A 70,650-nucleotide genomic window follows, 5' to 3' on the forward strand; every position below is an offset into this window, starting at 1 on the left:
CCTCAACTAACTGGCTTGGAGCGCTTGTGGTCAATCGATCAACCACTAAAAATCATCTACTCCAATGGACAACGACGGGATATCTCGACGAGCTCCAGGAACGACATCTTCATGTCATCTCCATTCCCCTTCTTCAGTACTGGTTTCGACTGCTCCTCTACATGAGTGAACTTCAACTTGTTTAGGATTAGCCATTGTTTTGCGATGGAGCTTCTTATGGTCGGTGCCGGATTGGTGTCGCTCTTGGTGATGATGTGGACGCTCTCGGATGAAGAACGTCCCCCACTATGTCGCCCCTTTGATTTGATCACGAGGATCATTGGGATCTTGACCGCATCAAAACCCGTCGTGTGCCGCCTAATTGCTCACTTGACGAATCAACTCACGATCGACATACTTTCTCGTTAATTTTTTTATTCTTTTTTTCTCGCAGCATTTCAAGTCATTTAACATCGGATTTAGAGTTTACCCACCGTACGTAAAATGAAGCATCAATTTCGATCGTCGTATTACATCACTCCTTCCTCAGGTTGACGGGTATCGACGACTCATTGGGAAGCTCATCTATTTGACAGTGATGCGTCTTGACATCGCATATGCGGTTATTGTTCTTAGCCAGCTCATGAAGGAACCACATCAAGTTCATTGGGCAGGAGCTTTATGGGTACTTGCATACATCAAGAGTGCACCTAAGCGCGGGCTTCTTTATCAGAGACATCGTCACCTTCACATCGAGCTTATTCATATGCATCATATGCATGTGACTCAGGGGATCGAAAATCCACGACTGGATATTGCACTTACTTCGGCAGTAATCTGGTTACATAGAGATCTAGGAAGCAGAAGGTGGTCGGCTGCTCCAGTATGGAATCTGAGTATCTCACTATGGCCTCCACAACACAAGAAATGGTATGGCTTCAATTTCTGTTACAAGAGCTTGGTGTATAGGATCTGACACCTATGATGATTTATTGTGACAATCAAGATGTTATCTTCATTGCTAAAAATGAAGTGTTTCACAAGCGAACAAAGCACATTGAGGGAGACTTCCACTATATTCGCGACAAAGTAATGGCAGGGATCATATCGACTCCATTTGTTGCATCTTCCCAGTAGCTTGTGGACGTCTTCACCAAGAGCATGCTGGGCATCTCCTATGAAGGGGTCATCACCAAGCTGGGCATGTTCGATTAATATGCTCCAGCTTGCGGGGGAGTGTTAACCAAAGGTCATACGTGTGGGCCTGAGTAAGTGGGGCCCAGCCCACTTACTCATTTCTATCTCTCTCTCTGATGTCGGATGTCGTCTGGGACGCCGTCCAGTCGACACTGAGTATGATGGCTCGGTGCCCATAAAGGATAATGGTATCAAACGTTGATGGTGAAACCCTAAGTGGGTAATGTAACTTAGATGCAATGTGTGATGCATCTAGATTTGTATGTGCAAGCACCGATTAACAAGAGGGGTCAAATTTTGATCCGAAGGATTCGCCCCGTGAACGAAAGTGTGACCTCTTGAGCCTCGCAGGAGGGGGCAAGGGTGACTACGACGACGGACAGAGTCAATCCATAGAGACCCACACGCGTCGGGCGGGCCTGGCTCTTATCAGTGAAACGCTCGAGCTTGTTGTAATTCATGCTCAACCTTTCTCCCTCACCTATATCTAACCTGAGCGCGGTGGAGGCAATCATAAAATATACTACATAAGATAAGAGACGGGCGGGCAGAGAGACGACGCACCTCGTCAATGACTATGCGTTGAGGTCCTTCTGCATTGTTGCGCCTAGAGAAATCAAGGGCGAAGGCGATGATGAGAGTTGCTGGAGAAGGAGCCGGCGAGGTATGACAGCCTCAACTGGAGTGAACAATTAGGTGTCAACTGAGGGAGGGGTGCAGCAGCAATGTGGTGCACCAAGGGTTCGATGTGCTTTGGTTAGCACTCAGAGGGACCTGATACTCCATGCTAGAAGACCAGGTGAATTGGGGATGAGGAGGGGAGCCCTGGCGCAACGCCAAAACTTGACCGTCAGCGGGAGGGATTATAAAGGGAAGGCCCCGACTTAGCACAAATACTGACTGGGCGCCTCGTTGGATCTGATATTGATCAGGTGGTAGGCTGGAAACCCACCACAAGGCCTCTCTCACACACCCAAGGTCAAGGCAGGAATACATGTCAGGGGAAGGCCTTGACCCACCGCGAGTCCTCGTGCGCGAGCATAGTGATTTGCTCCAGCTTCCAGGGGTAGAATCGGCCAATGACCCCAGTCCAAAGACGTTGCTTGACGACGTCCAGTCTGTCGAAGAGGAGGGGCGAACAGCAGTCCAACCAATTGAAGATCGATCGATCGTCGACTAGTAACGCTCCAAGCCTGACAACGTCAATCGAAGTCGATAAGGCTCGTTCACCTTGGGCAAAATCCTGATCCCGTGATGGCTTGGTCGGTGGCTATCGATTGGGTGCTCTCCCACCCACGACCGATCGGGAGTCCCAGCAGGGACAGGGGTCAGTCGAGGCATAGAGGGAAGGCGGTCCTCGCTTGAATCGACGGGGAATCCACACACCGGCGGCTGGCGTCTCTTGGCGCAATCGCGCGTGCTCTAGTCGGAGGGCCAACGCCGATGGGTTGTTGCACCACATGTACCCAGGGGAGAAGGATTGTTGGGGAGAAGAAACTGACCGGGACCATTGGAGAACCAACGGTAGCGTCGTTCTCCACCTAGGAGTCTCCTCTTTCACCAACTGATTCTCCCTCAATCTTCCCTTCTTCTTCTTCTTGAGGGTGGGACTTGCACTCTTCTTCAACAACACAAATTAAGAATGAAAACAAGTCCAACTTGGCTAGGGCGCCCATCCTTTCCTTTATAAGGGGGACGCGAATAGGCCCCTAGCAGTACCATAATAGGGGAGGGAAGGGGGGGGGGGGGGGGGTGAGGCCCATTTAAGGGGAAGTCCTTATAGACTGGACTTCCCCCCATTAGAATGCAATGAAAAGGGACAAAAGAAAAGGAAAGGGGGCCAGCGCCCGCACGCGGCTGCCCACCACAGTGTGGATACCCATGGGAGGTTTGACCGACCCGAGCGACCCTCATTGAGTATCCGACCCGAGAAAGGCGTGCGACGTGACCGACCCATCTGAGGGGCCGGGCAGAACAGACCCAACCCCACATGACCGTTGGTTAAGACGAGTCAAGACCAAATCGATGCGAGGTACCCGTATGACGGGTCCCAACGACCCGACCCGACCGGAGCCGCCGTGTCGCGGGACGGGTACACGGGACTGATAAGATCGTTCCGTACTGGGTGTCTCAGACCGAACGGACCCGACGGACCTCGCGGTCGGGTGTGACGGATTTGATCGACCTGAGCAACCCGCATTGAGTATCCGACCCGAGAAACGCGTGCGACGTCACCGACCCATCTGAGGGGCGGGGCCGAACAGACCCAACCCCACGCGACCCTTCCGTAAGACGAGTCAGAGCGAACCGATGCGAGGTACCCGTATGACGGGTCCCAACGACCCGACTTGACGGAAGCCGCCGTGTCACGGGACGGGTACAAGGGACCGATTGGATCGCTCCATACAGCGTCTCAGGCATTATTTAAAGTTGCATTAGGACTGACCTATGGATATATCCACAGAGCCCTCAACACAATTGATTTTATTGATTTTTTTCAATATATGTCGTTGGGTATCTATAAAATGATCTTCTCGCCATTCCAGCTACATGAAAGCATGAGAATGCTAAGGGAGAAGGGATAAGAATAAGAGTTACCATACATAAAACTGACGTTGGTGTATCTCTGATTTGTTTAACTCAACTAATTAATTATGGATATGATGTGATCTTCGATCTAATGACCATTAAATTTCATCTACAATTTTCTGAAGTTATCATGTATTCATTAATATTCAAGAGTAATGTTCTAATGAATTCCATTAATTTGTGGAACGTGTTAGTGAATTTTATGGATACTTAATAGCATGCAGTTTTGGAGCTTATTTACATTAAATTAAATATATATGCATTTTTATTCATTTTTGGGGATTTTTATGACATCAAATTCTGAAAGCATATAATTTTTTGAGTCAGAATAGATTTTTCTAGATTTTTTTGACATTAAATTTGTAGACATATGTTTTTCAAAGTCAATCTATGTATACATATATTTATTTATAATTTTGGATCATTATTTTATCAAATATGAATTCTACAATATATTTTAATGTACTTATTTTGCAACGCCACGTGTTCCCATTCAATTTGTTGAACGATGACCAACCACACTTAAGCCTAATGATTGGATTATCAACTCATTAACCCAATTAATGATTGGCATCCGTCAATAATCCACCTAAAACTGTTGTCACATTAGATAACATGCATTTTTAGTAACTTAATCAGACCATACTTACATCATTATTCATATTAGTTTAATTGTATATGCATGTTTGTCAAGCTTAAAATTATTAAATTTATTTTTAGAATGATTCCAAATTTATAACATTTATTAATTTTTTGGAGATTTTCTAACATCAATTCTGAAAGAATATAATTTTTAAAGTCATTATATGATTTTTGTGTAATTTTTTGACATTAAATTCTGATCGATCGTGGATGACAAGGAAATATCTCAGCCAATGGTCACATTAAATGTTAGGATGAGGCAAAACCCTAACCAAATGATTTGACAGCACTGACGAGGATGAAGAGAGAGAAAATTTTGGATTAAATCAACAGTTAGTAATAGTTGATTTAAATGCAAAAATAAGGTAAATTCCAGGCTCTATGTATGATGATCCAGAACTCTGATTGAGCTGAAATATTAAGGGTAGATATATCTTTTTGTTCACTATCCATCCATATGGTTGGATCTATAAATTGAGCTTATGGTTGGATCATTAGGCTTTTCTCTTGCAAATGACATAAATTCTTGGGGTTGATGGAAGGTTGAGTTGGAAATCGACCTGAGTGGGAGTTGGATTCAAATCCCTTACCTCGGTGGTCAGCTGTCCTTTGCTTCAAGCTCTCCAAAAGCTGTATTGTCTGTTCTTGAGCGTCCATCATCATCTTTGTCTGTTTTTCTATCATGCTTGCATGCGCATCTCCATTTCTTCCCTTAGCCTTCAATTCATCTGCTCTATCATGTGAGAGATCACAGGTGTTCGAGTAGACAAATCTTGTGCCTGGTTTTGTAGAGTTGCTTGATAAGGCTGCTGTGGTGGGGTCTGAAATTGGACTCTTTGTTGGAAAGTTTCCTTGGTCCCTTGGGAGTAGATTCTTTGGTTGTTGTAGATGGGCCTCTTTGGTCCTCCCCAAAGCTGTTGGTTGTGGTTCAACACATGCACCTCCTCCTCTCCAAGTTGGCATGCTACATCCTCATGATCTCTGCTAGAACATAGAGAACAAATATTTGTTTTTACAAGGGGTGAGTTAGGGAGAAAAGCATTCTTTAGAGTGAATGTCAATTCTTCAAGCTTCTTGTTGGTTTCTCTTATCCATGCATGAAGATCAGCTTCCTTTGAAGTTACTTGCATCACTCCCCCTTGTTTTGAGTTGGCGTTTCTTCCATTTTGACTTGCTCCTATTTCCTGAAGGTCAGTTTCAGCCACCCTTTCCAAAAGATCAAAAAATTCATCCTCATAATCCATATAGAATGAGCCACCAGCTATTTGATTCAATTTGCTTTTAAAAATATCAGGAAATGATTCATAAAAAATTTCAGCTAGCTGACATTTTTCTATTCCGTGGTTAGGGAATTTTCAGATTAATTCATTAAACTTTTCCGATGCTTCACTAAATGATTCATGATCATGAGGATAAAATTTCTGAATTTCTTTTCTATAAAAATTAGTTTTGGAAAGGGGATACAATTTATGGAGAAATTTATTCTGCATTTCTTCCCATGAGTTAAATGTTATGCCTAGATTTATGTACCATGCAAAAGATTTATCTTTCAAAGTAAGCAAAAAATATTTCATTTTTAATGCTTCAGCAGTTAAACCAAGAATATTTTGAGAGGAATGTCGAATGTGAAAATCATCAAGAAGTTCTAAGGGGATTTGAGAAGAATGACCAGTACATTCAGGGATAGAGTTAAGTATGGCGTTTTCATACCTAAACATAAACCCCTCACCCACATTGATGTTGATGCCAGTTTGCCTTAGACTTCCTGACGGAGTAGATCTGTCCAGCATCGTCCTTCTCCTCCCTTGTTGTGGTTGACCATCTTCTGCCATATCGACTTCTTCTTTATCCTGAGCTCTAAGTGTTGCTGGACGGGCCGGATATTGAGTGTCTAGATCTTCCTCAGCACTAGTCCCAGCCTTAGCCCTTCTTAAGACCATCAATCTCCAAAGAAGAAGTTAGAAGTACCATTTATTGAGGGTTAGATGCCCTCAACTTCAGAAAAAGAGAAAAAATTAAAATAAAATGCAAATTCACTAAATAAAGTCACCCGTGCTCCCCAGCAACGACGCCTGTTGATAATTCGGATTTTAGAGGTAATTAGTGATGATTTAACTTCACTAATTAGTGTCGTTGGTTTATTCGAGTTAAAACACAAAAAATTTATAATAATCTTACTAGCGTAGGGAGAGTAAGGGTCTATCCACAGGGAACAAGGGTTTTTCTTGATGAATTTGTGCTTTAGTTATAATTTTTTATGAATTTTAGAAGTGGGTTTACTACCTATGAAGATAAATAACTAATAAAAATATGAACAAAGAAATTTAAAATACAATTAAAATGTTTATAAAAATATTAGTAGGCATAAAATAATTTTTTGGTATTTTTAAGGAATATTTTAAAGCCACAATAAATAGGAACTGAAACAGGTTGGCGCTCTGGACTTAGTCAAAATTTGGCTAAGTCCGGACGCTAAATGGGAAGTGGCTTGGCGGAGGAGAGAGAAAAATGACCTGCACTAACTTCACTCTAGAATGAGTTCTAGAATGAATTTTTTAGCGTGGTTGGATGCATTAGAACCTTTTGGATGTTGGGTAGATGTTTCCAAGACTAACAAAAGATAAAAAATAACAGTGTAAGAGTGAAAAAGGAGAAATAAGAAGGTAACCTCTTTGTCGCACCCTCCAAGGCCCAAGGGACTTCTTCTCCTTTCCACCAGCTTCTTCAGCCCAGAATGCTTCCTGCTCAGCTTGTCACTCACTAAGGTGAATGGATCTATGAGTCAATTGCACTTAGGCCACCAAACATTTCTTTGGATTGAATCACAAGATGATTATTACAATAGGGTGAAGGGGTTTATATACAGAGAGAGAGCAAATGAGAGCCATTGGATTTTTAATACAATGGATGGCCAGATCTTCTTTTCTGGGTCATGATCCACGTCCATTATGGTCCTCCAATCAGCATTGAGACCTTTTAAATACCCCAGGGACGTTCAAGACTTCTTTCCTTTATTAGCATTAAAGGTGCTATCTTTAAGTCTCCACCCTTGGATGATTTATGGATTGAATGGCTGGATATTCTCTGGCTTGGATCCATGTCCAAGGGGGTCCTCCAATCAGCATCCAAGAACCATAAATGCTCATAAATATTTATGGTTGGACATTCCCCTCGCCCTCCTTTCTTTGGCCCAAGATGCCTCTCATAGTGGGCTTAATGGACCTTCCTTAGTGGGCCTTTAGACTAGAGCCAAGTGTCTTGATTTGGGCCTCCTTTCTTGGCCCAGGGTCGTGGCTGGGCCTGCTTATTTGGGCCAAATAGCTTCTACTTCATTTAATTATCCCCTTTAGTCATGAAAGTTTCACCTAATTCCTGCATCTTCCACACAAACTTAGAAGAAAATGAGATTCATTCCACTTAACTCATTGAGTTAAGTGGGGTTAGTCCCACAAATGACAAAAATTAATTCAAAATTAGAAAAAGGTGACTTTATTCATGATTTTTCGCAACTTAACATAAATGATGATAATATATGCAGATAAATTAGCTAGAATTACACATATATATTACTATCTTTTTGGATTTATCATATGTATATTCGAGAGCACAAAGTATAGCTTGGTATCCCACATGTTGGAAACTCAACCTATTGATTAGTTTTAATATATACATGATTAATTAACCTATGTGTCAATATACGTAAATGATAAGGTTGACAATTACATGCTTCTAGACCATTAAATTTATCAAGTAAAAGAATACATGGGCCTAAAGGGTCACACACAAAAGGTCACACCAACATGGGATGTTGGTGGATATAATTCAAATTAGAATGGGTTTTAAGAGAAGTTCCAAAATAAGTGTACACAGGGAGATACAATTTTAGGTGCCCATGCTACCCAGTTTGGTATCCCCACTTTTCTCTACAATTCTTGAAAAATTCATCCCCCTTGTGTGCCCTGATGGTGAGTAGATATACAATATTATCTAGGAGAGTTGAAGAAGTTGAAGAGGAGATTCATTGTGACATCAGTTGCATGGATAAGTGTAGAACCATGCACGTGGATGGCTTGAGGAGATACATCCAATGAGAAACCAGTTTCACAGAAGCCGATGATATCATGTTTAATGTTTTATCCTTTTAGTATTTTATTTAATTTTTTGAAGGAGGTTTAGATTTTTTATGGTAATTCTTATAAATATGATGTTAATTTCAAAAATGGAATATTTTTGTAAGTCATAACATACACATTTAGATTTATTAAACTATTTATTGGGTTTATTATAAGTTTATATGAAATAACGGTTTTCCTTATGTTTGATATTTTGATTGAATTTTATGGCATTAAATTCATAAAGAAGAAAATTTCATGAATCAGAAAAATATATATTTGGATTCAGTGAAATACTTATAGGCTTCTATTATATTTAAAAAATTAAATTATGATTTTTTATTTTTTATAAAATTTGCTGACATTAATTTCACAAAATGAATAATTTTATATGTCATAAAATATGAATTTGACTTTATTTTAATATTTTAAATGAGATTTTTGACTCCACTAGATTTTCCTAAAGTTCTACCATGCGGAAATCCACCACAAGGATCAACGAGGAGAGAGAAAATTGGTAAAGAGACAAAAAGTATGAGATAGATATTAAGCGGATAGAGAAAATAGATGTATCAGATTTCTCCAACTTTAAATGAGGATTTCTAATGATGCGTATGGATTTTTGAGCTGAAAATTTGAGGGTAGCTTTCTTATTTAACCTTTTCAATGTCCACTATCTTAGATCTAAAAAAGACCTACCCCATCCTTGTAAAAAAATCATCCTTGTTTTTTATTCCTCATAATGTTTAACATAGTGATTTGGGCATCCAAAATTCTTGTACGGGTCAGTTTTATTCATTCCAATAGCAAATTGTTGATATGTCATTCAAAATATGACTCATGTAGAGAAATCATCAGTCGGTCCATTAGGTTTGTGACAAAGAGGTTATGGTGATCTTCATTTTTCTGTCTTACATATTCATCTTTTTTCTAGGTTATTTTCATCGATAGCCTAGATTTTTACATTCGTCACATCATCTCCAACTCTGTTGCTCATTGTCTCACATTCGCCTCCATCTCTGTCGCCACCAAAGACATTAAAGTTCACATCACTCGCTGTGTCTCTACCACTTCAATCTCATGTCCACAACCACCTCGACTGCAATTTGTGACATTTAAACTCATCCACTCAGTCCATTCATGCCACTGCCATTACCATCCTCTGTTTTGTCAAAGTGTCATTTAAGGTATCTGTTTACAATTAATTTGTATTTTATATTCTAAAGTTCCATTAAAATTTCTAAATTTGGTTTATAATTTTTGAATGAATTATGGTAATTAGGAAAATTATTTTATCATTGTTTAAGAATTATTTTAATTGGTTTTCACTAATTAATTTTTAATTATACTTAATAATATTAAAGCATAGAATAGAAAAAAATAAGTATTCAATTTCATTTATTTAATACTTGGTCTTTGTGGATTCCGCCCTTATGGTGTACTCGTAGTGAAAATTATAAGTATTATTGTATAACTCAAAAGCCTTAAATGCAAAACTTAAACCTAATTTTGGATTTATCATTATTCATAAAAAAACTTAGAGAACTATTTAACCAAAAAAAATCAGTATATATCGTAATCATATCCACATTAATGGTTATGTGATCCTTCAAAGCAGCACGTAGGGCCACTCTATTTGTAAGTTTTGGTGGCCTTTTCCAAAATCACATGAATATGAATGTTTAATATATGTGATCAATAACAAGTAATCATTCAAGTTTGATCTCATCATAATTCACTCATCACTGTACATATCATGGGACTTCAGTATAAACATCGCATATAAATAATAACACTAATAACACATAGTATATCAATGAATTAATGAATTAACACTAATAACACATAGTTCCATCAAAGATATATTGATCTTTTTGTTGATTTCCCTTCTCGATATTGGAATAAAATTCCATAGCAAACTACGTGCATCTATCCCTAATCATGGTCCATTTTACATTCATTTTACATTGTATGCAGACACTTATGAACTCGTAATCCAAATAATCCATGACATACTTGAAAAGGTTTCCGTTCATATATTATATTTTTAATAAATATATTAATGAATATTGGATAAAAAATTCATTAAACAAATTATCAAATGTTATTTTTGCCCAAATATCACATTGACAATTTTCAGCAAAACAAAATTAAATGGATTTCAATAGATCACTACAATGTTTAAATAAAATTTTTTTTTTTAAATTAAATTGATTATTTAATAGTCCCAAATATGTTAATTATGCAATCATTTTTAATGATATTTTAAAAAATATATTTACTTTCATATTAATGTCAAGAATTGAATCAATGCCCACTGATAAGAATGTATTTTGGCATTATGGAATTTCAATATTATGCATAAATTTAAATATTCCATTGAAGAAATAGGCAACACAACTTTGAATTGAATGATTTTGACTCATGGGAAATTACTATGTTTGCTTGAGAGGAATAATTCAGAACACCATCGCTTAATTGAAAGAATTCATAACAAAGCCTTTTATTATCATCACCTACTATGATGTAATTGTTGGGATCTAGAGGCCTAGATCTGGATGAACAAATCAAAACGATGCACTGCGGAAGACTTTTGCGAATCTAACGACATCGACAAAAACATTGAAACAAAGTACCTTTGCACGAATCTCATTCGTCATTTCTTCGATCCCGGAGCGAGACGAGTTGAGCTGCTCAAGTGTGCAGCCTCTAGATGTATCCACGCGGTCCTCGGCACGTCGGATCTTCTCCTTCTCGTTGACGAGCCCCGTTCTTTCTCCGTCGGCGTCGTTACGTCGTCCTGATCACATCAGGGATGGAGAGGGGTTGTGGGGAAAGTGGAGAAGAAGGAAAAAGGCCCCTGAACAATTCTGGCCTGTTGAATTTCGTTCAGGGCCTTCCCCTATTTATACTAAGTAGGTATTTTTCATAAAAACCCCCAAAACTTAAGTATATCTTTCAACGTCCAAAAGACCATTTGCGTGTGACCTCTAGGCCCATGTATCAGTCTAGTTAACGACTCCAGTGACCCAATAACCTTTATTGGCCTTCCAAATTTATTAACTATATCATCATATAGATTAATTAACGTCAGATCGATTTAACCCAATCAATAGGTCGAGACTCTGACACATGGGGTGCCAAGCTACACCTCGTGTCCTAGAAGATACAAAGGAGTATCGACTCACTCATGGAACCTGTTCATCATCAGTTACCGTGTATGTATAATCCCTCATCCACTTGACACTCCTTGGACGACTTAGGGTATGGTTAGCTGTCAAACCCTAATCGATCATCCAAGTTAGTACTGATGCATTCAGAAATCATCTCAGAACTCTTCTTCTATATTTCACTCCGTGGCCAAGGACTTCATCGCATCATCTTCCTTGAGTTGTCACCTCTTATACCGACGGTGGACGATCCCATCTTGACCACTCAATCGCCTTCGTGTACTGTTTGATGCACCCGAACTAAGACCGTTTAGAATCCCATGATTAGAGACTCGTTGGCCATAGCCAAAGTACAACCGTCCGTCCACAAGACGTCTTTGGTTTCTCAGGTCTAAGGACCACTTACACAATCGTGACGTGAATCAACTTGATTGACAGTTCGGTATAATACCATTCAGGGAGTCGTACGGATCAATTCAGTGAACTCTTTCCACTAAAGAGCACCCACTATCTATCCTTAGTGTTGTCACACTAATGGCTACGGGACCGGCCATACTCATCATATGAGTGAGGCTAGATAGTGATATTCTATCTGGATAGTTTGATGTCCTTCTCGCGTATCCTTTGAATAAGAATGTTTAGAACATATGCTTAAATACTAGCGAATATGTTCATGGACTTCATTATACGCATCACACGTGCACTATAATGAATATGTTCTATTAATGAAAATGGAACGAGATGTGGAATGTGTGATTGGCTTGCCGGCCACATATATTTCCATCAGTAACCTGCATAGTTCTCACTATTATAAAGCCCATTATAGTTTTTGATAAAAATGATCAACCCTTCCTCAATGATCACTATAGAGATAATGGACCTAAAACTTATTTTGGAAATCCATTATATTTAGAAATTCCATATCATTTTCCTAGCATAATAATAACATGACTTATGTTTGAAATATACTACGATATTCCCATAATCTTGGGAACAATGGTTGTACAATTTAATTAAATATAAAAATTGGCATCTTTAATCGATATAACATATATGTTGGATGTTTCTCAGAAAAATATCCAAGCTGATTTTTTTTTAAGAAGGTAAAGGCTCATGCGAATAAGACCAAACTCTATGAGCATAGGAATATTGGGAAATTGAATATTACCTTAGTTGCATTGGGATTCATACTTAAGTGCGTTTGATTTTGAATCCTATGCAACTCATTAATCATGACTAATGAGTGAATTAACCCCATCTCAAACATTATAAATGGATCACATGTGAAGGACTTATTAGAGCCCATACATCCTAATACATGAAGCTTATGCCCTCTTAACCAAAGATGGCTATTCATACTTCATTGCTTTTACCTATGAATTCTCTAGTCTCAGAAGAGTGTACCCAATGAAGTACACAACCTTAGCTAGTCTTAGAGAAGTTCAAAAGGCTCAAGAATGATCATTGGAAAATCTCATCACCAGTTATAGTGTACGGATGCCGACATGACAGTTTTTTTGTCCCCGGGATGAAACTCCGTCACATCCATTACCTCGTACTTTGGACGAGACGGAAATTTGTCGGCCAGACGAAGGACAGGACAGTTTTTGTTTGTTTCTGGATGAAAAAACTAACCTATCCTCAAGTGTTGGACAGGACACGGGACAAATGTACTAAAATTTTAATTTATGATTTTTTTATCAAAAAAATTAAGTTATATGAATCGAATCATATGTTGTTTTCCATTCCAGGGTTCATACGAAATAGGATGCCAGGGGTACGCTCGTTTCCCAACAGGATGGTACCAGGCGGGACGGTTCTGGACATGACATTATTGGGACAGAATGGTTTGGGGTGACCTCAAAAAATTGTGATGTGGGACGAGACGAAAACCATCCTGAACACTCCAGGGTCCCCTGAACCATCCCGCAGAATGTCAACTGTTGAACATCCCTCCTTTTTCATTTAAAACTAATGACCTGTAATATATATTTGGGGGTAATAAAATTGTCCAATAGCTTATTAATAAAATGGGGGCAATAGTTTATTAATATTTCTAACCAAATTGACTTAAAATTAATGAACTGTAATGTAATACATATTTGGGGGTAATTTAATGGTCCAATAGTTTATTAATAAAATGGGGGCAATAGTTTACTAATATTTCTAACCAAATTGACTTAAAACTAATGAACTGTAATGTAATATATATTTGGGGGAATAAAGGGTTCCAATAGTTTATTAATATTTAATTTGTTTGAGGTCTGTGATCGTTACTTTCATGTTTACGTCACACTGTTCAAAAAATTGTCATGTGGGTTCAGGCAAGAATTGAAGGTCGTCGTCTCCGCGAAGATCAATTTGAAGGGCTTTAATTAGCATTGAGCTCAATTTGAAGACGGCGGCGACCTTCTGTGGCCGTCAATGGCGGCTTCTGTGCTCTTCCTGGTCGTCGCGTTCATCATTCTCTTGGTGATTCTTGGGCTCATCATCTACCAAGTAAGATGTCGATAAATTCATCGTTTTTCCCTTTTGCGAATGTGCGCTTGATCATCATACGCTTTGTAAGGGTTTTACTGTGATTTTAGGGTTCTGCAATGGTTGGACCTCCGATATTTGACCTAAAATATCATACTTTGCTCCAGTTTCTGTTGGTTAAATTCCTGATTTCTGGTGGGGGGAACTCAAACCCGGAAGTCAGAATCTCCTTATTTCAGAATCGCGGATTTTCCTGAGAAGAAAAAGATTAGAGTTCTTAGATTCTCAAAACGTAGGGCTTGAGCGATGATTTCTGGTTCCAGTTCTTTTGTTTTGAAGAAAAAATATGGTTCCAATTGTTTTCAGACAGGCTTCCGCTGCGATTGATTTATGTGAATCTGAGAAGAAAAGAACTTGGATCAGCCTAAATTTTTCATGGGTTGGTGAAATTTTATGAGTCCAAGAAGAAATGAAGTCGGATCAGCATAAATTTTTCATGGGTTGGTGAAATATTATGAATCCGAGAAGAAATGGACTTGGATCAGCCTACATTTTTCATGGGTTGATGAAACTTGATGAATCCGAGAAGAAATGAACTCGGATCAGCCTACACTTTTCATGGGTCGATGCAATTTTATGAATCCGAGAAGAAATGAACTCGGATCAGCCTACATTTTTCATGGAATGATGAAATTTCAGGAATCCGGGAAGAAATTAACTTGGATCAGCCTACATTTTTCATGGAATGATGCAATTTTGTGAATCCGAGAGGAAATGAACGTGGATCAGCCTACATTTTTCATGGAATGATACAATTTTGTGAATCCGAGAAGAAATGAACTTGGATCAGCCTACATTTTTCATGGAATGGTGCAATTTTGTGAATCCTAGAAGAAATGAACTTGGATCAGCCTACATTTTTCATGGAATGATGCAATTTTGTGAATCCGAGAAGAAATGAACTTGGATCAGCCCAAAATTTTCATGGGTTGATGCAACCGAGGACTAGTTTTTGGAATAAGATTAATATTTTCCTGTTCTACAAGAATATTAACTCTTCTGCTGGCTCGACAGTTCATCTGCCTCTCTGATCTGGAGCTCGACTACATCAATCCGTATGACTTGGCCGCCACGATCAATGCCTTGGCCGTGCCGGAGCTCGCCCTCCATGGCCTCTTGGCTATCATCTTCCTCTTCACTTCTCACTGGCTGCTATTCTTCTTCTGCCTGCCGCTTCTCCTTGTAAACCTCAGACTGTGAGTCTCTCTCTATCTCACTCTCTTTGTTTCCCTCTCTCTCTCTAACCTCTTTGCCTCTCTGTTCTCTCACTACCCTGCTATTTTTCTCTCTTTTTCTCTCTCTACTCTGCTTTTTTTTTCTTCTTCTCTCTGCCTTTCTTTGTCTCCCTCTCTCTCTCTCTGCCTTTCTCTGTTTTTCTCTCCATCCCTCTACCTTACTGTCTCTGTCTTCCTCTCCATCTCCCTCTGCTTCAATCTGTCTTCATCTCCATTTCTCTGTACCTTCCTATTCCCTACTGTATCTCTCTCCCCCTCCATCTATATATCTATCTCCCTGTATCTCTCTCTTCTCCTACCCTTGTTCAATTTCTCTTACTGCATTTCTCTCTTTACCTTTCCTCTCATTATGTCTCTCTCTCTCTCCACCGTACTTTCTCTACCCTGCACTTTTCTTCCTCTACTTTATTCTGTCTCCCTCTACATCTCTCTCCACTCTACTCTTTTTTTATTCTCTCTACCTTATTCTCTGTGTCCCTCTCCATCTATCTCTACCTCACACACTCTCCCCATTTCTATCTCACTCTATTCTACTCTCTCCTTCTTCCTCTCTCTACTATACTCTCATCTCTCTATCCTACTATCTCCCTACACCACTCTCTTCCATCCTTTCTCCTTCTGCCTTACTATCTTTTTCTCTTCGTTTTGCTTTTTCCAGTTCAAAGATACAATTCAAGTAACAAACACAAAACTGGATATCGACATCAGTAGCAATATCATTAAGCTTTCGTTCGTTACCGAGAGTTCCGTTATCGTCATCCGTTATCCGATAACAATAAATTTAAGTATGTCATCCGTATTCATGTCTGTTATCTGGATGGGTACCTCAATGTTTGAGATATGCATGTTTAAAAGTTTGCACCATACTTTCACTCTCTCTCTATCTTTCTCTCTTTCTCTCTCTAAATAATTTACCAACTTGGTGCTTCAGGTATCTGAAGAGGCAGCACCTGGTGGACGTGACCGAGATATTCGGTCAAGTGGGCAGAGAGAAAACGCGGCGCCTTTTCAAAGCTGCCGGAGTTCTTGCCCTCTTGTTTGTAACCCTGTTCTGGTACTGACTCGTGGCAGTTTTTGAGATTCCTCTCTCGTCTGTTGGCTGGTTTTACTGATTGCTGCTTCCTCTCTTGGCAGGCTGATCTGGGTTATACTCGAAGAGGATTAGGTCAATGCGATGACCTCTTCGTTGACCTGCTTGTCAGTTCCCATTTTCTCCCCTTATTTATGTACTAATTGATCGATGTAAAACACCCACTTGCAGTCTGACAATAAGATTTATAAGATTTAGATGGACGATTATAAACACAGATTTATAGATAGATGCATAGATTGGCTGCTACATGTTTATAGAGATGGATTGATAGGTAGATTGAGAGTTTGTATTTCTGATAACATACAGATAGATGCATAGACAGAGTGATAGAAGACATATGTTGATAAATCCAAAGATATTGGTAAACTGATAACATTTTAAGAGAAAGTCAGACAATCTCATTGTCTACGATGGCGTGGCGAAGGAGGACAATTTCTTTGACTAGATTCCGGTATGTGAACGGGCGGACGGCTGCTCGCAAGAACAGCTCTGGCGGTATTCTTGTCCTCCTCCTTGTCCCTCGGCGTCCGCCGTAGTCTGCCTTCACATCAACCATCTCTGCCGGAGCTGCTGGTGAAAAACCGCTTGGTCCTTCCATGGCCTCCTCTTCCTCCAATCTCTGCTTCTCGTACACCTGGTTAGAAACCTCAATGCTCTTCTGCACCAGTCCTTCCATGGCCTCTGGCTCCCTCATTGCCTTCTCCCACTGCTCCTCCCAATACTCTGGCGAGCTCTCCGCCTCTACATCCTGATCATCCTCCTCGTCCTCATCAACTACCAATTCTTCATCATCATCATTATCATCATCTTCATCATCGTCATTGTCGTCATAGTCATCTTCAACCTCAATCACCGAGTCCAGAAACTCGTCCTCCCCGTCATCTGCATCCACCAACGAGTTGTCATTGTCATCATCATCATCATCATCATCTCCCTCGAGCTTGGCCTTCCACTCCTTGGTGTAGGGATGGAGCAGCTCCAAGGGATGGTTCCTGAGCAGGAACTCAAGACACCTGTCCTTCCCTTCCTCGCTCAGCCTCTGAAAAGCCTCAACGACGTCGTCCACGAAGGCTTTCGTCCCCATCCCAACAATCTTACAAAGCCCGGCAAAGTAAGTGCATGTCTCAACACTGCCATCAGCTCGCCGGAGCTCGCAGAGGAATTGATCTTCTGTGGCAGGGTCCAGCAACGGCACCAGCAGCCTGAAGAAATCCTCCTGTGGCTCAAACCGGCAGTGGTAGATGGGCCGGCGGACGTAGATGATGTCCGGACGACGCCATGCTGCGCATTGCGAGATCAATGCTCGAGTGTTGTTTCCCAGCCGGCCCATCAAGGTCCACTTGTCAATTGGACGGTTCTCTGCGTCCTCCACAGCGATCTCCGCCACCAGTGTCCACTGCTGCCATGGCGGGTCGGTGCTCCGCCACTTGGGGTGGCGGACGAAGACCCAGTAGTAGCGAGACCCGCTACGAGGGGAGAAGTCAACGCCCATTTCGTGCTGGTCAATGAGTTCAAACTCCTTGTGGTCGTTGACCTCGCCGATGAGGGCCACACGCTCGTCGGAGAAGCGGCCGCGGATAGGGCTCCCGACGACGACACCACGCCATGAATACGGCCCAAACTGCCCATACTTGTACCTGTTGAAGAACAACATCCAGCCTAAGAGGAAAAGTAACACCCTTGCTATGAGCTAAATCAACACACTGAGAGCTTGGGTCATAAATTGGCCAGAGACAGGTGTTCTGGGGAGTGTTGAAGTGACACCCTTGCTACAAACTATATCAACACACAATGGGTTTTGGGCCTTCAATTAGCCAGGGGGCATTCGCTGTGGGGGAGTGTTGAAGAACAATGTACTACCTAACAAGAAAAGTTACGGAATGTATCACCATACTGCACGGTTGGGCCATATATTGGCCCAGGGTTGGTGTTATGGAGGTGTGTTAAGAACAACATTCTGCCTAAGAGGAAAAGTAGTAAGATATGAGCTACATCAACACACTGCATGCATGGGCCATAAATAGACCAGGCTGTGGGTATGGTGGGAAAATGCTGAAGAACAACATCCATCCTAAGAGGAAAAGCGGCGCCCTTGCTACCAGCAATATCAACACATTAAGGGATTGGGCCATAATTGTTTTGGGGGAGTGTTGAAGAACAACATCCTGTCTAAGAGGAAAAGTTAGCAACCTGGGACATGATCTATATCAAAATTCTACGATCTTGGGCCATCAATTGGCCAGGCAGCAGGTGTTTCAGGAGAGTGTTTAAGAACAACATCATGAGCTATATCAAAAAACTACGGGCTTGGGCCATCAATTGGCCAGGCAACAGCTGTTTCAGGAGAGTGTTGAAGAACAACATCATGAGCTATATCAAAAAACTACGGGCTTGGGCCATCAATTGGCCAGGCAACAGCTGTTTCAGGAGAGTGTTGAAGAACAATATCCCGCCTAAGATGAAAATTAGCACTCTTGCAATTAAGCTATAGCTTTTAGTGGTACGCGGTCGAATTACCAGTCGTGAGGGTGGCGGAGACGCGGATCGTCCTTGTCCATGAATCGGACGGTCCGATCGTACCCCAGGCCGATCATCTGGAGCTCCTCCTCGGTGAAGGAGTCGGCCTCCTCGCTCCAGGTCTTGCTGTGGCGATAGACGAGGTTCTCCGCCATTCGACGGCTGCGCTTGCGCGCCGCCTGCTTGGCGCGGCGGCGGACGTCGGCGCCGCCTTCAATTCTGCCGGGGGAGGGGCCGCCGGGCTTCTTCTTGCTCCGGCCGGCGGCGGCGGCGACGGATTTCCGACGGAACGGGGGTCGGCTGTGGGGAAATCTGGACTCGCATCGCGCCGAGAGAGAGGGCCGGAGCTTGAGAGGAACGCTGAGAGGATTTGGGGCTTTGGGGTGGCTGTGCAGTCCCGCCCAGTCGGGTAGGAGCTTCGCGGCGGCGTTCATGGCGGTCGCGGCGGAGGAAGACGAGACCAGGGTTTTATCTCAGCTACTTGTAAGGGTTTATCCATTGGAGAGCAGGAAATGACCGAATTATCCTCGTTCTATCGTTTTAATAAGAACGATAGAGCCTGTAATGACGGAATTGCCCTCAGTTTTCTCTTTTTTTTGTCGCTCTTCGGAATTTGACCAAATTATCCTTGTTCTGTCGTTTTAATAAGAACGATTGAGCCTGTTATGACGGAATTACCCTTGGTTTTCTCTGTTTTTTTTGTCGCTCTTAAGAATTTGATTAAATTATCCTTGTTCTATCGTTTTAATAAGAACGATCGAGCCAGACTCAGCCAGTAATGATGGAATTGCCCTTGGTTTTCTCTGTTTCTTTTGTTTTTCGGAACTGGGACCAAATTACCCTTCTTCTATCGTTTTAATAAGAATGATTGAGCCTGTAATGACGGAATTGCCCTTTATATTTCTTATAAATAGGAATAAGGTGCTTTCCCGCGGTTTTGTCTGTTTCTTTGTCGCTCTTCGGAATTTGAAATTGGCGGGGGAAGATCTAGGGTTCTTGCTCGCTTCTGATCGAGGTTTCAGATGAGAATCGTTGAAGATTTTCGCGGTGGAAGATGAATCGGAATGCGCACTTCGTCTTGTCCGGTATGATGTGTTCTTCCGCCGTTTTCATCACTCATTAGATTTCGGAATTGCTCCGCTCTCGATTTTCGTTTTTCGGATGTGTCTCGCCGTTGAGATCTATTCTCGTTAAAATCGCCGAAGCAAATGATGCAAATCTATTCTCATTATCGTCAATTCATCGATCGTCACCATGACGAAGTCGATCGATGACAGTCGTCAGCAATGTGAAGAATTCGTCGATCGGCGACGGCGTTCGTCAGTCTCCCGGGGGAGGAACGTTGACTCCCGCGGTGGAGTCGCGAGATTCCGGCGGTGGTTTCAGTGGAGAACTCGAGCTTTCTCTCGGAACGAAACTGGCTCCAGGAGGAGAAGAGCTCGACGTGGCCGCGCTGCTCTGGCCTTGCGTCAATGGAGCGGGGATCGGCGAGGGACTCACGCGAGGTTTCTTCATCTTCTGCTCGATCTGAAGGTTCGGGATGAAGCTACCGATCACGACCTGGTGAAGAAAAAGCAAGGAGATGATGAAATCACGCGCGGAGTTCGGAAGATGATGACCGGGAACTTGACCTGAACAGGGCTGGCGGCCACCAGCAGCCCTGCAACGCCTCCCCCGACAACTCTTCCGTCGGGGCTGGCCAAGGAGACGCTCATTCCCCCTGATCTGCTCCTCGATCCTCCAATATCCGTCGGCATGAACGATCCAGACAAGGAAAGCAGCTCGAAACGACCCTACAAGAAGCCCCAGGATTGAAGAACGAAAAGATTGAGGTTCGTCCTAACAGCCCACACGGAGGGCGGATGACGAACATCGTCACCGCCATTCAAAACTCCGACATCCACATCTTCATATCCACTCTGAATAGAAGAATGACGGATGACGAACAAAATTCGTTATCGTCATCCTGGTAAGGATGACGGCGACGATGACGGCGACGATGACGGCGAACCTCGTAAGTCATGGTGCCCCCCGAAGAATCTGGCTGCCTGAGGGTGACGTTGGAGATGACGCCGTTGGCAGACAGAATGCAGATCCCGCGAGGCCCTTGCTGCGAAAAGGAGATGATCTTCATCGTCACGTCCTGCGCAGAAAAAGTACACCCAGAACTTCAGAGAAAAACCCATCTCAAGATGGTGGCTGAGATTTCTTTCTTTCTTTCTTCTCTCATGGCACCTCGCCGGCGGGGACGGTGATAGTGTGGGGGGTAAAGTTGGCGCCGGCAGAGCAGGCGACGGATTCATCTGGTAAAGAAGAAGAAGAAGAAGATGTTGATTACAATCATGATGCGGATGATGATCATGATGCGGTGTTACCGGAAGTGTCTATCGGGAGGCTCCATGGCAGCCGTTGGATCGAGGATCCCCGGGATCTTCCCCTGCCCCGCTTCATCGCCGCCGTCGGGGCCGAAGCCGAGATGGGCTCGGGGCTTAGCGGAGAAACTAGGCTGCCGTCTGAGCCGTACTTCCTCGGCCTCCCTCTCTTCTTCCTGATGGCCGGCGTGGCTTCGCTCGGCGGCGGCGCCGACGACGTTTCTCCGCCATGGCTTGGATCCTCTCCAGTTGCCGGTACGCCTCCTCCCTCTCCCTCTCTCCCTTCCATTCAATGACCTTCTCTCAAACACTCCCCTATCACTGGGTTAGCTTACTCCCCCTTTGCACCATTACAAACTTGCTCCTTATTTCTTCACTACCATAGGGGGGGGTTGGTTTGAAGCTTAAATTAAAAATTAGAAACGCAGTCTGCTGTACATGCCTGCTCAGATCTGGAATAATTAAATCCAACGGCTCACGGAACCCGAGGCTGACAAAAAAGAAAAGAAAGACGGCTGTGGCGGGAACCACTTCTCCTGTGGTCATAACCTTTGTCATTATTTTACAGTATTTCGATTGGGGGGGATTGCTTAAATGGGTGACTGACGGACATCATTTGGTAGAATTTTTTTTTCCTCCCGGAAATCCAGCTGGCGTGCTGCCATTCAAGGTAACCTCCAGTCAACGGCCGGGCTGGCGGCCATGGGAGAATGCCAGATTTGTCGGAGCTCTGCTGACTACTCTGCGCCCCCTCTATGGGCCAGCTTCGTTCTGGATTCTTATTGGGCTTTCATTTGGGCCCGTGCCCGTTGACTTTGGTAACCGGCCCTCACTTAATCCTTCGGTTTTAGTTCTTTAGCAAGAGACGACTACTATTCAAGGGAGCGAGAAGGATGGGGGGGCCTTAAATTCTTGATATTGACAATTTGCCGCCATCCGCCCATCCAACAGATGGGTCTTTGCTGAGAATCCGTCAGAGACTGCGGTAGGTGGGTTTGTCCCGGAATTTGATTTTGTTCCAAGGAAACGGTTGGCGAGCGATTAAATGAATGGTTTCTGACTAGATCGTTTTTGGCTGTTGATTTAGGTCTTCGGGTTCGTTTTTTCCTTTCTATCGATCTCATCGACGCCGCGCCGGAGCTCGCGTGGGGATGGCCACAGTTCAGGAGAGCGCCCTCGTGGCGATCTTCATGCTGACTTTCACGGTGCTGCTTCTCGTCCCCTGTACGTTGATCAAGGTTTGCTGCCTCGCCTGCAGAAAAACCAAGAGTGATGTTATCCACTGCCGGTGCTCGGTTTGTGCGCGCTCCGGAAAGTACCGAAAGTCCGTCCTCAGGCGGGTATGGAAATCTTTAATTGATGCGGAATTGGAGTACTTGCTCTTCTTTTCTTCATCCTGAATTGTCGTTTTTTCTTCTTTCTATGAAATGCAGATTTGGAATTTCTCAACTTTTTGGAATCTCTCTTTGGTACTACTCTGGATAACAATGGGTCTCCTCATCTTCTACATCAATCGTCTGAGCCGCGAGGTTAGTGGAATGGATACGTGGAACTTTGATTTTCGGAGTTGAATCTGATCCAACGGCCTGAGAGTGTTAAATAAAACCGTTGGCCTGGACAAAATTTTAATTTATTTATTGAAAATCTTGAAAACCACCCATTTTTCCATGACTTATTTCTTATGGCTATAAACACTGTATGTCGACACTTTAGTATCAATTAGAGTAAAAAGTGCTCGCCGTAAATTGAGGCGGGCTGTGGTCATCTTTCCTAAAGGAAGAACACACAATTCTGGTGTAGCCCTCTTTCTTGTGATGATTTATATTTATATACTCAAATTCTCTTGACTACGAGAGGCTTTCAACTCAATCCACAAGCCAATTTATAAAAAATTAATCCAATCGGTCGAATTGTTCCTTGTGATTTAATGATTTAATATTAATTTATCTGTTCTTCAGATTCGGCAATTTGATCCTTATGCTATTCTTGGATTGGAGCGAGGGGCTTCGGATGTTGATATAAAGAAGGCCTATCGAAGGCTTTCTATTCAGTACCATCCAGACAAAAATCCTGATCCAGGTTGGATATTTCCGGCGTGGTAGTTCCATCATCGGATCTCTATTATTTTTAATTTATTGTGAAACTCTCCAGAGGCGCATAAGCATTTTGTGGAGTTCATATCCAAGGCATATCAAGCCTTAACGGATCCTGTTTCTCGCGAAAATTATGAAAGATTTGGCCACCCCGATGGAATGCAGGTGCCATATTTTTTTTTGAAGAAAAAGATAGTTGAACATGTTATATTGATATATACTGGTATTAATATTTTCAGTGGATGCAAGTGGGAATGGCATTGCCGCAATTTGTTCTGAACTTTGATAAAGACTCTTCTGGTTTACTCCTACTTGGAATAGTTGGCGTTTGCATTCTTCTGCCTTTAATCGCAGCGGTGGTATACCTCTCGAAGTCATCCAAATACTCTGGAAACTACGTGATGAACAAAACTCTCTCCGCATTTGCAAATTCCATCAAACCTTCACTTGCCCCTAGGTAAACTATTCTTGCATCCTTTATTCCCTAAACAAGTTAATTGTAATAATAAAGGTTTTATTTTACAGCAAGGTCCTCGGGGTTCTTGTTAAATCCTCGGAGTTCTTGGAGATACCAGTCCGTCGAACGGATGATGAGCCGCTTCAGAAGCTGTTTCAAGCCGTTGGTGGTGAGCTCAGCATCGACCTGAAGAAAAATAAATCCGAGCTTGCAAAGTTTTGGAAGCAGCATCCAGCTTTGATTAAGGTGACTCAGTAGGCCATTAATACCAAGAAAAACGGTTAAGACTGAAGATTCTTACTTCTTTCTTGCATGTTTTTTGCAGGCAGAGTTACTGCTTCACGCCCATTTGACCCGTGAAACTGGAGCTTTAACTCCTTCCATGCGCCTTGACCTCAAACGTGTCCTTGAACTCACTCCCCGCCTTCTCGAAGAATTTATTAAGGTAGCATTTAAATAAATCATATATATATATTATTAATTATCATGCTCATAGAATGATCTGGTTATCCTGCTTGCAGATTTCTGTCATGCCACGGAGCCCCAATGCTCATGGATGGCTGAGGCCTGCCATGGGCGCCGTTGAGCTTTCCCAGTGTGTCATCCAGGTGGGCCGCTGACTTTTCATCAACTAGCTTCAAAATAGCAAAAAAATGTTTTTAAAAAGCATAATCGTGTTTTACAAAGATTAAATTTTTATCCTTGTAAATCCAAGTAAATCTCTTAACAAAAAAAACATAAATTTTATTTCACTTCATATTATATTCCTTTTCATAAATTTACTTAGTTCTTTGGCCAGTGGAGTAGAAATGGGGGAGGAAGTAGTGTTTGCGGACAGATGACGGGTGGACCGAAATGAAACCCAAATGGTCATCTGTTATCTGTTCCATCCCATACTTTTTTTTTTTGGAAAGTCTATGGGACACAATTAATTACCACGAACGGATGACAGAAAAAAGTTTGGGACAGACTGAACTGGATGTCTTTCAAGCATCCATTTGTGTCCCATAGTAAATCTAAAATATCTGAGAATCCATGTAAAATCCATGTAAAATCCATGAAAAGTCGCGCGATCCATCTTTCGTGATTTCATGCAGGCGGTCCCACTGAATGCCAGAAAGGCAGTGGCAGGCTCAGGAGAAGGAATTGCTCCGCTCCTCCAGCTCCCGCATTTCGACGAGGAAATCATTACAAAAATTGCTCGAAAGGTGCTCTCAAAAGCCATTTGGAAACTAACTCGTCTTTCAATTTTGACTCACCCTGCTACACCCGCTGTCCCGCAGAGTATTCGTACTCTTCAGGAGCTCCGGGACTTGCCCATAGCGGAGAGGGCAGCGCTGTTGACCGAGGCGGCAGGCCTCTCTGCTGCCACAGCCAACGACGTGGAGACTGTCCTCGAGGCCATGCCAGCAGTCGCCGCAGAAATCACATGCACCACGGAAGGAGAGAAGGAAATCCAGGAAGGCGATATTGTTACCATCGCCGCCTGGTTGAACCTCCGTCGGAAGAGCAGCCGTCGAACGACACTGGTCCACTCGCCTTACTATCCTTTTCCCAAGGAGGAGGGGTTCTGGCTGGTTCTGGCGGACCCTGCCGCGAACAGCGTCTGGTTTTCCCAGAAGGTGAGCTTTGGGGACGACGCCGGCGCTGCTGCCGCCACTGCCGCCGCCGTGGCGGAGGCTGCAGAGGCCCGCGGCGAAAGCGGAAAGGAGACGAGTGCTGCGGCAAGGGAGGCAGTGAAGAAGGTGAAGGCTGGGTGGAGGCTGGTCATGGGGAACTTCCTTGCGCCGTCGGCGGGGAACTATAACCTCTGCTGCTTCTGTTTGTCTGATTCCTGGATTGGTTGCGACTGGAAAACAGAGCTGAGCTTGAAGGTCTCCAAGCAGAGCCGGGCTGGCACCAGAGGCAGCCTCCAGGCGAGGAACGACGTCATTGAAGAAGAAGAAGAAGAAGAAGAAGAAGAAGATGATGATGATGACGATGATGAAGGTGGGAGCGAGTATAGCGACGAGGAGGATCTGCCGTCTAAGAAGAAAAGGTAAGACGAGCAGAGGTAAGGAAATTCATTGTTGCTTGAATGAGGTGAAGATTCTCATTCAAGAGAATCTTCTTACTTTTGATCACAGTTCATTTCTTTGTCTTTTGATATTTATTATTCCATATGTACTCTCTAAAGATAATCCTAAGATTGAATGAAGCTTTAAGGGGCATACCAAGTTTGAACCTAGGGTGCTAGTGTCTGGTACAATTAGCTTCATAACCATTGACAGGAGAGTTTTAAAGGCTTGTTGCCTTCAAAATTTGATAAGTTCGTCAGTTGAACTTATCGACGACGACGCCTTAAGCGTGCGGCCAAGAGAACGGCGCATGCGAGAAAGTTGTTATGGGAAAGTCTTTTTCTAGATTCATTGTGGGAGCGTGGCACGAGCTGCAGCAGTCTGAGCTGGATCTCTGAGTTTATATCTCTCTCTTCATTATATTTTGATACAAACCTTGTGCTAGGTTCGGATCGGAAGGGGAAGAGGACGAGGTGAGAATAGGGAATTCCCGGGGAAGGGTAGGAGAGGAGGCTGCGCTGAGGGGGTAGGGATCCGCCGGGGACGAGCCGCCTGAAAATGCGGTGATGCAGAGACGGAGCGTAGATGCAGGAGAGACGAGAGGAGAGGGGAAAACTAAGATTCATTCAAGAACCAACATCCAAGTCCGTCCCCCTTAGAGGGAGGGCTGAGCTATTTAAAGGAACATAAAAGGAGGACATGACGAGAATGCCCTCGATGTGGCCCGGGAAACCTATCATATTTTCTGTGAATTATTTGATTATTCACTTTCTTCTTTTTGATATTATCCCCATCACACCATCTCTTCAGGATTTATTCTGGTATAGTCTGTGCAATACCGATCTGGTATTAGTGCAATAATTATTCCATTCAGTGGAAGAGAAAGTATGCTTATATTTTATATTCTGAGACTATTACAGGATATGAATTTGAAGTTCAAAGGTAATATTCCTACAATGCCAGGTTCAATTTGCATATAATACATATTTATTCGAATTATGACAGCTTTAAAGAACATAAAACAATTTTTTTGGAAGCGTGATTTACCAGAATTTAACGGAGAGAACACACAAGCTTGGCGCGTTTGTGGAATTATTTTTCATTGTATCAAGTGTTGGGTACATAATCCAAACCTCCACATAAATTAGTGTTCTAAAACCATCCACGTGTCAAATCTGAGATGATCATCAGTGTATATGAATCGTTATCGTGATTCATATACACTGAGGATAATCTCAGATAGTGTGAAGGTTTCGATTCCTCTTAATCATTTTGTCAACAATTATTCATCAAGGTCCATGAGGTGCACATGCAAAATTAATAAAAAGTAGCAATGAGAAATCAGAATTTCAGAGGTTGCCTTTGATTCGAGAATGTCAACTCCTTTGGTGGAACTATTTCAAATGTACACAGTGGATTCTGGTGAGTCATGTATATGTTTTTTTATAATATATATTGTGAAGTTTGTAGTCATATATCAATCTTAAAAAAATCAGATGGAAGAAGGTAGACTCGAGAGAACATTTGGGGCTTAAAGTAATATTTATCAGGGATAAAGCTTGTAGTAAGGATGTGAAGGAATTCACTGACCATCGTTTGAATTATTAAGTGGAGGAAGAATGCTATGAAGTTATAGATCCTTGCAAATTCAACCCTAACTTAGGAGATCAATGGTGCGATTTTTTTCCTATCAATCGGGTTGCGGCCAATGGGACTAGACTTTTGATTGGGTAAAGTGAGAAAGGCTCTAGAAGAATAGAGAGTACTTAGTGATGGGATTATGGACAAGAAAAAAGTATATAAAACTGCCTCTATGCTGTACATATCTATGTTTATCATATATAACATATATGCAGAGGTATCAACTCAAGTAGCCTAGGAACCACGTAGTAGATAAGATCATGTTGTTTATTTAGTGATGGGAAGATATGTAATTGAAACCTTTGTAGCTTATCTTGAGACATGCATTATTAGTTTATAATTCAATTAATTACATATAAGTAGGAATGCTCTACGTCCACATATATATTGCCTTGTGATCATGGTTTTAATTATATATTTTGGGTGGTAAAGGCCAGAGATGGATTTTGAATGGAGCCAAAATTAAAAAGGGTTAACTCAAGTTATTTTAATTGAATCTTGTTTTGATAAGTTATACGGGTTAAAATGCATTGAACACCAGACTTTTGATTAGATTTCTCTTTTCTCCTCACATTAAAAATATAAGCTCAGATCTGGGTTTCTGGATGATTTAAAGGTGTCTAATTAATTAAAATAATTTCTTTCTGCCTCTTTTACATTGCGGTATTTTTTAGCTTTTCACTCTTTTGCTTTTCCTTCTAATTTCATGTACTAGTTAATTTTTTGTTTTTATTTGTAATTTAATATTTATACTGTTATCTCTTTCACTAGTAAGTCAGAGTCCTTTCCAAAAATAATTCAACTTAAAAAATATGTAAAATTGATATTATTGATATTACTTTTATTATTTTATAAATTACTGTTAACATTCTAATACATCTTACCCCCATAGATTCATATGTGCATAAATAAGATAAACATGGGTAATTAAGAAACACTATTTTTTTAAGAACTGGGAGGATATTAAAAACTTTACAGAAATACCTATATGGAATATATGAATAATAAGCAACCCACATAATTAAAGTTTCCACATAGATGTAAGAACTTCAGGAACAGTCCTATGTCAAACTAGTATCTTATTTTCCCCAACTTTGGGCCACAGGCTCATTTCCAGAGGAGTATTTTCCTGCCTTATATATTTGTGATGAGAGATAAAAAACATATATCCGCGGGAGATAGGGAGACTTTTATTACATAATCATGAATATTTATGATGAGGAGAGAGGTCAATGAGAGAGATTAATTTTGATATTTCTCTCTTTACCTTTATCCACCCTCTTTCTTTTTCTCTCTCTTTCTGCGTTTTGACCTACCACTGGTGAAAACATCATCTTGAATGTTGCAGGTTGTCTAATTGATCATTAGATTCATTCTTTATAATTGGATTGGTTCTATGTTTAATTTTAATTCTCTATTCAATGATGATTACATTTATCTAACATGTAATTTCTACCCAACCAAGTTTATCTAACAGATGATTACATCCACATTTACCCAACCACTTTACCCAATTTCGCTCTCTAATTTTCCATCATAAGATTCTTCATAACTCCCAATAAATCTCGAAAATGGTCAAATTGTATTTGCAATCATATTAAATCATGGCGATGATATACAAATAGTTTCACTTCATAAATAGTTTTTTATTTATTTAATCACGAGAGTACAAGTGACCACTCTGCTATTTTATTTCTAACTGATGGTGATTGCATAACTTTAACTATCTTATGTTGCCTAAAAATAGTCATTTTGATATGTTTTTCTAAAAAATGATTACCAGACTGCAACAAATTTTTGGGTCCATCCCATTGTCCAAAATCTATCATATATAACCTTATAGTACTGCATGTGGCAACTATCTTGGTGAATCAATCTCTCTGTTGGGCCATTTTCTCTTTCCACTTTATTTCCTAATTTGTTTAATTCTGTTGCCAAAAAGGGATCTTCAAAATTTTCTCTATAATTTTTCCTTTTCATTGTAGCGTAAAAGCCAGAGGATTTTGAGGCTTTTATGTGTTCCTTTTCGAATAAATATAAAATATCTAAAAACATTTATTTCCTTGTTTTCTTCATTTTTTTAATAATTATATTATGATACATAACAGCCAGTTGACGTATATTATTACACGATAGACAAATAAGAATACTATTTATAAATGAAATTTTATTACGAAAGCATCCAATTAATAAAATGATCCCTATCATGTAGATGCCTGAATTTTTATTATGTTTTTTTTCCTCACGTTTAAAATATAAGCTTTGGATGCGGGTTTCTGGATGATTTAAGTTCAACAGTTCCATGTATCGATGAAACTTCCTGAAGACTTTTGGAGAACATTTCTGTCCCATATTCTTCGGTACACGTGATTTATAAAATTTCAACAAAATGCTCAGCTTCTTATTGATTTAATCGCCATTTCAGCCACAGTTCATTAAATAAAATGTAATCTCTAAGCTTATTTTTGGCAAAAAATGAGCTTTTCTGATTGATAACACTCCTAAAATGACCAATACCACTGTGCGTAAACAAAACATCACAAGTTTATTTCAGCAGGTAAAGGCCAAGCCTCAAAACTTAAGAGACAGTAACAAGGCAGGCCAAACCCTCCCAAGCGAAAAAAATGAACAGAGAATATGTCAGGAATAATGCATTGTCAAATCTTATGAAAAAGTAAAGTTCTCTATTGTGGGATTTAGAGCCCTCGTAGTATCATTTCACTGAGTAACAAAAAAAGGACAGAAAAGAAGAAAGGAACAAGTCAAGCTCACAGATAAATCATCATGCGATGAATACCCTAAGTTTGAAGATACCCATCTGGGATTGTGCCCTAGAAAGAGAAAAAAATAAAACAGTACTTAAGAATATCTAGAGATCTGTTATCTTCGTCTCATCTGTCTGATCAATCTTTTCTATCAAATGAGAACCCATCAAAAGTTATTTCCACTTTTCCAGAATATCACAATAAACTATTGTCAGCTCACTATTTAGAACTGACATTGTAGATGAGACAAACTGATAATGACAGTCGCTGCCGCAGTTTTTTTATTATTTATTTCTTCCTGCTACTCATAGAGATAGAAAGAGAAAACGTGTCTGCACAAATTAAGCACTAAAAGACAGAATGTGGGCTATCAATTATCCTCTCCCGTGATCTTCCCCAGACTAGCCTAATAAAGAATAATTTCATAGAATTATCCGCAGAAAGACTAAGCAGAAGTTAACCATTGCTCCTAACCTCTAACCACTACCATTTATCCTTATTCATCGCTAATCACTAATCAAATCTCTAACCATTGACAATCTGGGCCATTTGATGGTTCTAATTTTCACAATAATTATTTCATTCATACCACAAAATAGTCCATGAAGACTTGTGGATTTCATATTCATTGTTATGTCGTACTGAAGAGTAAATCTGGGTGCTGGGCATTGTTTCCTTGGGAGAGTAATTATTATTTAACTTATGTAAGCGGTCTCGTGCTTTTCTTTTCACTGCTCTCAAGTGAGAACTTTACTGTCATATGTCCTGAAAATACATAAAATGGTTGAACCAAGCAAGTTAAACTATAATCATGGAGAATATAATATTTAATTTGATGTTATTTTTTTGACAATAAATGATTTACCATAAAATTAGGGAAAAGACAAATTTTAATCGTCTATAAGAAATTAGAGTTCATTTGTCGAGTTAAATGATGAATGCTTTACTGGGATAATGGTTTATTTTGGCATACCACAATTATTTATTCTATTAAATCTGCTCACGACAATATAAAACTAATAACATATTTTACAGTATACAAAATAAAATACACAGCGTTGCGATATTATTTATTTTTAGTAATAAATATTTAAAACTTTCCTCTTTTTTACATTAAACAAGGAAGAAAAATATGAGGAAATTTATGGCTTTGTGTTCTTTTCCACACAAATTGATTTTGTATAAAATTTAACCACAAAACTGCCAGTTAAGAAAGGGATACTTATCGTGTGCAACACGAGATTTTGAATTATATTTTTCTGTTCTCCGTTTACTTGCAATTAGAATATAAAGAGTAGAATACGAGTCCCCAGATGACTAAAGTTCAACCTTTTCATGTATTGACTATCAACATTATCATGTTCTTAGATCATTTTGACACAAAATGATTTATTTGAGTTATAACAGTATATTCTTAAATGACTAATATGCTAAAAGGCTTTTTGCCATCGAGAGCTGTTGTACCACTGCGTTTTTCCACAACAAAATATCTCAGTCTTATTTCATTAGAAGGTCAAGTCTAAAAAATTGAGAAAAAATATATAATATAAACTAACACCTCCCATGTGAAATATAGAACAGATCATGCACCATACGACAAAACTGACATAGATTCAACTCATATATTTCATCTAGTAACGCATTTTTAATATTGAGTAAAAAAGTAAAGTACTCTCTCTTAGAAGCTAATAGATTAGGCATCGTGATTTTATCTCCCAGCATAGAATCAAATCTTAGTCATATCTTTAAACGAAACGAAATCACATCACTATGTAAATCACATTAAAGCAATGAATACATATTAAATTACTAAATAAAACAATATCCCAACTTTATCACCAACCCGGATACAATCTCAAGATATTCATTTATAACTTTTTCTATTACGGTGAGGAAAGTAATTACTAAGAATATAAAGTTTAAAGATACTCATCTGCCACTCTGACCCCAAGCAAAAAAAAAACAATATTTAATAATATCCAGAAAGCCACCATCCTCGTCTCATCGGTCCAATCAATCTTTTCTAACAAACTAGAATATCACAAAACCATTGGTTTTCCCATAAATCGTTATTTCTTCAATTATGCGATTCACTATTTAGAACTGACAATCGGAGACGAGACAAACCGATGATGTCAGTCGGCGCAGCCTTTTTCTCTCTCTTCGATTTCTAGAGAGAGAATGAGCGATAATGCCACGTGGCGTGACCACGGGCCAGCAACGGGTTCCATCAATTCTTCTTCACGTTCTTTAGTTAAGAGCGCGGCCGGGGACCAGCCCGAGAGAGAAGAATAATTACTGAGTTAGCGGGGCCTGATGGTAATTAAGACGGCATTGATGAGGGTTAATAAAGGCGATTAGATGAGGGGAATTATTTATTTTATTTTATTTATTTATAGGGGGGGGGGTAGGCTCTGCTATTTATCCGCTTCCTGCTGCAGGAGATCTCTCTCTGCATGGGCATGGCGGCCTCGAAAGCTGCGTTGCAGAGCGAGAGAGTTGGAGATAGAGAGAGAAAGTTGTAGAGATAGAGATAGAGAGAAAGTTGTAGAGATAGAGAGAGAAAGCTTTAGAGAGAGATAGAGAGTTTGAGATATAGGTTAATAGAGAGAGAAAGCTAGAGGTAGATAGAGAGAGAGCTAGAGATAGAGTGGTAGGAATACATAGAGAGAGAGAGAGCTTGAGATAAATTGAGAGAGAGGAAGATAGAAAAAGAGAGATGGAGAGAGCTAGGTATAGATAGAGAAAGCTAGAGAGAAAGAGAGAGATAGATTTATATATAGAGCGATAAAGCTAAGATCAAGAGATTGATAGAGAGGGAGAGCCAGAGGAAGAGATGGATAGAGAGACATAGAAAGAGTTACAGATGGATAAGAGACATAGAGAGCTAGAAATAGAGATAAAGAGCTAGAGAGAGATAGAGATAGAGAGCTAGAGAGAGATAGAGGTAGAGACAAAGAGCTAGAGAGAGATTGAGATAGAGAGCTAGAGAGAGAGGTAGAGAGCTAGAGGGAGATAGAGATAGAGTTAAAGAGCTCGAGAGAGATAGAGAGATAAAGATAAAGAGCTCGAGAGAGACAGACAGAGAGCTAGATATAAATAGCTAGAGAGAGAGATAGAGAGCTCGAGAGAGATAGAGGCAGAGCGATAGATAGGTATTGAGAACTAGAGAGAGATAGAGATAAAGAGCTAGAGAGATAGAGAGAGCTTCAGAGAGATAGAGGCAGAGAGCTAGAGAGATAGAGAGAGTTAGAGAGAGATAAAGAGAGCTAGAGAGAGATATAGGCAGAGAACTAGAGACATATTGAGTCGAAGAGCAAGAGAGAGATAGAGAGAGAGCTAGAGAGATTGAGGCAAAGAGCTAGAGAGAGATAGAGAGCTAGAGAGAGAAAGAGAGAGGGTTAGAGAGATATTGAGGCAAAGAGCTAGAGAGAGATAGATAGCTAGAGAGAGATAGAGAGAGAGCTATTGATAGATGGAGAGAACTAGAGATCGAGATTTATAGAGATAGATAGAGAGAAATTTGGAGATAGAGAGAGAGAGCCAGAGATAGAGATATACAGAGAAATTCGGAGACAAAGAGAGAGAGAGCTAGAGATAGAGAGAGAGCTAGAGATAGAGAGAGAGAGAAAGATGCCGGTGGCGGGCGCTGCTGCAACAGAGCTCTGAGAGCGGCGTTTTAATGGGGGGTCGGAGTTCCCGAGGTCTGGTACCAGCCGCAGAGCCTTCCTGCCAGCATCTCTCCCTTTCTCTCTCTACCCCCTTTCTCTCTCTTACCAGTGAGAGAAGCTCTTCTCCCCCCTTGGTAATGGCGACCCGAGGTAGACTATGAGATCTCGCCCGTACCCCCGACAACTATAGCGTGACCACCCGTCAAATGACGCTTCTCTCCCTTCCCCCCCATCCTATCTCTCTCTCTTCGCCAGGCTATGTAGAGAGAGAGATGGCGGTTACGGCCTAGCGCGCTGCCTCTCTCCGCTTCTCGCCGGAGCTCCGCCGGAGTATATAAAGCCTCCGCCCGCGTAACAGAATTCGGAATTTGAATTTTGAACCGCCGCGAATGGCCATGGCGGTGCCCAAGCTCGCGACCGCCTTCGCTCTGTTCCTCGCTCTGCTTCCTCTCGCTTATTCGCTCCTCGGCGAAGGTTGTGGCGATGATTGTCATCTTCGATTTTTCGTTTTTGTGTTTGGCTTTTTAGTTTTTTGTTGATCGATTTCGGTTGTTTTCTTTGCAGGTCAAGTTTTGCTTCGTTTGAAGGCTTCGTTCCTCGGCGCGGCTGATGTTCTCTCGGATTGGAACGCTGCGGATAGACGGATCGGGTACTGTTCGTGGCGCGGAGTCACCTGCGACAATGCCTCGTTCGGCGTCGTCTCGCTGTAGTTTCCTTCCCTTTTTTCTGTTGCTGTAGACCTGCATCGTTGCGTTCTCGACGCTTTCTGATTTTTTTTTTTGAATTTGTCTCGGCGTTAGGAATCTTTCGAACTTGAATCTCGGCGGCGAAATCTCTCCTTCGATCGGGGAGCTCAAGAGCTTGCAGTTCCTGTAAGTCAGCTACTGTGTCCGCTCCTGGTGATCTCTGGAGCTTACCTCGAGAATTTCTCTGATTGAACGCAGTGATTTGAGAGAGAATCGTCTGACGGGACAAATGCCGGACGAGATCGGGGAATGCTCGGCTTTGAGATACCTGTAATCCTCTGTAGTCCGCTTCATTTTAGTCTCTCTTCGCCGGTTCTTAACGTTCTTCCGCAGGGATCTATCGGGGAACAATCTAGAAGGCGACATCCCCTTCTCCCTCTCCAAGCTAAAGCTCCTCGAAGATCTGTGAGTCCTCCTCCTTTGCCTGTTCTTCTTCCCCGTGTTCGACTCTTCTGAATTCGGGACACTCATCCACAGGAACCTGAAGAGCAATCAACTCACAGGTTCGATCCCGTCGACCTTGTCGCAGATCCCCAATCTCAAGAACTTGTGAGTTCTCTTCTTCTTATTCTTCTTCAAATCTTCGTCTTCCCTGACGACATTCGATGCACTTCTCCTTGCCAGGGATCTGGCATTGAATCAGCTTACTGGCGAGATTCCCCGACTGATCTACTGGAACGAAGTGTTGCAGTTCTTGTGAGTTTCTCCATTCAACCTCATAATTCTTCCTTCTCCGTCATCCTCTTGAACCCTAATTTCTTCGACGCAGAGGACTGCGGGGGAATTCCTTGACGGGAGCACTGTCTCCGGACATGTGTCAGATGACCGGGCTCTGGTACTTGTGAGTGTTCAATCTCTCTCTCTCTCTTTCTCTCAGTCTCTCCTTCCATCGCCATTAACGACCTCGACCTTGTTGATCATTTGAAAGCGATGTGAGAGGTAACAATCTCACGGGGCCAATACCAGACAACATCGGCAACTGCACAAGCTTCGAGATCTTGTAAACGCTTTCCGATTCATCTTTTTTCTTCGTCTCCATCCCAATCTTCACTGTGCCTGACTGATATGAACTGATTGAAGGGACATCTCGTACAACCAGATCACGGGCGAAATTCCTTACAACATCGGATTTCTGCAAGTCGCGACGCTGTATGTTCTTCACACAAAATTTTCTTTTTAATTCATGGAAATTCATTTCTGTTCTGCTTGCAGATCGCTTCAGGGAAACAGACTGACGGGTAAGATTCCGGAAGTCATTGGGCTCATGCAAGCCCTCGCTGTCCTGTAAGCTCATCTATTTTTTTATGTTTGCTTTTCTTACGGGAAGTATATAAATTACTACTTAGGGATATGGCATTTATTTTCGTTAATGTCGCTAGTTGACTTTGACTTGGATGGGCGCAGGGATTTAAGTGAGAACGAACTAGTAGGGCCCATCCCAGCCATCATTGGAAACTTATCCTACACGGGAAAGCTGTGAGTCCCGGGATATGATACCCATTTTATGAGCCGCAATACTTTAAGGAATTGCTCTCTGACGCGTCAATAAATGACTTCTTTAGTTACCTTCACGGGAACAATTTAACAGGGGCGATTCCTCCAGAGCTCGGGAACATGTCCAAGCTAAGCTACTTGTATGTATGTGTGTCTGTTTTAATCAAGTTTTTGGAGTCTAATTGTGCTTAAACAGGCAACTTAATGACAACCAATTGGAAGGTGGGATACCGCCCGAGCTTGGGAAGCTCCAAGATCTCTTTGAGTTGTGAGTCTTTGGGGTTTTACTATGGAAAAAATGCATGATTTTAGACAACCTATCGTGTATGTTTTTCATTATGTGATTTATTCATCGAACAGGAACTTGGCCAACAACAAGTTGACAGGCGAAATTCCGCGTAATATATCTTCCTGCGCTGCGCTCAACCAACTGTGAGTTTCATTTTTTCTCCCTTTAAAGATTTTTTCTTCATGTAATTACATTGTTAATATTTATACTTTCCAGTAACGTCCACGGGAACAAGCTGAACGGAACTATTCCTGTAGGATTCCAGAAACTCGAGAGCCTCACATACCTGTAATGAAATTTTATTAGTCTTTTCTTTTTGTCTCAGTGGTGTGGGTTTTTGTTTGTTCCTCTATGTTGATTTTTTATTTATTTATGTAACAGGAATTTGTCGTCAAACGAGTTTACTGGTGTCATTCCGATTGAGCTGGGAAAAATAGTCAACCTGGATACTCTGTAATTATCATCATCGCCCTTCTTATCAGAGATTCCGGGTCATTATCTTAGTCGTTAAGATAATATTATTATCTGTCACGCAGGGATCTTTCTGATAACTTCCTCTCTGGATCGATTCCCGAGTCTGTTGGCGATCTAGAGCATCTTCTTCGATTGTTAGTCAAATCTTTATGGATTAAACACCTGACGGCACTGAATTTATTATTATTATTTAACACTAATCAACATTCTCTTTTATCCTCTCAGGAATCTGAGCGGTAATCATCTGAGCGGACCCATACCCGAGGAATTCGGGAATCTGAGGAGCGTCCAACTCATGTGGGTCACAACAGTCATTTACTTCTCTTTCTTTTCCCCAATTTTTCGCTAATGCAAAATTTAAATCTCGCAGCGATTTATCTCATAATATGATTAGCGGTTCCATACCAGAGCAACTGGGCCAGCTTCAGAGCATCGAATCCCTGTACATCTCTCCCCCGAACCTCTCCAGACAGTTTTACCCTCTCAATATTTCCCTCTCTTTCTCATTTTCAAATCACTTCCCAGCGTCCTCAACAACAATAATCTCTCCGGAGGCATTCCGAACGTGCTGATCAACTGTTTCAGCTTGACATCACTGTGAGTTTAAAATTTCAATAGCTGCTCTCCTCCATCCAGCTCGCTCACAGCATCTGGGTTCTGATCCAGGAACCTCTCGTACAACAATCTCTCAGGACAAGTACCTCCGTTCAAGAACCACTCGCCCTTCTCCCCTGAAAGGTCTCGCCTGCCCGCCTCCCCCATCACCACTTTCTCTCACTAACCTCTCTCTATCTCTCTCTCTATCTATCTATCTAATTTATCTATCTATCTATCTATATCTATCTATCTATCCCTCTATCCTTCTATCTATCTAATCTATCTATCTATTTATCTCTCTATCCCTCTATCCATCTATCTATCTATCTGTCTATCCCTCTATCCTTCTATCTATCTATCTATCTATCCCTCTACCCTTTTATCTCTATTTATCTATCTATCTATGTATCTATCTATCTATCTATCTCTCTCTCTCTATCTATCTATCTATCTCTCTCTATCTATCTATCTCTCTCTCTCTATCTATCTATCTATCTATCTATCTATCTATCTCTATCTATCTATCTATCTATCTATTTATCTATCTATCTCTCTCTCTCTCTATCTATCTATCTATCTATCTATCTATTTATCTATCTATCTCTCTCTCTATCTATCTATCTATCTATCTATCTATCTAACTATCTATCTAATTATCTATCTATATAACTATCTATCTATCTAACTAGCTATCTATCTATCTAACTATCTATCTATCTAACTAGCTATCTATCTATCTAACTATCTAACTATCTATCTATATATCTATCTATATATCTAACTATCTATCTGACTAACTAACTAATCTTGTGTCTACAGCTTCGTAGGGAATCCAGGGCTGTGCGGGCCGGGCTGCCTGGCTCGGGTCCGCCGGTCCAAAGGTCAGCCGGGGGGCATCTCCGGCGCGGCCGCCGCCTGCATAAGCCTGGGCGGGCTAGCGGTCCTGGTCATGGTCACGGTGGCGGTCCACCGGTTCCGCCGGCGGCCCGGACCCGGCCGCAAGATCCCGCCCGCGCCGCCCAAGCTGGTGGTTCTGCAGATGGACATGGCCATGCACACCTACGACGACATCATGCGCGCCACGGACAACCTGAGCGACAAGCACAAGGTCGGGCAGGGCGCCTCCAGCGCCGTCTACCGCTGCGCGCTGAAGAACTGCAAACCCATCGCCGTGAAGAAGCTCTGCAACTCCAACCCGAACAACCTCCGCGAGTTCGAGACGGAGTTGGCGACCGTGGGCAGCATACGGCACAGGAACCTCGTCAGCCTCCACGGCTACGCCATCTCCCCTCTCGGCAACCTCCTCTTCTACGACTTCATGCCCAACGGCTCCCTCTGGGACCTCCTCCACGGTGCGTTTCTCCTATCCCCTTTCGAGATGGAGGAAGAAGAGGAATGATGAGCAAGTGTTGAATTGCGCAGGGGCGAGGAAGAAGGTGAAGCTGGAGTGGGAGGCGAGGGTGAGGATGGCGGTGGGGGCGGCGCAGGGGCTGGCGTATCTGCACCACGACTGCGACCCGAGGGTGATTCACAGGGACGTGAAGTCGTCGAACATTCTGCTGGACGAGAATTTCGAAGCGCGGCTGTCGGATTTTGGAATCGCGAGGAGGATCTCGCCGGCCAAGGCGCACGCCTCGACCCTGGTGGTGGGGACTATTGGGTATATAGACCCGGAGTACGCCCGCACCTCCCGCCTCAGCGATAAGTCCGATGTTTATGCCTTCGGCGTCGTCCTCCTCGAGCTCCTCACCGGCAGAAAGCCCGTCGACGGCGACTCCAATCTCCACCAACTGGTCTCCCCTCTTCTCCTCATCATCATCGTCATCATCTGGTTTGCCATCATCGCCATCCGGCTTATACAGTAATCTTCATCGTTACATCAGCATCATTATCGTCTGCTTTAGCAATATCATCGTTATCTTCGTCAGCGTCTGCTTTTATAATCATAATTATCGTTAAGTCATCATCATTATTATCTGCTTTAGCAATATCATCGTTATCTTCCTCATTGTCTGCTTTTATAATCATAATTATCGTTACGTCATCATCATTATCATCTGTTTTAGCAATATCATCGTTATCTTCGTCATCGTCTGCTTTTATAATTATAATTATCGTTACATCATCATTATCATCTGTTTTAGCAATATCATCATTATCTTCGTCATCGTCTGCTTTTATAATCAAAATTATCGTTACATCGTCATCATCATCTGCTGTAGCAGTATCACCGTCAGTTTCTGGTTTATACGAATATGATCATATTACATCATTATCTCCTTTATCGTCATCATCATCATAATCATAATCATCTGGTTTATAAAAATTGATGGTTTATCTCTTTTATATAATAATATTCATCGTTACAGTGTCATATAAACATCGTCTGGTTTATCATCGTCATCGAAGTCTGGTTTATATAATTATCAGCCTCGTCATCTGGCTTATGTAATTATCATTATCATTACATCATCGTCAACATCGTCTGGTTTCTTTGATAAAAAATCAACAACCTCTGGTTTATCATCATGGTCGTCATCTGGTTTATAATATTGTCATCATCGTTAGTTCACCATCTGTATCATCACAGTCATCATCATCGTCATCAGCTTCATCTTCATCAAGCGAATAGTAAACATCAGCATCATTATCTAATTCATCGTCATCATCGTGATACATAGTATAATCTAATTTCATCTCTTAAAAAAATATCTCCTATTTCTTTATCATTATCATCTACTTTTATAATCAACATCTGTATCATCACCACCTGATTTTTTATGACAATCGTCAACATTATCTTGCTTTTATGATCATCATCATTTTCTTGATTTTACAACAATAACAACAGTAATCATCATCGTCGTTATCATCATCTGGTCCTCATATAAAATCATCACAAGCATCATTCGATTCTGGTGTTGACGTCATTGAAAAGGCACCATTATTGCTTATTTTATTCATTATCATCATAATATTAATTTTTGCTTTATCATCGTTGTTACGGTCCTAATCATCATTCACATCTTTACCGTCGTCTGGCCTTTATATTAATAATCCTTATCATCGTTTAAATTTTTATACTCATCATAATCATCCTCACTCTTATCAGTCTAATCATAATCATCGTTTAAATTTTGATTTTACAGTCATCATAAAAACCAGAAGGTCTATACCACCAACATCATCCTAATTGGGTTTTATTAGCATCCCCATCATCATCACCGTCATCGGCATCGTCATCATAATGATCGGGTGTGTGGGCAGATATCTGCTAAGGTGGATGACGATACGATAATGGAGGCAGTGGACGAGGAGGTGAAGGAGACGTGCGAGGACCTGAGCCAGGTGAGGCGGGCGATGCAGCTCGCGCTGCTCTGCACCAAGCGCCACGCATGGGAGAGGCCCCCGATGAACGAGGTCGCCAGAGTTTTGATCTCCCTACTGCTGCCGCCGGCCGCTGCCGCGAAGCCGCCGCCCAAGGCGGCCGCCGAGCCCATCGACTACACCCGCCTCCTGGCCGGCTCCGATCTGACCGCCCAGATCGATGACCGGAGCAGCTCAGACGCCCACTGGTTCCTCAAGTTTGGGGAGGTTATCTCCAAGAACTCCCTATGATCTCTTCATCTCCTCTCCAGAGCTCCCAGGTTAGACCATCTCTTTGTTGACTTTGACCAAAGTCAACGAAAAGTCTTGGTCAACGTCAACGGTGACCTGTATGACCCTACGAAAATCGAAAAACCGCAGAATAGAGAAAAATTATATTTACGCCGAAAAGTATTTATTTGCGCCTTTATTTGCGAGATCTCTAAACGTGTGAAGGTACCGAAATGCAAAAACCGACTAATCTATTCAATATTGATGACTGGCTTTAACTTTAGCAGAAGTTCTTAACAGAAGACAGATTAATTTGGTGGTGATATGTGATAACAAAAACTATATTCAATGATATAAAAATAACTTACATAATGATTTGTCTACGGTGGAGAAATATCATGATAAAAATTATACTAAATAATGTTTAACGAGGGTTAGTTTTTTATAAATGAATTTAATCATCTTTAAAAATCACTTATTTTAAAAAGTGTCTGATCGACAAGACATCGGAAACAAATAGCCGTAGTAAATGTTAAATTCTTTGTTAAACCGGGTTTTCCTATAAATTAGTACAATTCTTAAATGAAGAAAACTTATTTATAATATTAATTGAACAGTGGAAAGAACACGTGAAAGCCGGGAGTTTGGGCGGCAATCCCGCTCCTTTTCCCGAGTCCCACACTCGCACTTCAGCTGGTTCTCTCTCTCTCTCTCTCTCTCTCTCTCTCTCTCTCTCTCTTTCTCTCTCTCTCTACGGCGTGCCCGCCATCGCTCAGAAGCTTCACTCAGCGAGTCGATTCTTCCCCGTCGTCGGCCATCTTCTACTGTTCATCTTTTACTCGCAAGAGGAATCGGGATCGCACCGCATTGCCTAATCTTAACCTTTTTCGGTCGGATGGCGTGTTCTTTTTAATTTGATTTGGAATCTCTCGCATTTGAGCGCATGGATCGAGGTGGGTTTTGAGGGAGGAGAAAATTTGAGCTGCGATTCACCTCTGGAAGCTGGTATGGCGTTCAGGAATGGCGGTGGTGCGAAGGTAGGCAACTCGAAGCCCTTGAACAAGCCCCGCGCGTCTTCCGTTCAAGGTGGCAATGGCGTTCGCCGCTCCGGATCACCTTCGGGAGGGTCTTCTAATGGCGGGGGGAGCGACACTGGCGGTATTTCCTCTTGAATGTCTCTCTTTTGTGCAATTTTTTTCGCCCCCTCTGTTAGGGCTATGCTGCCTTCTAGTGGAGTGGCAGACTTGCTGCAGAATTTATGAAAAGAAATGGCCTTTGCGAAGAAATTTCTTGTTTGGGTAGCTTGTAGATTCTCGTTGCGATTATTTCACTGGCATAAACGTAGAACGTCATATTTAATGGGGGATTGTTGTTTATGTTTTCGTTGTTATATAATATTAGGGTGACTAGTAGATGCATATTCGATAATCAATATTGTGGAAAAATATTGAGAATAGCATTGCTTTACTTCAGGTGGATTAAAGATCATTTCGAACGTAACAACGGGGTCGATAATCCCGCACGGGCTGTCATAGAGCAATAATGTTGATAATAATTTTCTATAATATTGATGATCGAGTACGCATCTTCTTCCCAACCTAACCTTTTAATACTCTATGAAAGGTCATCTGAAATCCTAAGAGAAAAGTAACACCGTTACCCATATGCTTTATACTTTCTTGATGTGGATCGTTGCGTTATCAACAGTCAACACTATTTTTATTCCTATGGCTCTGTTTTTATAGATTTTAAGTGGATCTCGAAGATTCATTTTCATAATGGACAATTTTTATTTTTTAATAACTTGAGCTATTATGCCACCGTCTTCTAGCGGATTATGTTTCCTGTCTTTGACATCTCTAACGCTAGTTTTTAAATTATCGTTTCTTAAATAGTGCGGTTGTGGGATCCTATTAATATTTGAAACGAATATTTTGGAAAATTATCAGCTCTCACTGTCAGGAAGGATACTGATTTTAAATCGCATTTGTTTTCATTTTGCAATGCATTTTATTTTTTATTCTCAGTTAAAATGTAATCTCGTATTTTATGCATGTTAAGTTCCTGGAAGGGTTCGGGTAGCCGTCAGGCTCCGCCCACGAAATGCAGAAGAACTGACCGCAGATTCAGATTTTGCCGACTGTGTTGAACTGCAGCCAGAGGTATTCTTACTCATCTTACTGTTTTATGCATCAGTCGAAAGTGATGGGACATTTGGCCTATTAATGAGATAAACGACACTAATAAAATCCCCAATCCTTATTAGGGGTATTTCCTTCATTCAGTGTTAATCCCCTTAAAAACTTGTAGCCCTCCCTAAGGAGGCAGTTAAGAACTTGTTGGGAACTGGATTGGATTTGCGTCGGTTACTGTTGAAAGATGATTGTTTTCTTAAACGCTTTGTAATTCCTCTTATTATAAGCATGCCCTTATATGATGTCACCGTGGAGCATGGATAGCTCTGAGAGAAGAAAGTGGCGGAGCGTAGTTGGAAGAGTTATATACAAGAGCCTCTTAGGCTGGGTTAGACATGGCTCAATAAAAGCTACAATGGCTATTCCAATGGTCCAATGTGCTTCAAAGTACGTGTAGCACATAAGATATCCATGTGCCCTTATATAATCATTACAGATGAGATTCGATTCTTATCATATCTACTATGGGTCCTTGTAACCCAGTTTAAATATTGGGATTCAATGTGGGATGAATCGAGGAGTTCTTTTGGAGTTTCTTTGTGGTGGCCATGGTATAGATAAGTGGAGCAAGGGGTTGTCTGAAGACTGACATGATATCATAGAACTGTTTGGAGTGATGCTTGAACCACGCAGTCTATAACCAGCACACCATCTACATCTAGGAGCTTCGTTCGTTGTGCTTCGCTCAGAATCTGGCGACGTAGGATCTGTGAAAGGAAGAGACTGTGCATTTGGAGGATTTGCAGTTTACAATGGGCGACAGAGGAGAATGTCCCGGCTCAGGGAAGTCTCAGAGTCATTGCAGAAGCCAAGAGCCCCACCAGGAGTATGACAAAACGGCCCAGATTGTTTTCCCCGGTATTCCAGACCTGTTGCGGTATATCCTCTACAATAGACTATAAATCAAACTTTCGTTAAGGAAAGGATCTTTTAGACCATCTTTATACTTTCATTGATCTACCGGAAGAAGCCTGCAAGGTTTGAATGAATAGCCCCGGTTCAACCTTTGCTCCTGGACTGCACGGCAGGAGAGGTGTATAGAAACTTCTTGTTGATGAAGACTGCTAAGGAGATCTGGGAACATTCTCACAAAGGGCGTTTCAAAGGGAGACACTGGCACATCTACAGTTTGGTAACTAAAGTGACCAACCTAATTCAAGGAGAGAAGACTGCGGCTGCACACGCATACCAACTGCAAGCCATATGGAGAGAAATCGACCATTATCATCAAATTGAAAATCTAAATTCATAGGAGAGGCTTATATCATGAAAGAAATACTCTACAAGTTTCTGATGGGTCTGAATGTGGAACATGAGGCGAAGTGGAGCCAATTCGCATAGGGTGAAGGTATCTGAGATGAAGTAACTTATCAAAATTATGTGAGAGGAAGAGGACACGCCGGGATTGGCACTGGTCCAATGACTAAGACTGGGCGACAGAAACTGCAGAAGCAGCTACTCTCCCAGGGAGATCAAAAGACTAAAAAATAGCGACTGAGATCTGGACTATTCTTCCAATATAGCAGGAGGAACCACAATATTGACCAGTCATGGAAGTTGCAGGGGAGGCTGTCTTGTCCTATCCAGGATAATTCAAAAACTTCCCAGGAATGGAATAAATGGCGACTTTGAAGCTGTGGGCCCAGATGAGATGAATCCACCCAAGAAGAACACATGGATAAGATAAGATAGGAAACCTGATGAACGCTTCTCAAATTGGAACTCAAGAAATCTCCAAGAATTCATCAATATATGTCCCGAGTTGAACAGAGAAAGGACGAGAAGAGATGAAATGGAGAAGGTCGCTCCTCGGGTGGCTCCTCCCTCCACGATGGTGCTTCCTCCTTCCGGATCAGCAGGCCTGCTCCTGCTGCTCCAGCCTTTCTGGCGGTCGAAACTGGCCTTCAGATTCAAGAAAATGCCAATGCTTCCTCCTTCATTTCTTCTCTTGTTTATAGCGCGTGACCCTCCCTTGATCAGGTTGTGCAGTCAACAGGCCGTTGACCGGTTTGCTTATGGTTCCTTCATTTATACTTCGTGGAAAAGAAAATATCAGATTTCTACAGGATGTCCTACACGTGTGAAAGCTTAAGGCATAGTCTATATGTCCTCAAAGATTGGATAGAGATATTTAATGCTCATTAACACTGGATTCTGACTGGTGTTTTATATCTGACAAGGTGCTCAACTAAAGGATTGGAGCAGTGAAGCTGAAGAATGGGCTTCTCCAAATTGAATATGATCCTGGGTGTGCTATGTTGGTGGGATGCCCTGAACAATAGTGCATGGGAGATGAAGAACCTGAGAAGTTGAAGCTGATCAAGTCACTGTGTTCTCATTTAGGGCATCCATCCTTTGATATTTTGGGGATATTATTCCTGTCTGTTGTTAAACATTTTAATGTTGCCAAAATGGGAAGCACATTTGGGTATCTTTTCCTGGGGTATGTGAGTGAAGTAGCTCACCCTTTATGCTTGTCCACAGTGATGTATGAGGTTTGTGTAGGAATCCCTCTATCACTTGGAAAATGTGGTTGTTGATCTTGATTCAAGAATGCACGGGGACCGCATGGGTTCATTTATTTAAAAATAAATCAGATATGCCCAGATTAATCCAGGATGTTCCCATCCTGATCAAGAATCAATAAGGAGTCTCATACAAGAAATTCTGCTCAGTAACTCCAAGGATTATTACAACCTTATATTTGCCAGATTTTTCCTCGACCATGGAGTTATACACAAGTCATCCTGTGTAAATAACCCCCGGCAAAATGGGGTTGCGGGAAGAAAAATCGAACAGACAGTGGATAAAACTAGGAATTAATTATTTCACTGACAGGTTCCTACTTTCTGGACAGATGCTTTTCTAACTTCTGTATATCTGATTGATCTTCTACCCTCTAAGAAATTGGGGTTTTAAAGCCCGGTGGAGCTAATGTCTAAACATTTTTCAAGATAAAAGTGTACTCGAGCCTTCCTCTCAAGGTCTTCAAATGTGCAGCAACTGTACATGGTCATATCACATCCCAGGTCTCTTAAATGCATCTTTCTTGGTTATTCTCCAACTCTAAAAGGGTTCAAATGCTATCATCCTGGATTGAGGAGGTTCTTCATCTCTGCTGATGTAACAAGGAGATGTATTATGCTCCATCCCAGGAGAGCTTTGTGATGAGGCAACTTGAGACTCATCCTGAAATCACCCTGTTGAGGGGTACCTCTGACAAAGATAAGAGACCACAAGTATGAGAGTAGTCCAGAACCGGAAACCCCTCTAGAAAATACTGGAAATCCCTGTTAGAGAATAGGCAAAGTATTGAACCTGACGAGTTCCCTACAGAACTAGCAAGTATGGGCGATGATGGCCAAGAAGAGAATATTATGCAATATGATAGTCTGGGTTGGCCAATAGCCTTGAGACAGAGCAAGAGATCCTGCACCCAGGGGAGCAGGTATCCTCTATCCTATGTCGCTAGCTATGAGAAGCTCACTCCATATTAAACATTTATCTCCCAACTAGATGTGGCTATCATACCTAGATCTCTGGAAGATTTTCTCTTGCCATGAAAGACCTTGGATGCGGACAAAGTAATTGGTATCATACTCTACTCCTCAGACATACCTGTTCAAGGGGTTGGAAACCCTATTAGTATATGTTGTTGATATAATTATCATTGGTGTGGTGTGGAGGAGATCCATAATCTTAGGCACTCAGCTATGTAAGATGTTTGACATCAAGTTCCTAGGCCTTCTGAGGTATTTTCTGGGCAACAAAATTGCCTACTCCGATGAAGGGGTGTTTATCTCTCAGGGAAAGTATACTCTTGATCTTATAAAGGAAACAAAAAGCTGGATTCCAAACCATTCTCTATTCCCATTGACCCAAACACAATACTTGGGAATTGTGAAGATGACAGTCCTGCGAGCAGAAATCAATATCAAAGGTTGATTGGCTAATTCATACATCTGACCAATACAAGGCCAGATATTTCCTTTGCTGTAGGGACTTTGAGCCATTTGATGCAAAACCCCAAAGAAGCACATATGAATGCAGCTCATTGAGTGCCGGTGTACTTGAAAGTACATTGAGACAAGGAATAATACTAAAGAAAGGAGGTAAAATATATCTGTAATTGTACCCTTATGTAGAATATGGAGGGTCTGTCGTAGACTGAAGGTCAACATCAGGATATTGCTTCGTTTATTGGAGGGAGCTTTGTGACTTGGAGATGTAAGAAGCAAGATATGGTTGCTACGTCTGGTTCCGAAGCGGAATTTTGGGCAGGTCCCAAAGCAGAAGTAGGAGAATCCTCACAGATATGAAAGTGCCTCATGACAAGCCTGTTATACTTCAACATGATTTTACCTCTTAGGTTTCTCCAACCGTTATGAGAGAGAAGAGAGACACGAATAGGGCAAAATGCATAACTTTCATTTATGAGTATATGCGATATTTATTCAAATACAACGGGCACTGGTCTAATAAAACTCAACGGTTGTATATCTTGTCAGTTAGTGTGTAGCAAACTTGTCAAGATAGATAAACACTTCATCCAGGAGAAGATTGATTTGGGCATTTTGTAGATGCAATGTTTTCAGTTATCGAATCAGGTGGCTGATACAGGTACAAAAGGTTACCTAGGTGTATGTTCCGCAGGCTGGTTGGCAACCTGTGGCTTCAGAATATTTACCTCGCGGCTTGGGGGGAGAATGTCATAAGATGCCTATTTTTTTCCTTATAGATAAATTTGTTGCATTTCTTTCTCTTAAACCCTGTAAGTCCTCTTATTGTAATCAAGCCCATATGAGCTTTTCTTATCAGATCCATACTTCGAGACTCAGTCACGCTGTAACTGAGTATAAATATAGGGATTTTATGTGAAATGAAGCAAGGATTTATTTTGGATTTTCTTTCTGGCGGTTAGGATTTAGACAGGTGGACCAAGTGGGCGTCTAAAGAACGACAGTTACCATCGGGTCCTGTCTATTTTTCCTCTCTATCTCTCTCTTCCTTCCATCAGAAATAGAGATCGTTTCAGAGATCTTAAAATCGTTTCCAGAAACTGATGTCTGTTGGATAAATGTCTTGTTTGTCAAAATCCTCTTTACATCAGCTTATTACCTTTCATCTCTAATTCCTTCAGTTCTTTTACCTTCTTAGCTCAAAAGATTAAAGCTGCGTAAAAACAACTGGGAGTCAGATACGTATGAGTTTGATGAGGTGCTAACGGAGGTTGCTTCACAGAAACGTGTGTATGAAGTTGTGGCAAAACCTGTTGTGGAGGTACTTATTTTAGTTGATTGCTCCATGATCTAGTTTCTTTTCATGAAATGGCTTTCATTATTTGTTAATAGAGCTTTGATTGTTTCTTTAATCTACCGAATTGCATCCAGTTTTGCTCTTTTCCCCTCATAAAAAATTGTCAACTTGGCCACACATCGGACATTGGTGAAGATAAGACTAGTTACAGCTGATGATGAAACTGGTCCTTTGGTAGTGCCACTGAAATATGACTATATGGATAACTCTAAGAATCTTACTCTGAACTTTGTCATTTTCTCTTTTAATATAAAACTTGACATGTTTTTTATTTATCATTGGGTCATTCAAATTCCAATTCAACATCTTGCACCAGTATTTGCTTTTCTCTTTTTTTTTATATCAAGTGACGAGCTTATTTTTGCAGAGTGTTCTTGAGGGATATAACGGCACGATCATGGCTTATGGTCAAACTGGTACGGGGAAGACCTTTACTCTTGGCAGGCTTGGAGAAGAAGATACAGCTGCCCGGGGTATTATGGTCCGCTCAATGGAAGAAATTCTTGCTGACATTTCCCCAGAAAACGACTCCATATCCGTCTCCTACTTGCAGGTGCTTTTCTTCCCTCCATTCTTCATCGAATATCATTTTTAATAATATGTTATCATGGTATTAACATTTTACTTCATGTTTGATCTCCTTAATAATAGCTTTACATGGAGACCATCCAAGATCTTTTGGTCCCTGGAAATGACAACATTGCCATCGTTGAGGACCCTAAAACAGGAGACGTTTCTCTGCCTGGAGCTACTCTGGTTGATATCAGAGACCAGAAGACCTTTGTCGAGCTTCTAAGGCTTGGGGAGGCTCATCGTTTTGCTGCAAATACTAAGCTTAACACTGAATCTTCTCGCAGCCATGCTATCCTAATGGTAATATCTACCCTTCATGGCTTCAGTTTATGATGTATCTTGAGAATTCATTGCTGTGCAGGTTCATGTGAGGAGAAGTGTGAGAGGGAGACATGAGAGAGAATCGTCTTCTGAAAGTGGGTCTTCTTCCTCTCCTTTAGTAAAGTCCTTGAGACCCCCCATCGTTAGAAAAAGCAAGCTTGTGGTTGTGGATCTTGCAGGCTCTGAAAGAATTGATAAATCAGGTAGTTTGATCATCATCCTGTTTCATATTACTATTACTCAATTCCTGAATTTCTTCACCATGTGACCAATTGGTTTATTGTTGGCGAGTTAGGTTTCCATGCCATCAAGTATCATGAATATCTTTGTGCTCTATCTTTTTGTTTGGGTTCAATACTCTGAATAATTGTTTGTTTCTCTTGTCGTGTTTAATTGAGTCTTGGGGTCAAATAATTTCCCGTGTCCTCCCTCCTTCTACCCCTCTTGATCGCTGTCTCACTGCCACTGACCCCGCCCATGTGGTTCCCACCTCCGCCGCTCATTGCACCCGGCCTTGGATGTCTGAAGTCTTAATCAGGATATGAGAGCCTTTTTTATTCTCTTTTCTTCATCTGACTTGGTTTACAAGAGTCATCAACACGTTTCATCATCACATTGCTGCAATCTACTGGGCCAGAAACATCTTGACGGCACCGTCATTTGTACGTGAGGCAGGGCCCAGTGGGCCGCACATCCTCAAACTCCCTGTACTTCACACAGACCTTGCGCAGTGAGGTGCTGCTGCATGACATGCAGGGGGCCCGCATTGTTCTGATTGCTAACCCCTGATTCAGTCATTTAAATGGCTTCAGTAGAACATATTATCTTGATATTGAACGGCTGCATTCTTTACTCTGGTGATTAAACGGAAGTTATTCCAAAATGTTTATTGAACTTGTTAATGTTAGTCAATATACAAAGAGTTTAATTGGCCACCACAGGGAACCAATCTTATTGTTTTAATTGGCCTATCAAGTCTATTATTTCGTGTTATCAGAATGCTGTCTTTCCAGACCGTGGATGATATTATTAGCCTTTTACCTTTCTTAATCAGCTTTTATCCAGGCTCAGTAGAACATATTATCTTGATATTGAACGGCTGCATTCTTTACTCTGGTGATTAGGCGGAAGTTATTCCAAAATGTTTATTGAACTTGTTAATGTTAGTCAATATTCAAACAGTTTAATTGGCCACCACAGGGAACCAATCTTATTGTTTTAATTGGCCTATCAAGTGTATTATTTCGTGTTATCAGAATGCTGTCTTTCCAGACCGTGGATGATATTATTAGCCTTTTACCTTTCTTAATCAGCTTTTATCCAGGCTCAGTAGAACATATTATCTTGATATTGAACGGCTGCATTCTTTACTCTGGTGATTAGGCGGAAGTTATTCCAAAATGTTTATTGAACTTGTTAATGTTAGTCAATATTCAAACAGTTTAATTGGCCACCACAGGGAACCAATCTTATTGTTTTAATTGGCCTATCAAGTGTATTATTTCGTGTTATCAGAATGCTGCCTTTCCAGACCGTGGATGATATTATTAGCCTTTTACCTTTCTTAATCAGCTTTTATCCAGGTTCAGGTGCTCCATCCAGCGTCAACAAAACACTGTTTTACAAGTTTATCTGATGCTATTTGTAGGAAGTGAAGGCCACACGCTAGAGGAAGCCAAATCCATCAACCTTTCGTTGAGTGCATTGGGAAAATGCATTAATGCACTTGCAGAAAGCAGTCCGCACGTGCCATTTCGTGACTCTAAGCTTACAAGGTTGCTTCGAGATTCATTCGGCGGTGAGACAGTTTGAAAGTAGTGATTAGACTGCAAAAGTAATTGTATTTTGAGGTCTTAGTTTGTTGATTAGTTATTGATTCCTCTTTCAGTTGTCGACGATGGAGAGCTTTCACATTAATTTTCATTTTTTTTTGGGTAGTTTTGTATTCTAAAAATTAAGGCATTGTGCTCATGGCAGCGTTCTTCCTGTCTCATATTGAGGAAAGAAATAGAAAATTTATCACTTTCACCAAAATCGGAAGTTTTAAGAGCTAACAAGAGTATTTCGAATTCAGTTTTCTAAACTTTGTTTGCCATCCGTGTACTCTTGGTGATTAGGAACTGCCAGAACATCCTTGGTGGTAACTATTGGGCCATCGCCGCGCCATAGAGGGGAGACTGCCAGCACCATTATGTTTGGGCAGAGGGTACCATGCTCTACTCCCTCTGACTTCAGTTTTTAGTCTGATCATTAATTTAATTTTGTTTGCTGGGTTGTGCGGCTGCTATAATGAATTCTCTTCCTTGCAGTTTTTTGAATATTTGTGTCAGCGCTAATATAACTTCGGTTGCAGGCGATGAAGGTGGAGAACATGGTGAAACTGAAGGAGGAATTCGATTATAAAAGCATGTGCCGTAGGCTTGAAAACGAATTAGATAGGCTGATTGCTGAGAATGAAAGACAACAGAAGTATTTCGAGGATGAACTGACGAGGATAAGAGAAGAAGCTGAGAATCATGTGACCATAGCCAAACAAAACTACATTCAAGCGTCTGAGGTAATTTTGTCGTGTATGCATTACTGCGAGCATTTTGAGTTCTAATTCAAACTCCTTACTGATTTTTGCGACAGATCTTATTTCTGACCTATTTGAAACCATATTTGACTGGACATTCCTCGTCTTATCATGGACCATGAATATCTTTTGTTGAATGAAAGACAGATAATTTGTCATGTTTATCAGGGTTTGACAATTTGATTGATGGTCAAATTGTCTTGATTGATGTTAAGATGACTGGATTGGATCGGACGATTGACATGGTGGAATTTGGGTCAGGCTCAGTTCGCTGCCAATGAAGAGGGCAATTGATGACCTGTTGGATGGGCTTATTTGATCTGATCGGTCCATTAATTGGCTTAAGCAATGCTCACTAATTGATTAACATGATCCTAATCAATCCTGATTTCTTGCATGCATTGAAAGTATCACTTGGTCCATCCGATTTAGATGGATCAAAGTTGAGATAGAGAGAGGAAGACAGACTCTAGATTTGGCACAATCCTGATCCGACTGTTGTGAGACTTATATATCCCAGTTTCTTCCTTTTTCCTATTTAGCCTTCTCTTTTTTGTATTGGAATGATATAAGTACCCATTTTTTGAACAGATTTAGTAATACGTGTCTTTCTTCCTGTCTCTCTCTCTCTCCCTTAATCATACCTCCGCCCTCTCTGTTGGCTCTCTCTCCGGCAATTGGCCTTACGTCATTGCTGCCGCATTCACTGATATAAAACATCACAGCTAATTCTTGCCCATACAACTGTTGTTTTCTTCTATTATTTTGGCGACAGCATAATTAAGTTATTATTTTTCTTCTATACGAAGAATTTTCATGTTTAATTTCCTGAGTGTAACTAGATCTAACGTCTGTGATTTTGCATTAAGGCGAATGTGTCTTTGGTGATCTGCATCTTATCTTTATTTCATTTGCAGAAGGAAAAAGTTAAGTTTCAAAATGATTATCTGGAATCCATCAAGAAACTTGAGGACCAATGGTCAGCAAAGCAACAGATGCATGAGAAAGTCTCAAATAGACAGGTTATATTTTATACTGCTGTATATTTGATAAAAAATTGACAGTATAAAAAATTGATAATTTGTATTCCTTGGATCGAAGGCTTCTGCTGCTTCGGTCTCAGAGGAGCTTTCTGTAGTCAGTGCATCGTTGCAGAAGGAAATGCTTGCCAGAAAATCCGCAGAAGAAGAGATCAAAAGTCTTCAAGGTCAACTAGCACAATTAAAGAAGTCCGAGGTATTCTCGTTTAATTTAGTGGAAATATTTTATGGCGTTGGCCCAGTGGAGTGAGATATTAAAAAACTGTACATTTTCAGACAGCTGGAAACGCTGAAATACTAAATCTTCATAAAGTGCTGGAGGACGAAACATATGAAAAAGACAGGCTTGAAGAAGAGATCGCCATACTCAAGAGCCAGCTCTTAAGGATGACTCTTGAAACTGATCAGGTGGGGTTACATTTCTGGTTCTGCTTTGATTGAACCCTATTAAGAAATATAATCGAATCATTTAACAAATTATTGGATTTAGACTGTGAGGAGCCTTGAAAGGAGTGAGCCAGGGAATATTCCCAATGAATTAGAAACCTCCACATCACAGGCCAGAAGACTGCAACCCAAAGACTCGGGAAATGGTCAAAAGGCCTATGTTGCTAAGCTATTTGAACAAGGTACCTATCTGATAAAAAAATATTATTATTTGGTTACCCAACAAAGAAATTATCTTTGATTGGGCATAAATTCGAAAAATGGCAGTGGGGCTGCAGAAGATCTTATCTTTACTCGAGTCTGAAGATTGTGATGTCCGGATTCATGCGGTCAAAGTTCTTGCGAATCTGGCAGCAGAAGGTATACAGCCTAGACATTTTCCTTTTTTAGTTTTTTAATTTAATTATAATCTATTTTACCTGATAAAAAATTATTTTCTAAATTTAATTATAATTTATCTTTCTGACAGAGGCAAACCAACAGAAGATAGTGGAAGCCGGGGGGCTCTCCTCCCTGCTGATGCTCTTGAGGAACTCGGAGGATGAAACAATCCAGAGAGTAGCTGCTGGCGCCCTGGCCAACCTTGCCATGAATGGTATAAACTCCTTTTTTGCCGATCTCTCCCGTCATCCCTGTCATCATTGCTGTTTGGATATGGTGAATCAATCTGATGGATTGGATCACCAATCCGATCAGCTGATTGATTGACTGGTCCACAAATGATCGAGACCCATTGGATCTTTTAATACTCTTGGTCAAGCAAGGTTAATCGATTGAGAGATAGTTGATTAAGGTTCGGTCAGAACTGCAAACAGATTCTAGAACCGATCATCTGATCGGTGGACCCTACATAGAAGTCGAGTGGTCATGTAACGGGGAAAAAAGACTAGGCATACCTTTTTATTTCCTCTGCCTTATTGATCCCTTGATCGGCCACATGACATGAGGCGGCGCTAAATATTTACATGTAGCAGATCTCTTGACAACAAATCTGATTGGATGATCTGGATTGAATTGACCCACGGGTACAATCAAGATCCAGACTAAATGATCCACCAAATCACTCGACCAGATTGACTTCTTGGGCAGTCGGATCAACGGCGACCCAATCTGATTGGATTGCAGCTCCCAAAATATAGTTATATGACGTATATGGTATTCTCTCTCCTTTTACAGAGACAAACCAGGAGCTAATTATGTCACAAGGGGGCATTGCCCTGCTGGCCATGGCTGCGTCCAGCGCGGACGACCCGCAGACTCTCCGCATGGTTGCTGGGGCCATTGCCAACCTGTGCGGCAATGGTGAGTATTTTCATAGCTTTCCATTTCTTCTATTTTGCCGTGAGATCTGATGAAACTGGGTCCAAATGCAGATAAATTACAGTCCAAGCTGAGGAGTGGGGGTGGGATCAAGGCATTACTATGCATGGTGAGGTGCGGGCATCCCGATGTTCTCGCGCAGGTCGCACGTGGGATTGCTAACTTTGCCAAGTGTGAGTCAAGGGCCTACAGCCAAGGTAATCAACAGTGATGAATCTTTGACTCACTAGCAGTGTACTATGGAGGGAAAGAAAGAATGATGCGTTTATGAATTGTAGGTTATTGGACCGATGGTCAAATTTGTGTATGGATGGACTGATATGTTGGTGGATAGATGGTGGACATATATCCAGATTGATTTTAATAGAAAGATATAACGATGCATGAATAGACGTTTGGATAGATACATAGAAAGATATTGATAAATAGATAGGCAGATGGATGGATGGATAAATCATTTGATAGGTAGACAGATAGATGGATGGACAAGTGGTCGGGTATATTGTTTGATGGTATAATGGCTGGACCAATAAATGAAGCGATGGATGGTAGATAAATTGATGGATGAGTAATGGATAGATAGGTAGATGGGTAGATGGATTGATGATGGATAGATGGTTAGATAGGTGGAGACGTTTAAGGATTGATAAGTGGAATAATGGATAAATATAATGATGGATGCGACTGATTCCTACAAAGATAGATCAATATGCATGGACTAATGAATAGAGAGTGAAAGTTGATAGGTGGGTCATGTATTTGTAGGAAAAAAGACCGGAAGATCTCTGCTGATCGAAGATGGAGCTCTGCCATGGATTGTCAAGAACGCCAACGATGAGGCGGCTCCAATAAGGCGCCACATCGAGCTCGCTCTCTGCCACATTGCGCAGCATGGTAAGTCAACGCAATTTTTCTCTCTACAGATCAGCTGCATGGCTTTTTATGATGGTGGCTTCTGGGATGGCAGAGGTCAACGCCAAGGACATGGTCAACGATGGCGCTCTCTGGGAGCTCGTCCGCATTTCTCGCGACTGCTCGCGGGAGGATATCAGAAACCTTGCCCACCGGACGTTGACCTCCAGTGCAACCTTCCTGGCTGAGCTACGGCGCCAAAGAATCAATCTCTAAGGGTTGATTCCTGATGATGGGGCCCAGCACGCCGGCTTTTATTTCAGGGGTCCATGGGTAAAGCGGAAACCCTTCCTCGTAGACGACGTTCTGTACAGTGGACCTCCTCTGTAAGGGTAATGATGACATTGCCCTTGTTTCAGTAGAAACTAACATGGGTCCATATCTTATTTAATCTACTAAATTTAAGCTTGTTTGGTAGGATGGAAAAGTAGATAGGGAGGCAGGGATGTCAAACAGATAGGGAGGGAGAGAGGGCAAATTGACAGGAAAAGAGGAAGGGAGGGCAAATAGATAGATAGAAGCATTGATTTGTGGTTGATGCCTTTCAATGAAATAAACCTCATTGCAATTTGGTTTCCTACGTGAGTTTCTCTTGTCCCTTCATTTGAGTATTAATCATATTTGACTTGGACATTAGTAAATTCTGTGTGATTTGACATTGTAAAAATGAAAGAAGTATATATTCATTTAATGAAGAGAAATGGCTATTTGACCATTTGACAAATGTTCAAACAATTGAGGAGATATCCACTTTTGGTTACACAATGAGTAATAATTCCTTCATCATGAATTGAATTTTAAGGTTGGAAATAATGTGTTTCATCTGTCAAATAAGTTGGTCAATGAGAATAGGTGTGGCGTGATTCATATCATACAATACATTCTGGGTTCTTAGACCATGATTGACATGATTCATGTAAGATCTGTGTAGAGGGAGACCAAAACGGAATTTTAACAGACCTTAAATAAATAAATAAACCTGATGATTGAATCATTTTTTTATGCAGAACATATTTACAATTTATTTTCTCCTCAAGAGAGTCATCTTAACATGTTTAAATTTCCAATCCATTACACATTATCCACAGAATCCTTCATATGTTGAATCTCATGCTCTTCATCTTGATGAACCCGTTAGTGATATGTCGTCATCATCTTTCCATCTTAACCTAGAGAGAGAAGGGAGAAGTAGATTCTACATCTGAAGAACTCTTGCCTATATAAAATTATTTTCAGAGCATTCTCCTAATTATTTTGTAAAAAAACAAAATTTCATAAAACCTCCAAGTTTTAAGTACATCTTTTGACATCCAATAGACCATTTGCATGTGAGTCTTTAGGCCCATGTATCAGTCTAGTTAATAAATCCATTGTCTCAATAACCTTTATCATCCAACCTTATTAGTTAGCTATATCAACGCCCAGATTAATTAATCAATGATCCATTTAACCAAATTGACAGGTTGATTGGATAGCTCATGGGGTTCAAAGCTATCCCTCATGTTCAAGAATATACAAAGGATTATAATCACTCTGCCAAGGAACTGGACTGCCATTGGTTACCGTGGACTTATATTCTTTCATTGTGTGATGTTTATTCACCTTCATTGGCACTCCATAACGTCTAGACGAGGCTTGCCTTCTAGCAATTCATGAACCTTTAATTGACCCAATTTATGACAGGGGTATTTCAAAGTTCATATCAATTGGTATCATACTCAGGTTCTTTGAGGGCCATGGTCTTCTCTCCCTCATGCTAGACGGCCTAAGTCTCCAAGATTTTAATATATGAAGTTTACTTGTTAACTTGTATTTAAATGTTTTCAATGAGTGTCATCAAGATTATGATGGTTAAATGTATTTTACAATGATATTCTAATTTTTATTTTCTGCATTTGTGGATTTTCTGACATGAAACTCTGAAACTAATTTTCAAATTCTGAATATATTTATTGCATTTTTATGACACTAATTCATGACATTTATTTCTGTTAATTCATAATTTATTTATGTAAATTATTTAAGTATTTCTGATGTAATTTTTCCTCCCCGCCACAGGTCACCATTCAATTTGACTGAACATTTGATAATCCGATTTCCCATTATGATTAGTACTGCTAATCGTAGAAAAAATTGACATTATGTCATCATTTGCTGAATTTTTATATTTATTTATGAACAAGGGTGACATGAACCAATATAAAAAACATCAGATCAAAATCACAATAGATGCTTTAGAAGAAGGAATTCACAATAAGTTGTATAAAATATCAATTAAAAGGCAATTAATGTTCTAAAAATCCAATAACGCGGTGTTAGTAGGCGGCATCATGTTATTAGCTGAAGAATATTATAATTGAAATACCACTCTCAGCGTCACCACGTATATGTATTGAAGGCATCAATGATGTAGCCTTAGTTTATTACACTGGCAAGTACACATGGTTTCAAACAGCCGGGGAAATCATGAATGCCTTGATGTGGCTCACGACGATGGGTGACCTTTTGCACAGGGACACGTGGCATTGTTGGAGATGCAGGTCATTGAAAATGAGAAAAATCACAACAAAAACCCTCAAAACTGGTACATTTAAGCTACAGAGGGGCTGATAAGGAGAGAGAGAGAGAGATTATTTAATCATATCATTGGGCATGATTTCTCCACCTTTAAATCATAATATCTGAAAGTATTGAGGCAGATCAAGCTGAGAGATTGGGAGCAGCTTTATCTTTCTCCCATATTTCTTTTCATATCCTTGGATATTTAAATTGAGGTGCTGATATGTACAAGAATCATCATTAAATTTGCTTCCTAGAATTGTAGGCCTTTTAAAATAGACTGAGTTTGGATATCCATCTACCATATTATTCATGTCCTAGGTGATTCAGGATAAAAATAAAAGTAGTCATTGCCAAATGCAATGACCTAGGGTAAAACTTCTTGCCCTATTGTGTTCCATCTTCATTGTTGGTAGAATGCTGGATCCATTTCATTCTATCATTCCATCAAGAATGATATTTTCAGACAAAGGAGTCAAAGAGAGATATAGAGACCAAGAGAGAGAGGAAATTCAAGAAAGACAGGGAAACCAAAAGAGAGAGGGTCCGAGAGAGAAAGGGAATCCAAGAGGCAGAGGAACTCAAAGAGTGAGAGAGGGATTCTTAGCGAGAGACAGAGAGAGGAAGTAAGAGAGTGATATGGTGACCTAGAGTGAGAGAAAATAGTCCAAAATTGAGAGGGGGACTGAGAGTGAGAGATTGAGTTTGAGAGAGACACGAAGACTGAGAGAGAGAAGGGAGATGGAGAGAGAGAGGAACTGAGAGATAGGGAGACCAAGATAGAGTTTAAATAATTCAACTTATTATAAAGGTAAAGGTGTAAAATGTTTATTTGTTGGTATGGCATCCACTTTCACTGGGATGACATCTGGTGTTAGGATGAGGACAGGATGAGAAGTCTAGTGATGTGTGATGAAGATGTGATGGATTTTGGCAAAATCCTGGGATACATGATGTGACAGGGAGACATGATGAACTCAATGCCACATCCTTGTCTCATCACCACCCGTCATCCATCCCATCACCTACAAGCTGTCCCATTGGGGACATGTTGTTCCTGTTACCTAGATAGTATGTATTATGTAGGGACCCCAATTTGGTTAGTCTTGAGAGAAAAATACATCTTTAAGGGAGGATATTGAAAATAGGAGGAAATGATCCCATAACAGAGGAGGGAGGTTCTGGTCGGAGCTTTCCCCTATAAAACCAGAATAAGGCTTATAGGTCCTCGTTAATTTCTCATAAAATGCTAATGGTCAATTATGTTCCACGAATGGACCTCTTATCGGGGTTTTTTGAAAAGATGGTGCTTCCTGATTAGGAAATCATGCCAGGCGACAACCAAACAAGATATGTTTTGATGGTTTCCCTATGTTTCTGTCTTAATTATTATGTTGCATGGATGAATTCCGATCCACACTTCCCTCACATTCAAATATCTTTTTGTGGGAAATCTAGGTCCCTTCTTACATTCAGACTGGTTATTTTATACTGACGTGATGGAAGTGTGTACTGGCATTCATCCATGCAACAGAATAATTAAGATGGAAACATAGGGAAACCATCAAAACATATCTTGTTTGGTTGTCGTCTAGCGTGATTTCCTAACAGGCAGCACATGCTTTTCAACAAACCCTGATAAGAGGTCCATTCGTGGAACGGAATTGACTGTTAGCATTTTATGAGAAATTACGACCAGCCTTCTTGAGTTTAAAAAAACTAGCCGTTCAGAAAAAAATACTTCCCCTATTTAAAGACCTCACTTGAGTCAGCTACATCATTGTTCTTTTCCGTCCGCTCTGCTCCTCTTCAACCCACATGCCATGTCCTTCTTTTCTCGGGGTACTTGTGTTTTGGTCATAGGTCTCAGACTCGTGGCAGCTTTCCTTGCGGGTGAAGGAGAAGAGGTCATCTAACAGGTGAGTTTTCTGACGGCTCTCTTCATCTCACGTCGGATTAATTTCTTAGAAAGCTCAGCATCCTTCATTGCATCTTCTGCAAATTTTCTGTATAGATCTTAGAAAGCTCAGCACCCTATGTTTCCGTCTTAATTATTCTGTTGCATGGATGAATGCCAGTACACACTTCTATCACGTTGGCATAGAATTACTAGTCTGTATGTAAGCTCGTTAATTGATTACAGTTTAAGGATATAGTTATGTCATTTCTTGCAAGGATATTTAGACGCTTACAAAATGAATAGATAGCAGAATGTATCTTGATAGAAAGACCGAGGCAAAGAGTAAGAGAGAGACCAAGGTAGAAGGAGAGAAAGAGAGAGACAGAGACAGAGGTAGGGAGAAAGAGACCCCTAGGTAGAACAAAGAAGATATGGACACCAAGGTAGAGAGAGATAGAGAGACCAAAGAGAGAGAGAGTGAGACCAAAGTTTACAGTTGTTAAGATCAAATTTTAGAATAAATTGGGGAGTAAAAACTCCTTCAAATCATTTTGAATGTTCTTGGAAATTCTTGGATAAGAAAAGTGACAGTTTTTTAAGCCAAAAGGATAAGATAGGAAGCTGAGAATCCAGAAAAGGAATTGAGAACGTACCTGAAGGAAGACTCGGCCGAAAGAGGACCTAAACTCGTAGGCGACCCCAAATGGAACAGTATTCTAGTAATTCATTGAATTTCAGGTAGCAATAGTTGAACTTTTATAAGATTATAAACCAATTTAGGAGCGTAATATATAATAAAGCATCCCAAATTTTTACGATTCTAATAATAAAAATACTTCTTTTGTGCATCTCTTCGAACAGATGACCCGCATGCTTTCCCAAACAAAATTTAATCAATTTTCTTCATTCTTCTAAATAAATCAAAAATATCTTAAACTACCTAATAATATTTTCCTGTTAGCTCATTCTATCGACTTCTTATATATAAAATAAACCTAAAATCATTTGGAATTCTTATAAAAACACTATAGAATCACTCTCCTCCAGTCAGGCATTTTGTCGAACACTTCTACTAATAATCTTTCAAAAAGACTATTTGGAATTTCCTAGAATAGATTGACTTATAAAAAGTTGATGAAATTCCATTAATTTTCTAGTCTACATATAGATATCAAAAATACAATTTTCAACTTTAAATCAAATCAGTTGATTAATTTTTTTTTATAAAAACTCATATAAATTCTCTCTCACATAGACATTTCTACAAACACCTAGTGGTGTTCTTTCATTCTCCTCAATTGCTGCTTTATTTCCTTTGTTTCTTTCTAATTCTCATCACCTTGAATACCTCTTAAATTTCCACTTAACCATCTTTAGAGACATCTTCCCATATTATCCTATCTGGAATTCAAATATCAATAATCATAAAATTTGTTGTTAGTATTATTACTCTAGAATTCATTTTCTCTACCTTCAAACTTATTATTTAATTCTAACTCTATGAGCCAATCCCTGAGGAGATGACCTTAATGTTATTTATACATCTTTGAGTGAGAATAAAATTCAGAGATTATTTGATATGAGCAAAATTTAATTACAGGGATGTTGACTCACCTACTTTTGCTCTATCAGTGTCTTAGCTCAATGGGTCACTTCACGACCATGATGTGAATCAGTGCACTCAACTCTTTCCCTAAAGAGTACCTGATGGAAATATATGTGCCCAGCAAGCGATTCATACATTCCCCATCTTGTTCCATGTTCACAAATACAACATATTCATTATAGTGCACGTGAATACATGATCAGATTCAGTGAATTATGATGAGATCGTAATGCGGAGATCACTAGTCTTTAAGCATGTATTATAAACATTCCTATTCGAAGGATACACTAGATGGGCATTGAAGTATCCGAGTAGAATAACACTGTCTAGTCTCACTCATATGATGAGTATGGCCAATCTTATAGCCATTAGTGTGGAGACACTAAGGATAGATAGTGGGTGTTCTTTATTGGAAAGAGTTCACTGAATTGATACATACGAATCCCTGAATGGTATTATACTGAATTTTCAATCAGATCGATTCACATCAGGTTGTGTAAGTGGTCCGTAAACCTAAGACACCAAAGAGGCCTTGTGGACGGACGGGTGTACTTTAACTATGGCCAATGAGTCTCTAATCATGGGATTCTAAACATTCTTAATTTTGGTACATAAATAAGTTCACAAAGATGATTGAGTGGTCAAGATAGGATTGTCCACCCTCGGTATAAAGGGTGACAGCTCAAGGAAGATGAGGCGATGAAGTCCTTGGCCAAGGCAATGAAATATCGAGAGAAGAGTTCTCCGATGATTTTCGAATGCATCAATTCTAACTTGGATGACCGATTAGGGTTTGGCAGTTGACCATACACTAAGTTGTCCAAGGAGCATCAAGTGGATGAGGGACTATACATACATGGTAACCGAGGATGAACAGGTTCCATGAAGTGAGTCGATACACACTCCTTTGTCTCTCTAGAACACAAGGTGTAGCTTGGCACCCCACGTGTTGGAGACTCGACCTATCGACTGGGTTATCTCAATCCGACAGTAATTAATCTATATGATGATATAATTAATTAATTTGAAGTCCAATAAAGGTTATTGGGCCGTTGGAGTCGTTAACTAGACTGAAACATGGGCCTAAAGTGTCACACGCCGATGGTCTTTTGGACGTTGGAAGATATACTTAAGTATTAGGGGTTTTTATGAAAAATACGCACTTAGTATAAATAGGGGAAGGCCCTGAACGAAATTTACCCAGGCCAGAATTGTTTAGTGGCCTTTCCCCTTCTTCTCCCTTCTCCCCACACCCCCTCTCCATCCCCGATGCAATTGGGACAACGTAATGATGACGATGGAGAAAGAACGGGTTTTGTCAATGAGAAGTAGGAGATTCGACATATCAAGGATCGTGTGGATAAGTCTAGAGGCTGCACACGTGAGCAGCTCGACTTGTCTCACTCCAGGATCCAGGAAATCACGGATGCGATTCGTGGAAAGGTACTTCGTTTGATGATTTTATTGATGTCATTCACTTCTGTTCAAGTCTTCCGCTGCGTATCGTTTTGATTTTTTCATCCAAATCTAGGCCTCTAGAACCCAACAATACACATGATCGTTTGATAATTTATTACACAAATGACTGGCAGATGACCATCCTCATGATATGATAATTAGGATTCTTTGATGATGGCAAATTTTAGTGTTAGTATTACTGTTGTAAATTTAATTTGCCAAAATAAAATAATTTTTTAAACTATAACTCACTCAAATAGATATATATTGGACGTGCGATTGTCTCCACATAGATGGGCCCTTAGAGGTGAAGTTGATTATTTTAATAGGATAATCGAGCTAATAGGGTAACCAAAAATATTATTTGGGGGTTCAGTTGGAGAAGTGGTGATAATAACAATATAAAAAACAGTAAAAAGGTGACGATGAGTAAGAACAAAGTGGTAGATAGCGAAGTTGAGCAGTTAGGATTATATATGACAAAAAGTAATACTAAGTAGTTACTTATAGATAGTAGTTGTGAAAGAAAGAGCTAATATAGTTATAAGATAGTGCAGTTATTATAAGGTAAGAATTTCATTTAGTTTAATTGAGATGTAGGTTAGATTTAAACTACGAGATAGATATAGTTCGAGGAGGAGGACAAATGGAAATTTTTGGATATAGTGAGTAATAGGCTTTGGTTGTTTGCCATTCAAGAATTCTTGTTTAGGCAGTTTGTATCATTTATACATAGTAGAAAAATGTGGAAATTTTGGGATAAATCTCTCGATGTTGGGAAAGCATTTGATAACATTCCACAAATAAACTGTAGTATGGAATCTCTTGAAATTGAGCTTGATATTTGATTTAATCAAACCACGTAATATATATCTGGTTCAACAATAATTCATCATCCATATTGAGTAAGGGGAGTACTGTTACTGCCCTGATTCAAGTGACCAAGGGTGGGAGTGTCATTCGCTGCCCCCTACCATCGGTGGGCGTCCTTGCTCATATTCCTTGGTGATGGTGTGGATCTTAGTCTCTCTCTAATTTCCCTTGTGTCATCCTGAGCGGTTGAACCTGTCAGAGAAGTGTCATGCTCCTGGTTTGGCTCGTCTAGCATCGGAAGGGTCTCCCACCATTTGTGGATTCTGTAATGTGAGCTAACCATTGGATATCCAATTTTGGGATTAAAATGGTCGGTCTATCCAATTTTGGGACTGAAACTCTATCAACCTTCCCTGATCCAACAACTTTCCTAGGCAGTTGGATCGGTCTATGGTGCCCCTTGATCACCAAACGCTGTTCGCCGACTGATGAGAATGACAGACGGGGATGGAGAAGGATGAGTTTACCCCCGGCCCTCCGATCCCACCAAGATGGGTACAACAGCTGTGATCAAATTGTAGTTGTGGGCCCTTTGATTACTCTTGCACCCTTATGTACCTTATCAAAATCATCCCTGTCAGCATTCCCCCCCACCCCTAATTTTTCTATCCATTGTCTTTGTCAGACATCATTGATTAATCAGAGGTTTCCAACAAGGGAAAAAATATGAAGGAATAATGAGAAATAAAATGGATTTTTGACCTCCTTACAAAGATTGGATAGTCGAGATTAAAACCTAACTTAAAAATTGGCCCATTATGATGCCGGCTTTAGGCCACATCAACTTAAATCCCGATCATATTCTCAGTGTAATTTTATTAAGACCACAGCCCAATCGGCCGCAATCCTTATCGTTGCCTCTCGACCTGGCCACATGCAAAGCTAAAAAGGATTGTTGTTGAAAATCCCATATCGGAAGAATTGAAAATAAAGATGCTATATAAGTGCTACTTTTCAGTAAACTTTGAATTAAAATACTGTCTTCTACATGTGCATGTGCACAGGATCTAGGCATGCATGTCGGTCATTTGCTAGGCTCGCTATGTGAGCCTTTGAAAGCTCCTTGTGTAGGCTTTAGGAGGCTTCTTTTGTGGCGGCTCTCGACCACTACTGTCCAGCTTGAGTGTTATGCGCTTGTTAGCTGGCGGCTGGCTCGAGCATTGTCGGCTCCCTCTCTCAGCTGCTAGTTCTTGGCCACCACAAACGCCCTTTTATTCTTCTCCTATTTTTATTTATTGCATTTTTATTCCTTGCAAAAATGTACAATACCCACTTGTGCAAGAATTAATGCCAAAATACAAGAATTCAGAAAAATATTATAAACAGGAATAAATAGCCTTTCAAAAGTAGAATTTCATTACAAAGGGTAGTTTTAAAATCACTCCAAAATAAATGTACGAATCGAAATTTCTACTACAATAAAGATAAGATAAAAAAATGATGCATGGAATGACTCTGATACGTGTATGTTTTAATGTGTTAAAATCTCTTCATCATTATAGTATCTAAATGTGCCGATATTTTTGCATGCTATAAATGGGAATGATTGGAATATCTAAGGATAAATGATCATTTCATTATGATCTCATCATATTTCCCTAATCATTGAATATATTATTGGACTTCGTTATAAACATCACACAAATAAATGAATATGATTTAATTTAATGAACTGAAAAGAGATAACATGGTGTGATTGTCTAGGAGAAAAAAATATTCCATCCCTTTTGATATGATAATTTTTATCAATCCTCTATGATTCCCATGATATATGATAGGTGGTCCTCAATCCAATCACACTTCCATGTCATCTTTAAGGTCATTGGAATAATATTTATTCTTGTACGATGTTTAGAATGAAGTCGATGAATTTGTGCAATGACTTTAAGAATTGTGGTTGCTAGTATCTAAACATGTATAATAATTGTGGTCCTAGTGATCCTACATATCCATAAGTATCTAATTCTAGACCTCCGATTAATATGCTTGATCTTGTGGCCATTAGTGTAGTGAAACTAAGGACTAAAGGCGACTGATCTTTAAGTAAAAAGTTTGTAGAATTGATACATATGAATTCTTGAACATTATTATACCTAAACTTCATTCAGGCTGAAACATGTCTATATTTGAGACACCAAAAACACCAAAGACATTGCTACATTTGAACTATTAAATACATGTTTGTACTTGCAAGATCAAGTAAATCGTAGCTTGGATATAGGATTAAGTACACAAAGGTGATTGAGTGGTCAATATGGGATCATCTACCCTTTGGTATAGGAGGAGATTAACTTGAGGAAGAAGATCCATTAATCCCTACCTAATTTAATGAAACGATTGAATAAACCGTTCTTTGGTGATCCCCGTTACACATCAATACTAATTAGAGGGATGGATTGCAATTTCTAATTATCCATAATCTTAGTAATTAAGGAGTCTCATATGAACAAAAGACTACAGATTCATTAATAAATGATGGTAGAGGTTCCATGAGAGAGTTTATTTAGTATTGTGTATATTCTAGATCGTGAGGTGTAGCTTCGCACCACATGGGTTGGAAAACTAACCTATCGATTGGGTTAAACTGATTATTAGATAATCCCTCCTTGTATCGATATAACGAATATATTTAGAGGCCAGACTTGAAGAAACTCCTCCAAGGAGAATGCAATGGCAGAATTGATTCCATAAAAGATGGTGCAATTTAAATTGTGTTATGATCTATATCTTCTAATGCATGAAATGTGTTTTGAAGCATTCAATTACGGGACATAAATCCAACACCTCATCCGTTGCAATTTATGTCTCATATATACAGATTGGTCATATTAATTCAAATTCTTGCCCTCTTATTGGCTCCTTTGTGTTTTGCATCTATTGTCATGTATATACAGTCCCTGGTCCACTTGATGCTTCTAGGTTAACTTAAGAAATAGGAATCATCAAATCTTAATCAGTTATCTTAGTTAGTATAGATGTGTAGGAAATCGTCATAGAACTCTTCGCGAATATTACGCTGTTTAGACCAAAGAATTTGTCAGATAATTATCCTTTGAGTTCTCTCCTATTATACTAAATTGAGAACTATATCATTTCGGTGGACTTTTTGTTGCATCCATGCTAAGACGATTGGGAATTTCATGAGTCAAAACATAGTAACTAATGATTCATAGTCAAAACATAAGTGTCCACATGATATTATTGGTATCAAATCTACTGGCCACTTGTAAAAATGTGACTAAATCAACCTGATTTTATAGTTTTCTATAATATCATTCATGGATTCATTCAGATCAAGTTATTGAAATCTTTCCCTATATGGCATCCACTATCTATCCATAGTGTCCCCATTATAATGTCAACAGGATAGGTCATACTGATTATTATTTTATTAGAATATTTCAATGTTATTCTAGAGTATCATTTGAATACAAATATTTAGAAAAACATTAATATGTGCAACCACTAAGTGAATTATGATGAGATCATAATACATAGACATTTGTATTCACTATGAGCACCATATGTGCATTATAATGAAAATATGGAATGTGTTATTTTCACGTCGCCCACATGTATTTCCTTCACATGTCCCCCACTATCTGATATGAGCCTAAGTTAAGTTTTGTATCAATATAATGGGTATATATATTGATTTATTAGATGTCTTTTAAATTTTAAGTGGGAATTTGAGATCATCCACAATTTACTCTCCTCTACTTAGGGCCCAACCCAACAAACCAATGATCAATCAGATCTATAATCTTTCATTTTAAACATATCGAGTTAGTCGATATGATGGGTTATCCTTACTAAATTCACAAACTATAGGATGGGTTATTATTGAGTAGGGTTAAGACGATGCTTCAACTTGAATGCCAGATATTACTATGGTCAACAAGGTTTCGAGGATTGTGAACCAATTATAGGTACTATCGATAGACAGCCTATTTTATGATCTTATCAGTTCTTATCAATCTGATCCCCTCAATCATGATCTATACTTAGACTCCAATCTGATCATGACGACAGATTGTGATCATATCATTAAGACTTGTTGATCTGAACGGTTGGTCTAAAGTGTTAAAAATCTCAATCCAAAGATTATTTTAATACAAGCGGGTAGAAGAGAGAATGGTTGTTTGAAAAGAGAGATCAAAATGGATATGAGGACACATTCACACGGGGATGCATAATGAGGGATGATGACGGTGGCTGCAAGGAGATTGTATGTTTTTTATCAAGAAAAATCAATCTCAGACATCCAACTACTATATATATATGTGTATTATGATCAACATTAATATTCAATACCAAAAATTCAATGTATGATTACTATCATTTGTCTACATAGAATCTGATTTGCAATATGATCGAGCAATTTAATTTATCGGGTATAGAACTCATTAGGATAATTGGTTAATATTTTGAATCCTACCAAAATTGTATTCTTTTTAATGTCAAAACTATCAATGTGCCTTGATTTTAGTTATGATGGAATAATAAAAGGTTTTATTTTATGATGAATTTCCCATTAACATCTGAAATCAATGAACATTGAATAACCTTTAGAACGTTGGATAAACTTTGCTCCGGATTTTTCATCTTTGGATACAGATTTATTATTATTTATATTTCATTCCTGAATTTTTCATTGACTTCTTAACATGACCTCAGAACCTTTAGGATTAGATGTCGGGCACACTTTGATAAGTATAAGTAACACACAGCTTGATGAAAAAAGAAGTCATCTCGACCAATGAACACAATTAATTATCAAATACGTTGATAAGTGTTAAGATTTAATAAATGCCTTTTGGTTTTGAGGCAACTACAAGTATCATACTAATGAAACCATAAGCACGCAACCATGGATGGATGAAGAGACCATTTAATGTATTATAAAATCCAAAGATGCAACGGTAATATGTGTAATATACTAACCGGACACGATCAATACGATGGCGTATAGATATATATAATAAACATTTGTATGTCTCTCGTGTGTCGTCAGTGTCCGAAGTCCCGGTCCTGGGTTTATTATTGTCATGTGCTGCAGCTGTGGAGCTCCACCTTGAACTTCCCAAGTCAAGGGAGTAATCACCAAGGAATAATCTAGAAGAGAAGAAATCAACATAGAGAGGGAGGAGAGGGAGAGACACAAGACAAATAAACAAGGGAAAAAACATTGTGGCAACTATAAATTGGAATAGGCTTTACAAGGGGTGATACTGCTAACAGAAACGACAAGAGAGAGGGGCACACTCACATTTCCCATGTGCTCTCTCTTTACAAGGTCGACAAGTCAAGCCCCCTCCCTCTCCCCCATTAACACGATTTGGGGAGAGGGAGAGAGAGAGCTGACACATTCCCAATCAAGGATACAATATTATGTATTGGGTTAACCAATATATGCATGCTTCCAATAATTGTTTAGAGTATCATTATTTTATGAGGAAACATTTATAAATTAGTATTGATTAACTCAAATAACAATGACAAATTAACACCCTAAATTTGAGGTCATCAAACATGCTTAACAAAAATCATTGGTTTTTTTCTAAACTTAATATATTAGTTTGACCTGAGACCAAAACTCATTTTAGGTTAGGTTTCAGTTAAGAAAACTGAGCCATCATTTGATCATTTGTCCCAGCTACAGCAGTTCTCAAGCTTGTTGTCAATGGGTCCCTCTACATCGTCAAACGCCCAAAAATACATCATTGATTTATTATATCATTTTTAAACTTTTAAATTCTAATTCAATTCAGTTAATGATTAACACAATTATTAAATTTGTCCATAATTTCCACTCGGTGTGACTATTTTTATTAAGAACTAGCTAATAATGTAGTTCTAAATAATAATTAATTTAATTTGTACAATAGATCTATATTTAAAAAAATAACTCATCGACAAATGGGCGTAATAAAGAAAAACAGAGAATAGGTGAATAGGAATCAAATTAAGTGGGCGTACTGTGTCAAGCAGGTTAGACAACCCAACCCACAGATACTGAGAAGCCATTTCTCAAACGCATTCTTGTTGAACTGGCAGGCCTTCCTCCTTATTGGGCTGATAGAAACCCCATTTATCTTCTTGCTGCCGAGCTTCTTTCCTCACTCCATAGAGAATCCAAAATGTCAACATCTTTCTCTCTCTCTCTCCCTCTCTCTCACACATTCTCTCTCGTTCTCTCTCTAGGTGGGACTTCATCTTTAGCTGTCAGA

At 40.4% G+C, this 70,650-nt stretch overlaps 6 protein-coding genes across 7 annotated transcripts; 4 read left to right on the forward strand and 2 right to left on the reverse strand.

The window, feature by feature from the left end:
• The first annotated feature begins 13,984 nt into the window (after nt 1-13,984).
• On the forward strand, nt 13,985-16,767 carry LOC144711824 (protein cornichon homolog 1-like). Its single transcript, XM_078585907.1, has 4 exons — nt 13,985-14,188; nt 15,242-15,423; nt 16,394-16,516; nt 16,597-16,767. The coding sequence occupies exons 1-4, from the start codon at nt 14,114-14,116 to the stop codon at nt 16,625-16,627; spliced, it is 411 nt and encodes a 136-aa protein (XP_078442033.1). The 5' UTR covers nt 13,985-14,113; the 3' UTR covers nt 16,628-16,767.
• A 112-nt stretch (nt 16,768-16,879) lies between these two features.
• LOC144711823 (uncharacterized) lies at nt 16,880-19,537 on the reverse strand. The gene is made up of 2 exons (XM_078585905.1): nt 19,073-19,537; nt 16,880-18,192 (listed from the first exon to the last, which is right to left on the reverse strand). Exons 1-2 carry the CDS (start codon nt 19,504-19,506, stop codon nt 16,944-16,946), a joined length of 1,683 nt encoding a protein of 560 aa, XP_078442031.1. The 5' UTR covers nt 19,507-19,537; the 3' UTR covers nt 16,880-16,943.
• Nucleotides 19,538-20,256: 719 nt separating this feature from the next.
• Nucleotides 20,257-21,982, reverse strand: LOC144711695 (AT-hook motif nuclear-localized protein 1-like). The gene is made up of 5 exons (XM_078585698.1): nt 21,448-21,982; nt 21,308-21,375; nt 21,084-21,215; nt 20,704-20,865; nt 20,257-20,632 (listed from the first exon to the last, which is right to left on the reverse strand). The coding sequence occupies exons 1-5, from the start codon at nt 21,731-21,733 to the stop codon at nt 20,393-20,395; spliced, it is 888 nt and encodes a 295-aa protein (XP_078441824.1). The 5' UTR covers nt 21,734-21,982; the 3' UTR covers nt 20,257-20,392.
• Nucleotides 21,983-22,076: 94 nt separating this feature from the next.
• LOC144711694 (dnaJ protein ERDJ2-like) lies at nt 22,077-26,204 on the forward strand. 2 transcript variants are annotated; one of them, XM_078585697.1, is made up of 11 exons: nt 22,077-22,433; nt 22,532-22,784; nt 22,878-22,973; nt 23,403-23,523; nt 23,596-23,702; nt 23,777-23,994; nt 24,063-24,240; nt 24,320-24,439; nt 24,516-24,602; nt 25,092-25,202; nt 25,278-26,204. In XM_078585697.1, the coding sequence occupies exons 2-11, from the start codon at nt 22,596-22,598 to the stop codon at nt 26,034-26,036; spliced, it is 1,986 nt and encodes a 661-aa protein (XP_078441823.1). In that variant the 5' UTR covers nt 22,077-22,433; nt 22,532-22,595; the 3' UTR covers nt 26,037-26,204. The 2 variants fall into 2 exon arrangements, with proteins under 2 accessions (XP_078441823.1, XP_078441822.1); XM_078585696.1 differs by having other exon boundaries at nt 22,077-22,429.
• An 8,104-nt stretch (nt 26,205-34,308) lies between these two features.
• Nucleotides 34,309-41,517, forward strand: ERL1 (ERECTA-like 1). Its single transcript, XM_078585929.1, has 25 exons — nt 34,309-34,602; nt 34,693-34,834; nt 34,929-35,000; nt 35,073-35,144; nt 35,208-35,279; nt 35,352-35,423; nt 35,499-35,570; nt 35,644-35,715; nt 35,803-35,874; nt 35,955-36,023; nt 36,087-36,158; nt 36,279-36,350; nt 36,437-36,508; nt 36,565-36,636; nt 36,729-36,800; nt 36,874-36,945; nt 37,039-37,110; nt 37,194-37,265; nt 37,357-37,428; nt 37,502-37,573; nt 37,657-37,728; nt 37,798-37,869; nt 38,548-39,080; nt 39,151-39,521; nt 40,996-41,517. Exons 1-25 carry the CDS (start codon nt 34,518-34,520, stop codon nt 41,344-41,346), a joined length of 2,919 nt encoding a protein of 972 aa, XP_078442055.1. The 5' UTR covers nt 34,309-34,517; the 3' UTR covers nt 41,347-41,517.
• Nucleotides 41,518-41,981: 464 nt separating this feature from the next.
• ARK3 (armadillo repeat kinesin 3) lies at nt 41,982-56,432 on the forward strand. Its single transcript, XM_078586285.1, has 19 exons — nt 41,982-42,483; nt 43,387-43,487; nt 48,678-48,800; nt 49,204-49,389; nt 49,488-49,709; nt 49,771-49,933; nt 51,379-51,528; nt 51,848-51,936; nt 52,084-52,287; nt 53,223-53,327; nt 53,407-53,541; nt 53,622-53,753; nt 53,836-53,974; nt 54,060-54,152; nt 54,262-54,387; nt 54,969-55,094; nt 55,166-55,309; nt 55,878-56,006; nt 56,080-56,432. Exons 1-19 carry the CDS (start codon nt 42,333-42,335, stop codon nt 56,238-56,240), a joined length of 2,679 nt encoding a protein of 892 aa, XP_078442411.1. The 5' UTR covers nt 41,982-42,332; the 3' UTR covers nt 56,241-56,432.
• The last annotated feature ends 14,218 nt before the right edge of the window (nt 56,433-70,650 follow it).

The sequence above is a fragment of the Wolffia australiana genome, chromosome 14 (assembly GCF_029677425.1).
Source record: "Wolffia australiana isolate 7733 chromosome 14, ASM2967742v1".
NCBI lineage: Eukaryota > Viridiplantae > Streptophyta > Magnoliopsida > Alismatales > Araceae > Wolffia > Wolffia australiana.

Bases quoted from the DNA above. Each gene is read 5' to 3' on its own strand.
- LOC144711694 (XM_078585697.1), top strand. From the start codon at position 22,596: ATGGCCACAGTTCAGGAGAGCGCCCTCGTGGCGATCTTCATGCTGACT. The intron at 23,524-23,595 runs GTTGGATATTTC...GAAACTCTCCAG, and splicing joins AGACAAAAATCCTGATCCAG to AGGCGCATAAGCATTTTGTG. The intron at 23,995-24,062 runs GTAAACTATTCT...TTTATTTTACAG, and splicing joins AAACCTTCACTTGCCCCTAG to CAAGGTCCTCGGGGTTCTTG.
- LOC144711823 (XM_078585905.1), bottom strand. From the start codon at position 19,506: ATGAACGCCGCCGCGAAGCTCCTACCCGACTGGGCGGGACTGCACAGC. The intron at 18,193-19,072 runs GTAATTCGACCG...GTTCTTCAACAG, and splicing joins CTCCGCCACCCTCACGACTG to GTACAAGTATGGGCAGTTTG.
- LOC144711695 (XM_078585698.1), bottom strand. From the start codon at position 21,733: ATGGAAGGGAGAGAGGGAGAGGGAGGAGGCGTACCGGCAACTGGAGAG. The intron at 20,866-21,083 runs GTTCGCCGTCAT...GGCTTCTTGTAG, and splicing joins GGGGCACCATGACTTACGAG to GGTCGTTTCGAGCTGCTTTC. The intron at 20,633-20,703 runs GTCAAGTTCCCG...TTTCTTCACCAG, and splicing joins TGGCCGCCAGCCCTGTTCAG to GTCGTGATCGGTAGCTTCAT.
- ARK3 (XM_078586285.1), top strand. From the start codon at position 42,333: ATGGCGTTCAGGAATGGCGGTGGTGCGAAGGTAGGCAACTCGAAGCCC. The intron at 48,801-49,203 runs GTACTTATTTTA...TTATTTTTGCAG, and splicing joins TGGCAAAACCTGTTGTGGAG to AGTGTTCTTGAGGGATATAA. The intron at 49,934-51,378 runs GTAGTTTGATCA...TGCTATTTGTAG, and splicing joins TGAAAGAATTGATAAATCAG to GAAGTGAAGGCCACACGCTA.
- ERL1 (XM_078585929.1), top strand. From the start codon at position 34,518: ATGGCCATGGCGGTGCCCAAGCTCGCGACCGCCTTCGCTCTGTTCCTC. The intron at 34,835-34,928 runs GTAGTTTCCTTC...TCTCGGCGTTAG, and splicing joins TCGTTCGGCGTCGTCTCGCT to GAATCTTTCGAACTTGAATC. The intron at 35,145-35,207 runs GTAATCCTCTGT...GTTCTTCCGCAG, and splicing joins TGCTCGGCTTTGAGATACCT to GGATCTATCGGGGAACAATC.
- LOC144711824 (XM_078585907.1), top strand. From the start codon at position 14,114: ATGGCGGCTTCTGTGCTCTTCCTGGTCGTCGCGTTCATCATTCTCTTG. The intron at 15,424-16,393 runs GTGAGTCTCTCT...TTGGTGCTTCAG, and splicing joins CTCCTTGTAAACCTCAGACT to GTATCTGAAGAGGCAGCACC. The intron at 16,517-16,596 runs GTACTGACTCGT...CTCTCTTGGCAG, and splicing joins TTGTTTGTAACCCTGTTCTG to GCTGATCTGGGTTATACTCG.